The 72,089-nt window shown below is 38.2% G+C and overlaps 2 protein-coding genes and 1 long non-coding RNA gene across 3 annotated transcripts; all 3 read right to left on the bottom strand.

The window, feature by feature from the left end:
* Positions 1 to 38,219: 38,219 nt before the first annotated feature.
* On the bottom strand, positions 38,220 to 39,359 carry LOC119777106 (potassium voltage-gated channel subfamily C member 2-like). Its single transcript, XM_038275904.1, has one exon. It carries the CDS (start codon positions 38,817 to 38,819, stop codon positions 38,235 to 38,237), a length of 585 nt encoding a protein of 194 aa, XP_038131832.1. The 5' UTR covers positions 38,820 to 39,359; the 3' UTR covers positions 38,220 to 38,234.
* Positions 39,360 to 50,609: 11,250 nt separating this feature from the next.
* ccdc107 (coiled-coil domain containing 107) lies at positions 50,610 to 56,997 on the bottom strand. Its single transcript, XM_038275892.1, has 6 exons — positions 56,859 to 56,997; positions 53,899 to 54,107; positions 53,742 to 53,811; positions 53,567 to 53,657; positions 52,453 to 52,562; positions 50,610 to 51,172 (listed from the first exon to the last, which is right to left on the bottom strand). Exons 1-6 carry the CDS (start codon positions 56,995 to 56,997, stop codon positions 50,823 to 50,825), a joined length of 969 nt encoding a protein of 322 aa, XP_038131820.1. The 3' UTR covers positions 50,610 to 50,822.
* A 6,953-nt stretch (positions 56,998 to 63,950) lies between these two features.
* LOC119777091 lies at positions 63,951 to 65,800 on the bottom strand. The gene is made up of 3 exons (XR_005279872.1): positions 65,691 to 65,800; positions 65,230 to 65,293; positions 63,951 to 64,226 (listed from the first exon to the last, which is right to left on the bottom strand). It is a non-coding gene; the product is annotated as an uncharacterized LOC119777091 (long non-coding RNA).
* Positions 65,801 to 72,089: the final 6,289 nt, after the last annotated feature.

Genomic DNA, 72,089 nt, shown 5'->3' with positions numbered 1-72,089 from the left:
TCTATTTATTTTCATTGATTTGTACGTAGTTGTTGACAGCAGGAAGGATCTGTCTTGCAGAGATCTGTAGAAGCCTCTTACTGAGGACACTTTGTTTTAAAATCTTCTGCTCTCCAGGACCTTCTTCACTTTATGAAGAATTCTTCTTTTTAAATAATCTCCAGAGGTTCTAGAGCAGTTCCTAGAACAGAGCTGGTCTTCTATATTAGTTTGTTAAGCTTTTTGAAGAAATTTGCTCTGATTCCGTTACCCCAGCAAATGCTGGAGGAAAAGATCCTCCTCTCCACAAGAGTCTTACAAGATATGTAGCATTTTGTTGCAAATGCTGAAAGACCTTAGCTTCCACAGGAATGAACAAACTTCTCTATCCATTATTTTAGGGAGCTTCACAGTTCTTTTTTCTTGTGAAATCAACCCACCTCCCTTGAATTTTCCAGTCTTATGTAAATCTCTGTCTGGTCATACGGTCAGAATGCCTGTCATAGATGCTTGAGTCTGAGATATGATCCTGCAGCCATGTTTCATTAAAACACATAATGCTGCATTGCCAATTTTTTGGCTGGGTCTTGCTAGAGCTAAGAGTTCTAATTTGTTTCCTAAAGATCTCACATTGCCCATGATGATTGATGGAAGAGATAGCTTAAATGTCTTGTTCCTATCTCGTCTCCTTGCTACTGCTCTGCATACCTGCTGCCCCCTTTTCATCTCAGCTGGTACTTGCAGAAGTGGTTGATACATTATTTCAGCTTTAGAGATGTTAAATAGTTGCTACCAGGTGTTAAAAAAACAACGTGCTGTGTGGTTATGCATCATACCAAGTATCCAAAAAGGAGAAAAATACCAGTAAAAATCCTTCCGTTTCACGGCATTCAACACCAGAAGCAAATAACTAGGGCTGAAACGATTCATCGAGTAACTCGAGTAACTCGATTACAAAAAATCCTCGAGGAAATGTATCTGCCTCGAAGCTTCGCTAAATTTATTGTATTGTAATAAGCAATGCTGTTAAATACGCAGCACACTGGTCTAGCCGGAGGGTTTTTGTGTTGCACAACGCTACCACTTCCGTTAGCGCCTGGAGCGCTTGTGCTAAGTTTATAGCTATGGAGGGAACCGGAGAATGCTCAGAAGGAGAACCCCGAAAGCGACAAAAAATGTCAAAAGTTTGGGAACATTTTAGGCTGAACAGAAAGGACAACACAGCGCAATGCATCCACTGCAAAGCAGAATTGGCGTACCACAACAGCACGACATCAATGTTGCAGCATCTGAAGAGAAAACACCCGCTACATGCATCCAACTCGTACACGGTTGCCAACAGGTAACGTTTATGTTCTCTTTGCTAACTACGTTGTGTGATAATCTGCCATGTTATAGATGTAAATTGAGGCACATTATTTTGCTAACGTTACATCTAAACATAGCGGTTACTTAACCGGGTGTAGTGTAAATTGTATGTGAGGGTGGAACTGAGAGAAATTATGCAGGACTTAATTTAAGTTTGTTAATAAAAATACGCATCAACAGATTACAGGCATAAGCTGAAAAGCATTTATTTATTGGTGTCTTTCCATCCTGAAAAGTTACAGTCTTTTCTTCTCGCTACTGTTATGTATGAATTAGAAATTTTTGATTAATATTTTTTGTAGTAATTCTATATTTGTTTATACCTAAGCAATCAAGAATAAATAATAGCATCGTTTTAATAAAAATAGCAACATTTTTGCATTTTATCATGACTAGTTAAGGCTGCAGAACTCTGTACAAACTCAAACCTTTACATTTAGACATTTTTATAAGCATATTTGTGAGCCTGCCACTTTATTATTTGAATATAATTTAATATCTTATAACTTTTCTTCAGGTTAAAGCAAACTACTGTTACAAGTAAACTTTCTTAACTACAAACATTTAACTGTTAGGGATGCTCAAAAAGGAGATATTGGACTGATCTGGACTAACTGGTGTTATTGCAGATTTGCCAATAGTTTATTTTATAAATTTTTTTTATCCGATTACTCGATTAATCGTAAGAATAATCGATAGATTACTCGATTACTAAAATATTCGTTTACAACAGCCCTACAAATAACATATAAAAAAGACCTCAAAAACGGAGAAACTAAAGTTCTCCTTAAAAAGGATAACAGAGTCAAGCTATCAGGGCTACTCCACCATACAACCACCTTAAGCAGTCTACTTCCAGTTGAAAGCTCCTAGAATCTGTGATCTTTCTAAATGTGATTGCTGCCCATGACTGCAACAAGTTTTTATCTGTCTCTTTAAAGTTTCTTTGCAAAGGTGTCCCCAGTGCCAGTAATAATAAAATACCCGACCCATTACCAAAAGCTACTTCCATTTGATGCCATTGTTTTCTTTAACCTATAAAATAAACAAAGTATGTGATAACATTTAAGGATGTACTGCTCAATGATCCTTATTTAAATTGAAAGGTCAAAGGGCACACTTGGAGGCTGTTGACAGACGAGGATTACAGGGAGTGAAACAGGTGTAAGGACAGAAGTGCTATTTACTTGTAGCACTTTGTACTTGGCAAAAGTACACAATGACTCAGAGAAGGTTTGTGGCTCTGTGGCTGTCAGGTGTCAGGAACCTGTAAGCCATCCTGTCTCAGATCTAAATGCTAAACTTAGCCATTCTGTACGCTGTGATGAAGAAAATCGAACTGAAATGACCTCTGAGATTGTTCTTGATAAGGAAACCAATGGGGTATGGAACAAGTTAAAGGACAAGTTGCTCAATTCTGCACCTGAGAAAGAGATCAAAACAGAGACGCTGTCCAAAAGTGTTCACACCCCTCCTCCTTCGCTGGAAATGTTCAAAAAAGTTGGGCTTTCTAGATTTTTCCTAACATAACACTAAACTTTTGGGATGAGGTTTTGTCACGTTTTTTAAGATGTCTAACACACTTTTCTCAGAGTTTTCCTTGTACTTTATTTCAAATATCTACTCTGACCTTCATCCTTTGCATGTAAATGCCTTTCCTGCAACACGATGCTCCTTAGTTTTTAACCATGTGGAGGTTCAATTTGGGTCTCATCCTGATCTTCCACATGCCGAGTCTCCTAAAAATTCTGCGTAGAGTCTATTTTAGATTTTCATTCTAAACTTGATCTGAGCAAAATAACAAAAAATGTGTAAAATCCTTAAGCAGAAGCGAAAAAATTATCTCTTCTTGCTGCCCAACATGCCAGACAGGTCTGTCGCAGTGCAAATAAAGCAGGAACATGCTGGTATCAGTTTCTGCTTGCAGCCATATCAGATAACAGCAGGCTGGAACAGGTGCAGCAATCCATCTTCACGCTATATCAAATGTCGACTGCACATCCAAAGATTGATGTCTATTGTCACGTTCATGATTGTTGCATGGCAGGAAAAGTCTGTATGGTTATTATTATTATCTGACTGCAAGGTGGGAGGCAACAAAAGGCCCCATGGTGGTACATAAGGTCACATAATTACCTTTGCTGGGAAGGGTTAAATGAGGGGCCATAAAACGTGACCTTTTTCCCATGAGTAATTACTCTTTCCTTAGTTGGGCAACTTCCATAACCAATGGGACAGTTTTATTTGTCCCACCTGACAATATTATGGAGGGCTCGAAACAAACGCTTTTAAGGATAAAGAACAAGACATGACTACAGTCCATTCATGTTAATCAGTTAGTCTCATATTTTATTGTCTAATGAACAAACTGTTGAAATAAAAGAGGCAGCAAAACATCATCATCATCGTCATCATCATCATAATCATCATTATCATTTGAACGGCGCCTTAAAACAATTACGACTGAAAACAAGGTGCTGAACACAGCACAATAAAACACTATAAAAGAATAAAATACAGCATAAAAATATAAAATAAGGCAGTAAGTAGCTTTCATTTGCTCTTTTAGAACAGCAATTTTGAAACAAAGGAGTTCAACAATAAATAAATTACAATGGATTACTTGTTGCCCTGTAACAGACTGGTGACCTTTCCAGGGTGTACCACGCCCATAGACTGCCGGAGATAGGCAGTCCCGAGCCCCACCATGATGTTTTAGTATTGGCGTATTTAGGGATCAATGTGGGGTTATTGGTTTTGCTCAAGGACCCAAATTGGCAGTCCTTGGGAGTATGTGGGACTCGAACTCTTAACCTCCGAAACCCAAGTGCAATTCTCTTACTACTCGACCACTACTCACCTAAATGGAGTCTAGTTGTGTTAAATTAATCTCAACCGTTCTATGAAGTCCTCTGAGGTTTAATGGAAAACATTAGTGACACTTTGCCGCTATGAGAAAAGAGCCATGCTCAAAGGTTCAAACGTCTCACAGAAGATGGAAAGAAAATGGCACGACTGCACGACCTAACAGGATGTGTTTGTTTGACAAGAAAAGCATTAATCTGTGAAGCAATCAGGGGGGCCCATGGTAACTGAAGGAAATGCAAATATATCCAAAACTTGAGAATCATGGAAGATGGTCCTCTGCTATTTTAAGACCAAGATGTAAAACTTTAGAAAACAATCAAAACACTTGTTGGGTGGAAAATGAATACTGCACCTCACCATCACTACAGCATGATGATGGTACATTCATGGGGAGGGAATGTCTCATTGCTGATGAGAAGATGCATGGAGCTAAATAAAGGGTTGAAGGGACATATCCCATCTGATCTGAATCAGCTTATTATTTTTGCAAGAAATATTTGGTTTTAAGTTATTTAAGGTACCTAAAGATGCAAGAACAGCTTGTAACAGGTGGTTCAAAAAATTAAAGAGTTTGCGACTTACTATTTTCTGTTGTATTTTTCTTTTTCCACATAGAGAATTGTGGCTTTAAGATGGAAATAAAAATAATCCCCAGGGAGAAAATTCTGAGAGCAATGTTTTGCTGATCCCATTCACTGAAAATACATACAGAGAGGGCTTACATTTGTAAATATTGAAGGAAAATATCCAAAAAGTAAGCAACTTTTTACCCATAGGAAAACAAAATACACTGCAAAATGGGAAGATGCTTTGAACCACATAGGGAGCATTTAAACTCCCCTCATTTACTACTCTACAATAACCTTTTCAATCCCTAAATAACCTATTTATAAATAACTCCCCTTCCAAGTAGGCGAACACACACATCTGTGACCAACCACATATTATTCCATCATCCTCCCTGAAGGGCATCCTACCCAGAGGACAAAAAGTTCTCCTGACTCCCCAGTGACTTCAGTACAGCTGTTGTGCTCTATGTTAAACCAGTAAGCAGCGCAAAATAGCTCTGACCCTGCAAACAGCTTCATCTCTATGGCTGTGTAGCATGACACACAGAAAATAACTGGGTTGACACCATTTCAATGGATCCGAAAATAGCCAAAATGATAAAGAACTTCCCAGTAATCAGCTTCGAGATTGTTTAAGATCTGTAGTTACCTGTACCAATTTAGAAAACTCTCGTAAGGCTATCTGCAAGAATGACCCTAGATTTTATGAACTGATAAAAACACAATTGTTGGTCTTTGCTGCAGATAGTTTCTCAAATGACCCTGAAATATCATGCATCGTGGGTAAAGAATCATAATCCAAGGCATAGGAATACATTTTAAAGAGGTAAATTTTAAGTGGTCATACTCCTTCCTTCAAAAGGGATGTTTAAAAAAACTATGACCTCCAATGATTGCAAACCAGGAGCCTTTTTGTTCCAGAACAACAGATTTAGAATAATTGAATGGTCAACCAAATGCCGGGACCTTAACTCAAGTAAAAAATCCCATGGAGTTCTATTGAAAGTGATCTGATCGTACTGGATACCTATCATACCTATCAGGCAACTACATATCAACATGGTTAACTACTGAATGTTAAATCAGTGAATGTTTCTATAATTTCCTAATTGGATGACTGTTTCTTGATGAAGTTTGTAATAGAGGTCATATAGCTTATGTCAGCCAGTCATGTGACCCCCATGACTCTAAATGTAGATAGATAAAATAGATTTTGCCAAATAAAACAAAAAAAATTGCCATCGAAGCCACCGGTCCCTCACACATGGTTATGCCTAGAGAGGGCTGCTGCAGACGGGCTGCGGTTAGCTCTGGCTAGACTCGGAGGTTCACTAGTTGCCGTGGTCCTCTCAATATTGGAAATTTTAATTACGCATTTAAATTGGTTAATGGGCCATATAGTGATGCTTAAACGTGTAATGTTCTCGCCTGAAATGATCTCAAAACAAACATTTATAGAACAACAGCAACAGAAAAGAAATCTTTTAACTTAATACTCTGAGCTCTGTGAGTGTTCCATTGAAAGCTGCTGTCGCAGTGCATGCTGGGATAGCTCTCAGTCTTAAGAATGGACAAGTCTGCTCTGATGCATGTTGGGTAACGAGGGAGGGGCTAGAACAACATCCGGGGACTTTGTCCATTCTCGGTCTGGTATTCTTGTGAATTGGAACATTGATGACGTTTCACGAGCACATGAGCACATGAGAAAGCACAAGTACACATATAGAGAAAATAGCTGTATGTATCTAAAGTTTGAGAAGGCTTCAGTGCTTTACTTTAAAAGTTAGACTGCCGAATTACCTAATGATTGTAAAAGTTGGGGATACCTCTCATGAAACGAGGACAGATGGACTCAGTATTCAAGGAGAGACAGTCAGTAGGAAAGTTCAAACGTTTATTAGATAAAACAAAACAAAAGCGGAGCTGTGGCTCCCGGACACTGCAGGCGGGGGGGCAGGGCACCGCCCAATCTCAGACACTCTAGGGGAGAAACACAGGTAAGTGACCACGATCAACTGATAGAAGATTATCTGTGTTGGTCACTTACCTGATTTAACAGTCCAGACCACGAATGTCCCCAGTGCTGCAGTCCCAGAGGTCATGTTGGAAGACGGCCCTGGTCAGGGATCCAGAACAGACAAGAACAGACAGGAACAGGCAGGAACAGAAACAGGTGGCAGGATCCAGACTTCCAGGCATCCACAGGCTCCCAGGATGGTTCAGAGTCTGACTGGGACCAGAAGCATGACCAGGTGGTCACGCACAGGAGCAGACAGGATCAGGTGCAGACGGGCAGGCTCAGTGGAAGAGGGTAGCTGAGACAGGACGTAGGAACCGGAACTTGAAGCAGGACTTTAAACTGGTCTCCTCCCTGGAGCCAGGCTTACTGGATAAAAACTGAACCTCCCCACATATTGAGCCAAAAACCCAGAGGACTCCGCAGGGGAGGGACAGTGGACGATCAGAGATGAAACAAACACAAAAACCCTCTTTCCACTGGCTGCTAGGATCCAGGACATGAACCGTGAACTAAAACAGAACAGACAGACTGACAGAAAGACAAGCAATGATCTGGCACTGAATGCTCAGGCTGAACTGAATATAAACCAGAGGAAACAGGTGAGAGGAATAAATTATAATTAGAGCAGGGAGGGAAAACGACAGGTGAAAGGCATTACTAATTAAGGAGCAAACAGGCCAGATCATGACAATATTTGATGGATGGCAGTGTCAAATCAGCGAAAAGAAGCTAGCAGACAAATTGTTGGGATCCTGCACTCAAACAAGATAACTTTTTACAATGTAGCACTGGTTTAACTCTCCTTCTAAATGTTCAACAAATTTAGAAAATGTTGGTTTTGCAGATTAACCATTCATTCTGTACTACTCTACTCTTACTCTTACTCTCACTATCTCTGTAGTAAATATTTCACTGTATTATTAGGCTGCATGCAGGTCATTTAAATGGTGTCCAGCATGGTGGCATAAACTGACACTTGCCTGCACGCCCTCTATAGAGTGAATTTCTTCCGATGTTTTTTACATGAGGTAAGGGTTTATTACTTAAGTTTCAAAACTCATAGGTGATATTTTAGATACAATGTAGGGCTGACAGAAGCTTGAGAATGACACATGATTAATGTTAGAAAAGTAAACAATCTATAAAAAATGATGAAGGCCTGAAGTGCCTACAGACCTTTCTGGTTGTCAGACCCTGAGTGGGTTTTGAAGCTTTAAAACTTTTGCTCGACTTCCATACATACGTTTTGGTGATGCTCTGCTGAGTGTGTGGGCTGCAGGCTCTTCAGATTGCTCCACTTTCTCCTAAGTAACTTTGCATGTCACAAGCCGTAAACAGCTCCATTAAAATATTTCAAAAAGCACTCCATGGCTGCTTCAGTGACAGTTTGCCTAAAGAAATGCTTAAGACTAAAATTAGCTTTACGGTAAATGTTTTTTTTTTTTTTTTTTTTACCCACTGGCTGGGCTTGGCGATCGCTGTAAACCGGAAAATTCAAATTCCAGCTCCGTCCCACTCAGAGGATTTCTGTGCAGTTCTTCTTCTGCGATTAAATAGAGTAAGAGCAGGAAAACAGGCAGAAAAGGCAGAGTTTTATGAGTTCAGGGAGAGTGGTGTTTACATGTGACCGCCTGCTCTTTGTCACAGTTTGAGAGCAAAAGCAGATTGGACCGTTGCTAACACCCACAGCAAGAAGGGCAAAAAAGTCACAATTTGTCACCAGTGAGAGCCTGTGAAATATGGCCATCGTAATAAACCAGCCATGTTTCCCAAGTAACAGGATAGAATAAAGCAAAACAAAGGAAACATTTTGTCAGGGTCATATTTTAAGTTATAACAAAGATGACCATATTTGGAGGCAGTTACACACAGTAGCTCTCTGATCGGCATCTTATGCAAGCAGTTGAACTCTGAGGTTTACATATCAGATGAAAACGAGGCAAACGAAGTCTGACAAATGTCGAAATTCCAGAGGGTTTGACATAGCTTTGCAGATCCCACATCCTGCAGGTTGACTGGTTCCAAGTGATTTAATTGTAGAATGGGATGCAGGACAGGCTCTCAGCTTTAGTCTGAGCGGCAGACACCCTGTCTACTTGTAAAACCTTGTAAAGTTTTATCAAAAATTTCCATTTTGATATAGGTAACAGTTTAGGTTATCCTGAGCTTTCTCAAATTATGCATCATGTGTAGCTATTGATAAATTTAATCCCTGTACTCCTGTCATACCATTTTGCAAAGGGGCCAAACAGTAGCTACTGACAGATAAGGGAAAGTTTTATTTTGAGACAAAATAATGAAATAATCTGTCAGCTTTCAACAATACTAACATTATACGGATGTGGTTTATGGTCCCTGTTTTTGAAGGATTTGGAAATATACGGTACCTCTGTTATATCACCCTGCACATCTGCCAGAACTAAATTTAATTGTTAATACATATTAATAACTAGTATGGCATGTTTAATAATGAGGATCATTCATGTTTTAGATGCTGTTTTTAAAGCTATATTTACCACTTAAGCAACATTTCTGCTGTGATACTGGAAAAGATCAATGCAGCAATAAATGTTCCTCGATTATCAGGCTGTATATATTTGTAATGTGTTATTTGTGTTTGTGTTAAGTTGATAGCGTTCTTATGTAGTCATGAAAAATCCAAGCAACATTTTTTAAATAAAAAAAGATTTAGAGGTAAAAACATTATTATTTCTCTAATAGCCAGTTAGACCACTTGTTATTAAGTGTCTGTGTTAGAAATTAAGATATTTAATTTTGTATCAATTAATCTGTAAAATATAAAACTTAAAATGGAGTTCTGCATGATATGAATTATTATTTTGAAATCTTTAAAAAATCTGATGCTGTGGTTAAAAAGTCTAGGTGGGATTTATGACCTTCTGTATTCTGATATTCTGCTAAACAGCCTACAGCAGATTAGGGGGGATTAGATAAAGAAACACTTTAGGACCAATGCTTTTTCACTTAAGACCTTTTATGGTAACACATCATCTATCTAACTCATAATGGACAGAGCTCTCTTGTAACTTGGGAGCAAAGTGAATATGTATATATTGAGTTTATATTGGGATCCTGGGGAACATTAATGAAAGAGAAGAAAAAGGAAGTAATGTTGTTGTATTTTAAACAGGAGGAGTTTGTGATAAAGGTGGTGAAAACAGTTTAAATATTCTTTTTTTGTTTTTGAGCGATAAAAACTTTTGGAAAATCCCTTGTATCTTATGTGCATCACATGTTTCAAAAACATGATTAGACCAAAGACAGGTGGGGATTTCAGTAAAATCCATGTAAAGTTTTTCACAACTGTTAGGGTCCACATTTTCTACCATTACTGTGCTCAGGTAAGAGCCTCCTTCAAGCTCTGTTCATTAATGCAACATGTATGCTCGCTTGTTGCTGCCGGCAATGCAGTGACACCACCGACATGTGATGGAGGGCATGGAGATAACAGCACAGATGGTGTCAAGGCAGGAGTTCCTCCAGTGTCACGGCCCCCCCGCAGCAACAACATGCAGATCGGGGACAAGAGATCAAAAGAAGGAGCCGAGACGCTCCAGTGAGCTTGTAAAAACGTTCATTTCCATGCCTGATCTTTTGAAAACAGGGTCAGTGATTTAGAATCAATGAGATTTCTTTTTATTAAGAAAGTAATTTACTATTATGCAGCCAATGGTGCATTCTAAAGAAATCCTATATACATCCACAAATGCAAATTGAAAAACTGTGAAAAATTCAACAACACTCAGTTTTCCTACATCTTAACCTTTTCTGGGGGCTTTTAAAAGTACACTGCTTAATACGTGTGTATGTGTGTTGAGTTTTGAAAGTGAGACCCTCTCTGCTAGTCCACAAGCCTCCTCCAACTCGCAGCTTAAGTGACTTCTAATGGGAAGAGAGTCATGGTTCGAGGCAGAGCCTGGCAGAGACTGAATAGTATAATTGCCTGTGTTCGAGAAGGGTGGGAATACAAGAGTGCTACAGGGAAGAGAGGGTTATATTTACATGCTGGGCTGCTAGCACGAGCGGATACACCCCGGCATTTAAATCTGACACCACATCTGGCTGTAGACCTGCTGATATCACGCGGCGCCTCATTGTTTTTACTCCCAGAAATGCTCGCTGCATAAATAGCTGGATAACAAAACACAGACTGACACACGTTTTGTGTGTGTGGCACTGAAACGGAAAAAAAAGAGAATGTGTGGAGGATCAATCTAGTCCAAACCTAGGTAAGAATAGAGATAATGCTTTGTTTAAAATATATATACTTCTTACAAAGAGCTGTATAAAAATATAAAGGCTAATTACAAACAATATAGTCAATGAAAATAAGTCATTAGAATAAAACAATAAAAAAATAGACAATGCATTATGAGACTGAATTTTTAAAACATGTAATCTGAACAGAAATATGATGAAATCTTTGAAAAGGTTTAGGTTAGAAACCAGAAAGAAGAAATCAGTACGCATTCTTACATACAGACACATAGGGCAACTTACAGAAAACAGTTAACAGTGATGTTTTTTTAAGACAGTTGGAGGAGTAGACAGATTAATGAATGGAAGATTATCTAAAAAGGGAATAGAGCTTTAAGGTACAATTATAGGCTTGTAAAAACTGCAATCTCAGCCCTTTACATATTGAATTGTCCTGAGAAATCTTCTAGAAATCATAGACCAGAAAAATCACATGTAGGATTCCTCTAGGCTCCAATCTGGGGCCCCTGCGATTCAACATCTACATGCTGCCCTTCGCTCAAATTATAGAAAACAACAAGATCAGTTACTATAGCTATGCAGACAACACACAGCTTTACAATACGATGTCACCAGATGACTAAGAACCCTTCAGTGCCTTCATTTTCTCCCACTGAATAAAAACAAACCTGAGGTAATAATCTTCAGACAACTAGGGGGGAGGGATCCAGAGTTACCCACAGCTTCGGCTACAGCAGCTAGAAACCACTGATTATGGCCGAAAACTTGGTCTCATGATGGATTCATGATGAACCTGACCTGAACCTTCATAGGCAGATAATGGTAGTCCGCCTTGTAAAACCTGAAGAACATTTCCTGGATCAAAGGACTAATGTCCAAGCAGGTTATAGAAAAACTCATCCATGCATGCATTTCTCTTTAGAATAGTTGATTAATGCAACGGTGTCTTCACAGGTTTTCCTAAAAAGTCCATCAAACGGCTGCAGCTGATCCAAATAGCTGCTGCCCATGTTCCCACTAGAACTAGGAAAGTAGAGAACATAAGCCCAGTTCTAAAGTCCTTACACTGGCTCCCTAGCTTAGAGAATAGACTTTAAAATCCTTCTGTTAGTCTATAAATCAATTAAATAATCAGCACCTCAATACATAACAGATTTGTTGTCAGTGTGTCAACCTCCCAGACCACTCAGGTCTTCTAGTTCATGCCTACTCTTTACACCCAGAACTAGACCCAAATGTAGAGAAGCACCATTTAGTTTTCCTACTCCATTTATTTACAAATCCCTGGATCACATGTTATGACTTATGTTTCATCATTTATTGCTGTAATTTTGTAATTATTGCTCCTTTCTAAACCTGTTTAAAATTAAGGGCAAACAAGAACAATGACCTAAGAGAAGCATTCAATAACGACAAGGTAATAAGCTTAATGCAAAGGATGTCATGTTCATACTTGCAATGCATCCTGTTGCTATATACCTGCACTATTCCTACTACCCTAAAGATAACACTGCTGTATATATAAAGTAAATTTTTTCAGAGTTTTCTGCTACATTTCTGACAAATATCACATTATCGATATTTGGTTTACCTCTTTTTTTATTGCAAAACCTAATACTGTCACTCTTCTGGCTTCTATTTTTACCCGAAGCCGTGGAACAGAATTTTGCTCCATTATAAATTGTGATTGGATGAAGATAAAAACTTGACTCTATAATTTGTCAAAGAAAATTTTAATTAGAAAAAAGATAATATCAATAATGGACAACATTTTTAAGTATGGTAAAGCCATATCAGGAAAAACTAAAAAGACTAAATGAGAACAGCTGGTTAGGACGAGGTGGAGAGTGGTTTTGTTCTAAAGAATTGTCAAACCTACTGCATTTCTCTCTGCTAACAGCAGGTGTCAGTAATAACAAAACACTTTTTGAAGAATAAATGTAGGACCAAACTGATCCATTCTAAGGTTTTATCACAAACAAAAAATCTATACGAAACCCAGTAAATAATCACAACTCTTAAGATGCTTTCAAAATCGGTATAAATAAGATCATCTACCACATCCTTAGAGACTTTATAAAACTCTGCAGCACAGTAGTGGAGAGTTAATGGCTTTTAATAACTGATGCAGCATCTGTTCCACTTCACCCTTTACACCTCGGACTTCACCTACTGTACAACACGGACAGCTGCCATCTCCAGAAGTTCTCTGATGACTCAGCCATTGTAGGCTGTGTTTCTAAGGGGAATGAGCTTGAGTATTGATTGGTCATCATGAACTTTGTGGACTGGTGTGAGAAGAACCACCTGTGTCTTAACACCAGTAAGACCAAAGAGACGATGATCAACTTCAGGAGAACACCCCCACCTAACTCCCCCATGAACATCCAGGGACAGGACATAGACACTGTGGAGAGTTTCAATACCTGGTTGTTCACGTCAATAATAAACTGGACTGGACTCATAACACAGACGCCCTGTATAAGAAGGGCCAGAGCTGCCTGTACCTCTTGGAGAGGCTGTGGTCCTTTGGAGTGAGCAGGCCTCAGCTTAAAACCTTCTATGACTCTGTGGTGGGATCAGCCTTTCTCTATGCAGTTGTCTGCTGAGCTCCTGGCAGTGTAGAGCGGGACAGAAAGAGACTGAACAAACTAGTAAGAAAGGCCTCTTCTGTCCTAGGCTGCACTCTAGTCTCAATGGAGGAAGCGGCTGAGAGGAGGGTGCTGTCCAAGCTTACATCCATCTTGGACAACCTGTTCCACCCTCTGAACCAGACAGTAGAGGAGCTGAGCAGCTCCTTTAGTGAAAGACTTTTACACCCTGTTTGTAAAAAGGAGTGCTACTGCAGGTCATTCATCACTGCTGCAACCAAACTCTACAATGCAACACTACAACAGCAATATCATTAGCAATGTATAATGTGCAACTTACTATTTCATACCCTGTGCAATAACCAGTTCTCTATATAAACATAAATATTCATCTATATAAATACCAATGTAAACACCCTGTGCAATAACCCGGTATAATAAAAATACTACTTAAAAAAAAAAGAAAGTTGTTATATGTGGATGCACTGTATATTTTTGTATATATCCCATGCACATTTTTCTTCCTTTGGCACCTTCCCCTTTTCCTTTGACTATTTGAGCTGATGTAAGAAGTACATTTCTCCACTGTGAGATCAATAAAATCAATCAATCAATCTTCAGGTCAGGAAGTAGTGGAGTTTTGCATAAAGCCCCTTAGGACCTTTATGGTGAAAAGGGATATATTTTGTAAAGATTACTGACAGTTTAATGAACTCATAAAACCACTGGAATCGTTTGCAGGTTTGGATTATATATTCTAAGCTGCATGTAACAAAAAAGTCTGCATCAAAAAATGGAGTTTGGATTTGATTCATTGTAAATATAAACATGAATTGATAAAATATGTTCTGTTAAAACAACACTTATGTCACTTTGAATGTAATATATAAGTCCTCTTCTACAAATGGATATACTCCTTAATATTTAAAGCATTGTGTCTCAGTTATTATGGCTAAGGAAGCCTCAGTGTAACATTTGCTGGCTCAAAATTGGACCGGTTTCTCCATGATAAAGGAACCTGACAGCGATATGTGAAATTATTTAGCAAAAGCTTTCTTTCTTTATTACCACAGCCACTCAACTTCCCGCTATCTCCTCCTGCCTGACCCCCCCTTTCCTTTTCCAGAGCTCATTAAATAACCAGGAAGTTATTTCAGGGTGGATCCTCAGAATCTACCCCGCTCAAAGGTGCCTCGGTTCATGAAATATACTCTTGGTAAAGTTGGAAACTGTGGCTGATGAATCACCAAGGCAACAGGAGAAAGGATCTTTTGCATCTGAGACTACATGTTTTGTTCTTTCAGAGCAATCTCAAGATTTAAAGTGAGGAGTTACAGCTTTATCTAATAATAATAATAGCACTTATAACTCTGTTATACCTCTTTTTGTTTAATTTTATAATAAAAGTTGCTAGTGAAGGTAATATACCGTAATAAAGGGGATGTGCGGTCACATAAAAGATCATGGATAATCAGTTATATGTTTGTTGATAAAGACTGAAACTGCTTTAAATATACATTAAGATTAAACAGTATTTGGATTTTAACAGTTGAATGAAAGATACAAACATCAGATAAATCATCATTTCTAAGCCAGAAATAAAATACATTTCACGGGAAATAAGAGCCATCGATGAGCTCACCATTTCCAGAAAGAAGATCGCATTCATGCTCTTTCGAATGCGTTCATGCAACAGAGATATCAAATGCCAAGGGGCTTCATGGCTGCTGCATGCTAGCATTAATCTTCCCAGACATTACCCTCTCTAAGTAGCTTTGAAAGGGATCCAGTCATCCATCAGGGGTAACATTCACACTGACAAGAGGTTTCACTGCTCCAAATCAAGCAGCACTCCTCTCAGATTGATAAAATTCCTCCTGGGCCTGCAGGAGAGGCTATGCGTAAGCAGAGTCTCTCTGTTTCACACCACGGTTTAAGCCGCAGAATAGCAACAAACTAGTAGGAGGGCTCTGACTGGGACTCAGCTACATGCTGGCAAGTGTGTGGCAAGAATCGATCAACTGGTATGTAAACACATTTCAAACAGAAAGGGACTGTTGAGGCTAAAAGCTGCAATATCTTTGTTTATTTTTTGATGAACAAGCAGGTTGCACAAGACATCTTACTAGATATAACACATTTGTAGAGTATCTCTTGATCTGTTGGACAGAAATGTTGTATTTTCATATTTTACTCTATATTTCCCATCACAGTTTGCGTGGGCAGGTTCAGACTTATGGATGTATAAGAATAGAAAATAAGTCTGCATGATAAGTTTACTTTTTATCACTAATAATAAATTAATAATGCTCTTTACATCATTCACATGATGGAAACTGTTAGCAGAAAAGAATGAATATCGAAAACAGTAATTGTAAATTATGTGTGCTCATTTGTCGAAGAGCTTATAATGTATTTATCACAGCACTTTAACTTAAATATTATATTTTAACAATAATAAGTTGAAATGTTCATCTGAGTTTCTTAAGTGAGTCCTTGTCCATTGTGATTCCTTAAGGTGTAATTATGGATATGGGTATTAATAAATGGCTCAGATGTGTTTTTACTATGAGCAGATCACTGCGCTAATTCAGTATAGTAATACTCTCATCCCTGCTTAATTTGTGTGTAAAAGATAAAGCAAGTGTGCAAATGAATCATCTTCGCGCTTCACTATCAAACAAAGGAAAGTCCGTCAGTTTTTATTATATATCTTGATTTTCTGAAGGAGGCATGTATATTTATGTATGTATTTGTCTGTGACCAATGTTGTAATCTGTCAGAGCAAAGTATAATTAGTCCACACCACAAATCTAGAAGGAGTGGTACAATGAAAATGCATTTCTAATAGAAACCCATGTGAAGTATTGATTGTGGTTATGTGCATGGCATATAGGAAGACAGCCAGTTAGAAAAGTTGAATTTTGTGATTCTAAGTTCGTAATGCCAGGTGTGAAGAAAAGCTAATCCTGATCACATCATTCCGAACCTGAGACATGGTAGAGTAGGTAGCATGCTGTGGAGATGGTTTTCTTTGGCAAGGACAGCTAAGCTGATTATGACCTTAAAAGAGGGGTGTTCCTGAAAGGAAACTTGTTTAAAGATTCATTCTGAGTCATCCTGCATGAATCTGGAGTGATGTTCTCCTTCTGCAGTCATATTAAAGCCACCTTTAGCTTAAAGCATCATGATCAAAAAGACATGAGGCTTACACTATTTTTATATATATTAAAGTTGTAACAATTTAAATATTACTTTTTCACAAATCTTTTCAGATGGGCTCCCTGTGTAGAATTTTAAAGGACAAGACTGATTTAATCAGGCTGAAACATAGCCCATTGTGGAAAAACGCCTGTGCTTTCAATACTCTCTGGATATATTCTTCAGTAAGTGGGTACTTGAATAAAGATATCTGTTATTTTTGCATATTACAATCCCATGAGCAGCGAGCAGGCTTTTGCAGTATTCTTGCACCTTGCCAAAACGATGGTCATTGGGACTACCTCTTGCTCTGTGTGTGATCCTGTAACCTCTAGACTCGGAGCAGAATCAGTCCTGCTGTGAGCGCCATGCATGCATTTCAAAAACGCTACAATTTTAGAGTAAAGTTTATGTAGTATTTTTAGGTTTATCTGCTATTAAACATTTAGATAGTATAAGGAAATCTAAGTAAAACTTACTCTTTCCCCAAAATTCATATAATACTTAAGAAAAAGGGTTTAACTTTACTTCAGAAACTCTAGTTTTTACTAAAGCTTAAAAATACAGAAAAGTAATTATGACAAATAATCTAATAGAGTTTACTGCACCAAAAAGTCACTTTTTTCAGTGTGTGAGTGTGTGCAGAGTCTCTGTGCTGCCCCCCCTCTGTTGGTAGAATAAAGCTGTATGGGACATAGATGAGTAAAAAATAAAATTAAGACTTTTTAAATGATTAAATGCATTTCACTCAGACTTTTCTAGTGTACATATTGTAGTCCATTGTTTATGTGACCCGTTTAGAACCTCAGTCATAATCACTTACCTTGTGAAGACCATTAGACCTTAAGGAAACTAACACCCACTCCTAATTAGGTTGAAAACTGCTAGGGCTCGGGTTAAAGTAAGCATAATAATAGAAACCTTACAGGAGTCAAAGGTTGCTAGAAAAGACTTAAAGCATAGTTTACACAGCTGTCATTTCATTATGAAGATCTCAGCACCTGTTGAGAAGTTTGTTATATTTATTTAATTGTGTATTTTTTCCTGAAAATTGACCAAACTGGGTTCTTTTGTTGCTGTTATATAGTCACTTTTACCAAGATCATGAGATAAAAATGTTTAAAATACAACTCTAAAGAGTCTAATAAAAGGTTTGCCCTCCAAACAGAATGATGCACATATATAATACTAAAACTAAATCAATGAAAATTGTGTTTAGTGACGTTTTTTCAACATACAGTACCCATAGGTGTACAAGTGTCTGTTTTTAAGCTTTAGAAGTTGTTGCAAACATACGAACGAGGGGAGATCTCAACCAACAGCAGGCCTTTAACCTCTCCCTTCAGAGATGTGACTCCGTGTTTGTACTGTCAAACCCCTTGTGGGTTTTACTGAAGAGCGAATGCAGTCATGCGTGAAAATCTTCCGTCTGTGAGCCCAGTGAAGAAGAATGCACTAATAGTGCAGAGGGCATCTCTGGGTCCCTGGAGGGCTGGATCCAGTAGAGAATTACTAATAGGATTGGTTCTGCCAGGTCTGTATCAGTGAATCATAGAAGCAGCTTAGACAAAGGATCCTGCTCTGCAACAGTAGGGATGAGGTCAGCTCGCTTTTACTTCAATCGCTGCACAAACCTGATTCAACACAAGGATATAATTGCCTCAACGTCATTCTGAGTCATACTGTATGAATCTGGCATTGCCACGAGGTTCTCCATTGCATTCATTTTAAAGTCATTCTTAAACAATGAGATTCTTTTGAAAGCAACATGTTATTGACTAAAAAGTGAAGTGTATTTTACACCCATTGGATCCTGCAGGTATGTTTTTCTTAATGCGCAAAATTAGAACTGCAAACATATTACAGAAATGCATCCAGCTTTTAAAGTGCAAAGTATTGACCACTACTGATTGAGATGTTCTGGATGTGTCCTTAATTGGTCCCTAAACAATCCTTTTAATTGGAATCTGGCTAGTTTAGTGGGTAGCCTGACATATCCAACTCCATGTGATTTAATTCTTAGTGCTCCGTTGAGAATCTTCTAAAAAGCCTCTGTGAGGGCTATGGCTATGGATTATATAGTTTTCGAATAACCTATCAGTTATCATTTTATTTAATCAAAGAAAGAAGAACAAATTTTAGCAAACTAAAATTTCTGTATAAATAAACTTTTAAAATCAGAGACAAAACAACTTTTAATGTGTCTTTTGAATAAATTGACAGACAGACAGACAGACAGACAGACAGACAGACAGACAGACAGACAGACAGACAGACAGACAGACAGACAGACAGACAGACAGACAGACAGACAGACAGACAGACAGATAGATAGATAGATAGATAGATAGATAGATAGATAGATAGATAGATAGATAGATAGATAGATAGATTCACAAACTTTTGATATGCAGGAATAAGTTTATATACAGGTGCTGGTCATAAAATTAGAATATCATGAAAAAGTAGATTGATTTCAGTAATTCCATTTAAAAAGTGAAACTTGTATATTATATTCATACATTACATACAAACTCATATATTTCAGATGTTTATTTTGTTTAATTTTGATGATTACAAATGACAACAAATGAAAATCTCAAATTCATCATATCAGAAAATTAGAATATTGTGAAAAGGTTCAAAATTGATGGCCCCTGGTGCCACACTCTAATCAGCTAATTAACTCAAACCACCTGCAAAAGCCTTTAAATGGTCTTTCAGTCTAGTTCTATAGGCTACACAATCATGGGAAAGACTGCTGACTTGACAGTTGTCCAAAAGACGACCATCGACACCTTGCACAAGGAGGGCAAGACACAAAAGGTCATCGCTAAAGAGGCTGGCTGTTCACAGAGCTCAGTGTCCAAGCACATTAATAGAGAGGCGAAGGGAAGGAAAAGATGTGGTCGAAAAAAGTGTACAAGCAAGAGAGATAACCGCACCCTGGAGAGGATTGTGAAACAAAACCCATTCAAAAATGTGGGGGAGATTCACAAAGAGTGGACTGCAGCTGGAGTGAGTGCTTCAAGAACCACCACACACAGACGTATGAAAGACATGGGTTTCTGCTGTCGCATTCCTTGTGTCAAGCCACTCTTGAACCACAGACAGCGTCAGAAGCGTCTTGCCTGGGCTAAAGAGAAACAGGACTGGACTGCTGGTGAGTGGTCCAAAGTCATGTTCTCTGATGAAAGTAAATTTTGCATTTCCTTTGGAAATCAAGGTCCCAGAGTCTGGAGGAAAAGAAGAGAGGCACTTCATCCACGTTGCTTGAAGTCCAGTGTAAAGTTTCCACAGTCAGTGATGGTTTGGGGTGCCATGTCATCTGCTGGTGTTGGTCCATTGTGTTTTCTGAGGTCCAGGGTCAACGCAGCCACATACCAGGACGTTTTAGAGCACTTCATGCTTCCTGCAGCTGACCAACTTTTTGGAGATGCAGATTTCATTTTCCAACAGGACTTGGCACCTGCACACAGTGCCAAAGCTACCAGTACCTGGTTGAAGGACCATGGTATCCCTGTTCTTAATTGGCCAGCAAACTCTCCTGACCTTAACCCCATAGAAAATCTATGGGGTATTGTGAAGAAGAAGATGCAATACACCAGACCCAACAATTCAGAAGAGCTAAAAGCCACTATTAGAGCAACCTCGGCTATCATAACACCTGAGCAGTGCCACAGACTGATCGACTCCATGCCACGCCGCATTGCTGCAGTAATACAGGCCAAAGGAGGCCCAACTAAATACTGAGTGCTGTACATGCTCATACTTTTCATGTTCATACTTTTCAGTTGGCCAACATTTCTATAAATCCTTTGTTTTTATTGGTCTTCAGTAATATTCTAATTTTCTGATATGATGAATTTGAGATTTTCATTTGTTGTCATTTGTAATCATCAAAATTAAACAAAATAAACATCTGAAATATATGAGTTTGTATGTAATGTATGAATATAATATACAAGTTTCACTTTTTAAATGGAATTACTGAAATCAATCTACTTTTTCATGATATTCTAATTTTATGACCAGCACCTGTAGTCAAGGCATAACCTCTGCGTGATGATTTCTCTCTGGTCATGCAGATGAGCACAACTGAAACTGATGGTAGAGACAAAGAAACCTTCCACTGACACAAACCTGTCAGAAGGTTTTCCATAGTTTTCTGTCACTCAACAATGTTACGCGACCATAGACTATCCCAATGTAAAGAAAACCTCAGCAACTGTTGGCTAACTAAGCCACAATTGAAAATTTGGCCCTTTTTATTGTAAATAGTTTCAGGATGTGGGGAAGGAAAGAGAAACACTAATCAATGCACTGTCCTTGAGAAGTGTTGAATGCTTTAGACTGAATGGATCTTCATTAATTATTCAGCACCAAGCCTAAAAATTTAGCTACAGGGCTGAGACAACAGAGGCAGCAGACCTTTAACACTTGTGCTGTCACTGTTACAAAGACATTTTATTTACCATTCACAATCCATTACTGAAGTGCATCTTCTTCTTTTGGGCATTTTTTTGGTATATGATATTTTTTGGTAAATAATATTTAATATAATTAATAAGAGGGTAATGTTGTTTTAGGAACTAATGCCCTAAATGACTATATTTCAGGATGATCCATTAAAATGTATTTCACCTCTCTAATAGATTTTGTTTAGACTTTTTTTCTCCACACTTTAATGATTCAGATCTAGCAGATTTCAACAAGGATTCCAGGAGATAATAACAGACAACAATAATGTCAACAGGAAGAAAACATGGCACAAGCATATTTTCTAAATCACATTAATTCCATCAAAACAGAAGGTTTAAGTGTATAAACAATATAAAAGGTTATGGCTAGAGTTACGATTAAGGCATGTCATTTGTGGTAAAGTTGATTTTGGTCCCTCCAAAATTACTTGTATTCTTAAGTAATTCAGTTGCTTTGCTTGTATGTATTTGATTATAGTTGATTATTGCTCTAAACTATATAACTGACTCCAACTTAGGCAAGAAATGGTGTGCTGTGCTTTAGATGTGTTTCATTATTTTAGTGTTCTTGGACTGATCATCCTTCATAGTGGTGGAGGCGGGGATTAGTGCACTTTCAACATTAGTACATATGCCCAGGTTGTGTTGACAGCTATCACCCCTTGATCATTTCACTCATTTCAAAACTGCATTTCCATTCACTCGTATTATTTTTGGTCTGTTGGTTAAATGTGTTTGTTGATTTGAAACTTCAAAGTGATAAGAACTGAGTGCAAAGACAATTATATGACCCATGTAACCTTTGGACACAAATCCACAGGGTCAATATGATAATTGTAGATTTTTTTGCACTTCTGCTTTTTATCTCAACCACACTCCTCTTGACAGCAACAGGAAGAGAGGCCCAAGTGGGCGGCAGCGGACTTAAAATATCCAGCACTCATACGAGATGCTGTGATGAATTAACCCTCTGCAGAATCTTTTAAAAGGACAACGAGGGGCACTGCTGAACATCGCAGCAAAGGTCAAACATGCACTTTTCAGTTCATGCTGCAAAATCATTCATTCATACTCAAATGCATATCGTGCTGGTAAACGTTGGAGGGGAAGCGCAAACTACTTTTTTTCTTTGCAGCATCAACTTCAACAAAAGAAGAACTTCCCAGAGCAGCCTTTACCAACAATCTACCACTTGTTAATTTCTCAAAATGCAGAAGAATATATCAAAATTTCAGTTTTAAATGACTCATATTGAAACAAATGTGATTTTTGTTTTTGAAAAACTGTTAAAACAGCACCATCATTCTTTTAAACTGGATTCCTAATTGCCCTATGAATAATCTAGGACTGGTACAAAGACCTGACAAAGGGAAGGAATCAGTCACTAAGCTCCAGTTTAAGGCCTCAGATTTGAAGCATCATTGCTCATGCTGAATCTGGCACTTTAATCTGCTGCCTAATAATTTAAAAAGTCCTTTCACGTGGGAGGAAGAGAGAGAAAGAGAGCATTCGTCATTCTGGTTGGAAGCATGCGGCTGTGTGTGAAGGAAGAAAACAGACAGACAGACGGAGTGAGCCGGGCCTGATGGGATGCTGTTAATAGCAAGCAGCGGAAGTGTGAGGTAGGTTAATGGTCCAGCCATGCATACTGAAAAAGTCACCCTCATTAACTATCCAACAGGCCTCTTGATGTCTTTCGTTTTGTATGCACATCAGCACAACTCTTCTGTCATTCAGTGTTCTTCAACTTGTCTTATAACATGTAGATTTAACATGCTGACCAAAGGCCTACGTTCCTCACCTGCAGTCTCAAAGCAACCTCACATTTGTAGCCCTCCTGAAGCCAGATCTACAGTATGTTTATAGCCCCATTTAAAATAACCTTTTGGAACCGTGCCAATATCTGTCTGAGCACGGTAACCGAGATAACTGTTAAGTGTAAATGGCACACACAACTGAACCAGACCGTGCCAGACACAACCGAACCATACTAAACAGGTACTAGTTCATCAGTAGGGATCGGCGCGGTTCAGTTGAGGCTCATTTCTCAGATAACAAAGAGCTCATGAGCAGATGGTGTCAATATCTCCTTCTAGTCAGCCTCCGTAATAAAAAAAAATTCAGACATTCATAAAAACAGAGCTTCCCTACCTTGCCACACTGTTTCCAGTGATCATTCTGCTTAGCACTGTGATGAACTACAATATCTGTTGTTGTTTCGTGCGCCTGTCACCCCTAATTAGGCTATTGTTTGCCGTATCTACTCCCCAAAAAGCTGACTCTGTCAAGTAAATTCACCAAAGGTGGCCTTCTTTGCCCTGACTCTCCTCAAACAACGAACTATCACAATTAGAACCAAACTTCCTGAATGTTACAGGGTCAGCCGTGTTGATTTGCTTGTTTACCTCTCAAGAGCAGTAGTACCGTAGATTGTTACTAAGAGGGGAGGAACCGTCCTAGCATGATGTGTAAATGGTCAGAAGGAACCAAGCTCTGCATGGTTGGCTGATCCAAGCTCGGTCCGAACTTGGCACGGGTCTGATTCAGAGGGTAGTGTAAATGGGGCTTATGTAGTCTCTACAGATCTGCGTCTACACCTTGTTGGCAAACCGGCACCAGTTGCTCTATATCTGGGTCTAATAAGAACCTATCAAAATTGGTCAATTAAAAAAAGGAAAAAAGGAAACAAATTTTGTTTTCTAGTGGTGGCCATTCATCAGTAGTTGCATTTCCATTAAAATCCATCTAAATGTCGATATTTTGCTGATCTATTTTTACATTAAATAAAGCCTCTTCCCCACTGTGTTTTTTCCAACGTGGGTCGACCCGCTAACAATTGGCAATTGGTTCCCTTCCCATTGGCAAAAAAAAGCCATGTCTAACCCCTAGCTGGCAAGGTGCGTGGTCTTTGTCCCCCCACCGCTGCTTGTCTGGTGACACATCACACTGGATTAGCGTTGATGATGTCACCAGTGCGGCAGAAATAAGAAAAGTAAATAATGGAGAGCAACATGTAAGTAAGCCGGTCAGATAAAAGAGCAAAACAGATAAAGCAGAGTTCTTTTTGTTTGTAACATAACATGTTTTTTTTTTTTTTTAATACCAGTGTTTTCATTAATCACATTTATTTTCATAATTGCAATCTGTGAAATTTGATGGTCAATGGAAACACAGCTACTGTCAACCGTGTAAACATTTTGTATCCAGATAAATAAAACCTGACTGAAATGCCCCCCTTACTGGACCTAAATGTTATATCAGTGTAGAATACCAGATTATGGGACAGTCAGTAGAGATAAGAGACTGTTCTGTTGGAAAGTTTGCTGAAATAAACATGGATGAGGTGTTTAAGATCTCTTCAGTCGAGCTCAGTTTGCTTCTTCTCGATCAAATGTTCCTGATGAAACACAATTTGGTACGACATTGGCTAAATACACTGCTGACCCCTGTGCAAGTTTATGTGTATTATTCTACTTTCCTCTAATGTGTTAGAAATAAAAAACTACATGACTTATGGCATTTACTGAAAATGGAGCTGTACATAGAGGCCAGATGTCCTTAACCTGTTGGGAAGGGGTCTTGTTTTCTCATGCAAACCAAGAGAACCCATAAAAACTGCAATGCTTCAGTGTGATTTTCAACTGTCGCATTATGAACTTTCCAATAAAACATCCTAACTTGTACCTCTAAAATCCAGGAGTTTTGAACACCAACCACTTCTGACTTTCTCTATTGTTCTCCATTAATATTCTCAGAGGAAACTCTGTGCCAACAATTAGCTCACAAACCTTAGTAGGTCTTACTGAATGTCTGTTCACTTCTGAATCAAGCTTCAATTTTTTTTAAAAACAAACCTCCTGGTCAAGGTTTGTCTGTTTGATCTACTCTTAACGCAGCTCTAGACATCCACTGTCGATCTTGATGCCTGTTATTTTATTCATGACATGAATCCAGAATGTTATCAGCGTTAATATGCATCAAGCAATAACAGACCAAAAATATTTTTTCTGTAAAATATTTCCTCAATTGTTCCTTTTTTTATATTAATTAATACTGGAAAAAATATTTTCTTCAAAGCTTTAAAGCTCTATACGTTTTATTTCTTTATAACTATGCCAAACGAGAAATATTTATCACGCCATAACCCTACATCTTTTGTGTAATTTATCTGGGTTTTATGTCATAGATCAACAAAACAATTTTAAATAAAATGTGAATAAAAAAACATTTGAAAAAACAAAACTAAAAAACTTTTCAAACTCTACTTAAAAAGGAAAAGTCATAACCATGATAGTCATAAATCCAGTGGCCCTTGGAGGGCCTCAGACTTTTGAAAGAGGGGACACTTTTCTCTAGTTGATAAGAAAACATAGGGAACACTTTTTAGAGTGCTTCTTTTTATCTTTAAAAGTTATGACTACATCCTTTTTCCTTCTCCTACATACACCCCTCTGTATTTATGGCATAAAATCTTAATAAAACACACAGAAGTTTGAGGATCCAACATTACAATATGTCGAAACGTTTGACCATCAGGCGGTCAGTTAGCTCTGTAGCTATATGAGCACAGTAATTTATATTATGGACAGCATTGGGGACTTGACGAGTACAAACCACATAAAGACTGTAGTGTTGGGAGGTTAGCAAGAAATACACCACCGATTACTAAAATAACTGACACCAAATTAATATTTAAAATTTTTGTAGGTAATTTCTTTGTCTCTACAGAACAACTGCACAAAGAGCCTCTACAGTAAAAGTGAAACCAAGGAGGCCTGTGATTGGCGGATCACATTAGCATGACTGGCAGTGGTCCCAAACATGCCCGGCGGTGTGCCGTCAACGCCCACGCTCGGGCAGCCATTTGCCCTGTTCTCCTGCTCAGCATCAACTCTGCTGCTGTTTATCCGTCAGAGTCTATTTACTCAGAAAGACCTGAGCTGCTGTTTGCTGCATTTCCCTTTCGCTGGCCTCAGACGATCCGCCGAAGCACAAGGCCAGCCTTCGCTGAGTTGCACCTGTCGCCTGACGTACACCTGTGGATACCATAATTGAGGCTGAGAATGTGAGGTTACTACGTATCACCCCTATTAGCAAAAGGAAAGCAATAACACGAAACGCACAAGTGGATTAGTTATCTTGGTGACATTTGATCTCTTTTGTTTTTGCTGCATCACTGATCCAAAACTAACAGGCCAGCACAGCAGGCCTCACTGGGCAATCAGGGTTTTGAGCAGGTTCCTGAAATCGGTTTCACGGACAGGCCGGATATCAATGAAAACAGGCTGTGGTGATGAGTGATGATGTTGCCATGACAACAGGGGAGGCTGAGCGTGCAGCCTGGCTTTGGTATCTTCAGGCATGCAGCAGACAGCACCCAGACGGTTTGAGTTTTTAACCTCTTAAGTGGCAGAAAGCAAGCTGCAGTCTCAGATGGGATCATGGGATGAGGGTTGGGGGGGGTAAGTGTGTAGGTGGGAGGGTGAGGGTGAAGGATGTTTTGTCTTTGTTTAAGGGGAGGATTTCAAGTCAGGCATCAGTTCTGCTTCAAAGGGCAGATATGAGAATGAGGAAGGTGGGTGTTATATTTCTTGCTTGTTGTTTGTTTTGTTTTTTTTTTGTTACCATCCAGATCCAGAAAAGGCCAACTACAGAGATACGAGAGGGACAAACAAACAGATTAACACATGGAGACACATACATAGACAGGCAAAATCTGAAAACAGTCAGAAACACGACTAAGCTCAAATGTTGCATCTGATTCACGCAATCCAAAAATTGATCATTTAAACACTGTGAAGGTCAAAGAAAGCAGCATTAATGGGTTTGAAAGGAGAAGATGATTATAATAATAGAGCAGAACCAGAGAAGAAAGAGATACAGCCATACAATATGATACAATCTATTAGGCTATTGTCTGTGTAACGCCATACAGAGTATTTACCTGTCTTGTACCTGTACTTTAAATGCTTTTTGATAATTTTTAGGGTATAAATCTGACAAATATAGTCTAAGTTGTTGAAGTGAAGAGATAAACATACATAGAAGTTATAACTCCTTCCCTGAAAATTAGCATCTGCACATGCATGCACCCACATTGATTTAAATCAACTAAAAAGTTGAACCAGTTTCCTTGAAGGTAGAGATGTCCGGATCAGACAAAAAATTAATAGCAAAATATATTTGCCTGCCTCTAAAATCTCAGATATTTGAAAGCTCATAGTAACACTTCACTTCCAAGTTCATGTAACTCTTTGGTGAATAAAAAAATGGATGAGTTGTTCTCATACCGGATATTGTTGACTATTGTTGCCTGTTGACCAACCCTTTTCCATCACTCCACACTATAAAATAAGCAAGAAATGTAAGTATGATTCATGCTGATATTGTGTCAGGTTAGTATCCATATCGGTCAATACTCTAAGCTGCAATATCAGTATCGGAAATGACTATTTAAAAGTCGCAAAATTTGTTAAACAATGTCCACGTATGAAGAAACAGTGTCAGCATAAGCACACCATTTTTAATAAGCCCCAGAGGCTGTAACACCATTCAGAAAATGGCTTCACATCATGAAAAAAGGGGAGCTGCAAAGACAAGCCTGGAACAAATGTGTGGAGAAGTAGGAGTACCGTAATAAAAAAAAAAAAAAATTAATGTAAATCCCTTTATTGTCCCGCAATAGGGAAATTCACTCTCCACTCTCTACATTTAACCCATCCCCTTGGGGATCAGTGAGCTGCCATTGTGCGGCGCCTGGGGAACAGCGTTGGGTTAAGGGTTTTGCTCAGGAACCCAGAGTGCAGGCTATGGGGATCAAACCGAGTACTTGCAACCTCTCAGAGCCCAAGCACACTGCTCTAAGCCACTAGGCCAACGCTGAATACACAAATCCATCCTCCTCAAGACCAACAAATGTGCCAAAGAGAGCAGGGTGGAGCTATACTGTTAAACAAACACACAGAAATGAATCACATTTTTCATTCATGGCCATCCTGTGGTGAACTTTTTTTTTCCTAGCTTCACCACTGCAAGAGAGATTTGCCTATGGCTGTGTATGCCTCCTGAAAACCATGCTGGATTCCAACAAAGATATTACCTTTGTGAACGCAACCCGGAACCCTGAAACCTAACCTGGAAGCAGAACATGGTTTGGTTACAACTACTAGTCAAGGTTTAACTGGACTCTGGAGTGGCGCGTTAGCAGTGTCAATGCATGCCGTTCGTAGCGCATCAAAAATAGGAATTGGGGATTTTGTGCAGCAGCTCATTTAAGAAGAAAATAAGAGGAAGAAAAATGTGGCTCTACAAAGTACTGACTTTAGGTAGGGGGCGAACAGTGATGTACGCTGATATTTTCAGTTATTTATTATTAGTTTGATGCACAAAACAAAAAACAAAGTAATCCATCTCCTAAATTATTGGCATGTTTAATCTCTATAAAATGTTATTCTAATCTTCTAATTTGTTTTTATTAATTCCTCTTCTCTTGAAAATAGAAATCCCAAAAAATCACTGCCTCCTTTAAGGCTTTAGTGAAAACTGTGTATATCACGGTCTCAGACACTCAAGCCCTTAGGGTTAGAATAGAAGTGGACAAGTAGGGGAACAATAAAAAGCTCAGAAGGAAGTGAATTAGAAGCCCTGCATAAACAACAGTAAGCATCTGATTCACAGCTTTCCTTAGTGCCTGAATTTGTTATTTCACAATGTTTTAGATTTTGACTCTACTTGAACAAAATGTCAGTTGAAATTTAAAAGAATTAAAAAATAGATTTTTTTTTATGCCATTTGTGGTGTGTTAAACCCTTGCAATGTTTGTATATCAAACAAAGAAATTAGGATTTGAGGTTTTCCCAAACTATATCTTTTTAACTCTATTTACACTATATTGCCAAAAGTATTTGCTCACCCATCCAAATTATTGGAATCAGGTGTTCCAATCACTTCCATGGCCACAGGTGTATAAATTCAAGCACCTAGGCATGCAGACTGTTTTTACAAACATTTGTGAAAGAATGGGTCGCTCTCAGGAGCTCAGTGAATTCCAGCGTGGAACTGTGATAGGATGCCACCTGTGCAACAAATCCAGTCGTGAAATTTCCTCGCTCCTAAATATTCCACAGTCAACTGTCAGCTGTATTATAAGAAAATGGAAGTGTTTGGGAACGACAGCAACTCAGCCACGAAGTGGTAGGCCACGTAAACTGACGGAGCGGGGTCAGCGGATGCTGACGCGCATAGTGCGAAGAGGTCGCCAACTTTCTGCAGAGTCAATCACTACAGACCTCCAAACTTCATGTGGCCTTCAGATTAGCTCAAGAACAGTGCGCAGAGAGCTTCATGGAATGGGTTTCCATGGTCGAGCAGCTGCATCCAAGCCATACATCACCAAGTGCAATGCAAAGCGTCGGATGCGGTGGTGTAAAGCACGCCGCCACTGGACTCTAGAGCAGTGGAGACGCGTTCTCTGGAGTGACGAATCGCGCTTCTCCATCTGGCAATCTGATGGACGGGTCTGGGTTTGGCGGTTGCCAGGAGAACGGTACTTGTCTGACTGCATTGTGCCAAGTGTAAAGTTTGGTGGAGGGGGGATTATGGTGTGAGGTTGTTTTTCAGGAGCTGGGCTTGGCCCCTTAGTTCCAGTGAAAGGAACTCTGAATGCTTCAGCATCCCAAGACATTTTGGACAATTCCATGCTCCCAACTTTGTGGGAACAGTTTGGAGCTGGCCCCTTCCTCTTCCAACATGACTGTGCACCAGTGCACAAAGCAAGGTCCATAAAGACATGGATGACAGAGTCTGGTGTGGATGAACTTGACTGGCCTGCACAGAGTCCTGACCTCAACCCGATAGAACACCTTTGGGATGAATTAGAGCGGAGACTGAGAGCCAGGCCTTCTCGTCCAACATCAGTGTGCGACCTCACAAATGCGCTTCTGGAAGAATGGTCAAAAATTCCCATAAACACACTCCTAAACCTTGTGGACAGCCTTCCCAGAACGGTTGAAGCTGTTCTAGCTGCAAAGGGTGGACCGACGTCATATTGAACCCTATGGATTAGGAACGGGATGTCACTTAAGCTCATATGTGAGTCAAGGCAGGTGAGCAAATACTTTTGGCAATATAGTGTAAGTTTTCAAAAATTCTTGAAATCTTCTCTTATGACCTTACTGGAGCCCCATTAATCTCTAACATAGTAGAATAGAAATCAGCTTGGTACAGTAAAAACAGAATACTAGTTTAGGTGCAAGAAATAAGCTTGAATTGTTTAATATACAGCCTTTAATTCTAAGTAATCACAACAAAAAATTAATCAACGATGAAAATTAAAAAACCTCTAGCCTGATTAAAGAAATACATTAATTAGGGGTCTAGCTTAGCTTAAAATGAAACCAAAGACATCTCCTTTTGGTCTTAGATCTCTTTGAACGGACTTTCCAATTATGATAAATATCTATAAGCAAAATTAGGCTCCACCAATGTTTTAATGACACACCATCAATAAGTTGTTCATATTGAGTATAACCCCGTATTACTCTACCACAGCACCTTGTCAGAGAGCGTGTTCAGGGTCCTGAGGGGGTTCTTTAACTCAAGCACAAGCTTTCATTAAGTCATGTTTGCCTTAGTCAAACATGAAGCGTTTTGTGTATGTGTTCATCAAAGAACATGATTATGTTGCTCACTGACAGCAAGCATTGTACACTATAAAGTCCTGCTGAAACCAAATCCAATATTTACCTTTCAGCTTTAAATCCCTGCTAACTGTTAATCAGTACAGTAAATGACGAGAGGGAAAATGCCAAATAATGACCAAAGAAAATGGTGGATATTATTATTGGCGTTACTTCATTTGGATTGGGTTGGATATCATTTAAAATATACAATTTTGGCTTTGCGATGGAGCAGAATGACAATGCAAAGAGACACACAGGTATTATATTGCTTATAGTGACTATATGCCAGCTTTTAGGTATACCATAGTTACGTTTAGTTTGCATTCAAAACCACATAAAGTTTGTCAACGCGCACTTCCTGTGGTTATTTTATCTTTTTAAAGCTGTAAAAGTTTGACGCTTCATCATTTTTTCCAATAGCAAAAAGTAGATGTATTTAAGACCGAATTACCAGAGAAATGACAACTACATTTATAAACTTCACACAATTAAAAAAAGGTTTGGAATCAGTTTACGAGTGTTCATGGCAGTCGGTAAAAAAAAACCAAAACAAACAAGCAAAAAAAAACTTCTAATTTAAAGCTACAACGGCAAGCAGATAAGTGAGAGCCATGCTAAAAAATAAAAATGTACTTTGTTTTATCAGAAATACATCAGACAGACATCCATCTGAAATATTACACAAAGTGCAAAGCAACACTGTAACATGTTACCATTGCAGACGTACCAAAGGGTTGCATTAAAGATATAGTGGAGGATGTTCTTTTTCCAGATGGATCATCAAAATAATTGGTTCTCCTAATTGTTTATCATTCTGGTGATATGTTTATGTAAGGCCGACCTACCTGCTCGTCCCCATTTTCACTTACCGGTAGTGAGTCTGACATAGTGGAAAAATTGCAAATCTTCTTTTGGAAAGTAAGCTTGCATGAGTGATGCAAACAGCAACTTTTAAACAGATTGTGCACGAGGAGAAATGGGATCATGCATGCGTTTAATAGGCGTTACCTGTCAGGAGCGGGTACAGGGTTGTGCATGTGCATTTTTATTTTTAGTGGAGAGGGCCTCTATACTATACCTTTAAGACCTGATAACTATGGAGCTGTTCCTGATTCTCATCTTTTGAATATTTCTGGCAGAAATTAGTACAACAACCCTCTGGGCTTAACAGGTCAAAGAATTACAGTAACAAGCTTACCATCCTACTTCGATAAATATTGTTAAAGAATGATTATAACACAAGTCTTTTAAAGCTTTTTTTTTTGCAATTTTAAAACATGATTTCATCTGACTAAAGAAAACAAGCCCATTTCTAAAAGTTCTGTCTGTAAAAAAAAAAAAAATCAATCTTATTTTTGGGGTAAAGATTTGAGTTGTTGTTTATGGAGCCAGCTGACAAAGGGTTAGAAAAACATAGAAATCCTCCTGTACCTAGAAATGATTCATTTGACTTTATTTTGGGGTATTTTGGAGACAAAATAATGGTTATAAACTGACCATTAGAGACCAAATACTTTTAATTGATTTAACTAAATTGGATTATCTCTAGCTTAAAAATATAATATTTCAAGCTGACTAGACTTTCTTTGTAAAAAAAAAACCAACAAAAAATATACATATATTTTTTCCCTCTACAACCATTTTAAAGTGATGTAACTCTGGACTTGTATTCTTTAACATTCAGTTTATCCTGATGTAAGATATGAAGTTATCATTACCACTAATAAATAATGGTAGTGCAATTTAAATTACCTAAATTTTCATTAAAATGTATACATACTGTATAATGGGTTAGATTTTGGAACTGGAAAGAGGAAAAACACAACACAATAATCCTTCATGAAATTCCAAGTATGGTTGCATGACCTGGAAATCTGAGACCACGCAGATTCCTCTGATCGATCAAACTGTAAGACAGATAAACATTCAACAAAGGTATTGACTTTTGTATACTGCATTACAGCTTTTCAACTGTAATGATTGGAAAAATATAGCTTTTCCAAAAATAGTATAGAGTGACATAGTGTTTGCTGCCTCTTCTTCTTATGTAAACCAACCATACTGCTTTCTTTGTTCAAACATCAACCTCATAGTCTTTTTTTCTGGCACCACCTGTAGACAGTGAAGAGGAGGACTTATGTAATCACAGTGCATGAATCCAAAGCCTTTTCTGCTGCTCTGCTTTTAACCAGCTCAGGCCACACTGTTTGTAAGAATGATCAGAGTCATAAGCACTGGCATGATAAAGGACAGTTTGATCAACTCATGAACATATGTGGGGGAGAAACAATTCAAGGCATTACATGTCAAAGGACCTGACCGAGCAAGTCCGCACTGACATTGGTAGACTTAAAGCCTAATGCAAAAAGGCTTGCTCGTAAAAAAAGCGTATATTTGCAAACCTGGAAGCATGGCAAATGCTGTTCCGCTGGGCATAGCCTAAATTGAGTGACTAGGCATAAATTGAAACAGCAGATGTAATCCATTAAGAATTTTGCACTTATTATTATGTAGAATGTGTAGTATGCTTACCAACAGAATTAGCAAAATACTAGGAGGGGGATGTGCATGGATTACTTACCACTTGCAGTCTGATTTACGAAATGTAACAAAGGATTGCAGGGGAAATCTATGCTTCAATATTCAAAGGAGCAAAGTTCCTGGCAAAAATGTCTGGGGTTCACAATTGGCAAGCATTACTACAGTAACAGAAGATAAAGAGAAAGAATCTTTCCTATGTTAACATAATTGAACGTATATATTTTCGTTTGTGCCATATATTCTTTTTTGCCCTGCCTGATGAACTAAACGCTTGCTTGGAGTCTTTTTGGTTATTGAGAAGACATCCACTGTCAAACTATTTTTTTTTCTTTTGATTTGTTAAAAACTGTAATATGGTGTTTAATTTATAACATCAAATAAATAAAATTATTGACTCCTAAAACACCAAAAACTGTTTTGTGCATTAGAGTGTCAACAAAAATGATATATCGAAATGATATTGCTTTCAGATACTGAATAATCAATAATCTTGCCTGGTTGAAAAGTTTTGAATGGTCCAGATGCCAGAGGCTACTCTGCTGTGTTTAGTCATCATATGGGCTGTATGGCATGATTTTTCTTTTTTAATTAATTTCCACAAAAAAATGTCTTTTTGCCTCTCCGCTGCCTGCCTTTTCTCCACAAAATGATCATACCAGCCATCTGTGTGCAGTGCTGTTTCAAATTAGACCCGTCTTTGGGACACACAAAATAGTTTCCTCTCAGTTTACTCTACCAAAGTCTTAATAATGACAGATATTAAACGCATGCATAATTATCGTTTAAATAGCAACCATACACTGTAGAAATAGTTTTGGAGGATGGAAAATGCAGTCCATCAAATCATTTAAAAATACCTTTACATTTTGCTTAAAGGAAAAGTCCGGTCAGTAAGGAATAATATCTAAAACTAATACGTTCACGGTAATTTAATGAATTTAGCAATAATCAGTAAAAAAAATTAGAACAATGTTTTTCGTTACAATCACTGAGTCTGGGAATGGCCATGTTTGACACAACATAGTAACACCTCACTCCTGACATCTTCCGGCAGTGACGTCACTCTATGGAAAGCCTAGCCTATTCTCCCCGCTTTGAAAGCAAAATCAATGTGAGCTACTGGAAACATCTGCAATCAACAACAATTATTGAAGATATCGAGAGGACTTAACCATTGAAATTCGCGAGAGCTAAAACTGACAATGCCCATGTGCATGGCAGTTGGATCTTGTAAGACTTCGGGTAAAAATGACAATAAAATGACTTATTTCACCTCTCCGATTCATGATCTAACACAGGTTCGTCGTTGGATTGCCAACTTGAAGAGGGAGGATTTTCTATTGAAATTCTGGCCAGAGAAAAAACACGTCATTATTCCGTCACTCTCTGCTTCACATAGTGCACTGGTCGTCACCATCATGGATAATAGCGTGTTGTGACAAACACCAGATACAGCACTTGGACTTGATCATCAGCTGATACCGCACCGTGACGTCACAAACCGGTAGGTGGCAGTAGTGCTCTTTGACAAACATGGATGTCTCTGGTAAAGCCTATTTAAATGAAATTACTCTTAATTAAAAACACTTATCGTTTATTGAAAAATATGGAATAATTTCATACTTAAAGGGCTTTCAGAAGTTTGTATATGACTTGACTTTTCCTTTAACAAATTAACTAAATTATAAAGAGTAAATTCTACCTTTTTGTTAGCAGTAGCAAATGCCACATAAAAATATATTAAAAGATTTTTCCCAAAGATTTTGGCCATTGCAGTGCATGCATGTGCCAGAAACTAGCTGCTCTGCTGAAACATTCAAAACAAGAGAAGTTGCAACAGGAAAACTGTGATGTTAAAAATTTCTTCCTTTTATCTATTTATCAGTGTGTCAAAGACAGTGCCATAAATTTTGCAATCAGAAAAAAGTTTTTCCCCCCATATATACAAATTGGGCTTTGCGTGGACACATGCTTTCATTTAACATTCACACTTTTTAGGAATGCACACAAAGAATGTTTTTTCTTTTTTTTTTTGTATTTAAAGGAATAGTACACCCAAAACATGGTTAGCCTTCATTTTCTACTCACCCCCATGCTGAACAACACTCTGGAGTACTTTTTTGATATCTCAAATGCATCTGGAGATCTGGGAGGCTTCTTGCTGTCTGCTGACATTCAAATAATGGAGGTCTACGGTGCCCGAGACAGAAAGGTCCATAAAAGTCCACAAAAAACGTGTCAATATTCCTCCATACTGCTCGTCCAATGTATTCCAAGTGTCCTGAGTGGATAGCGTCCATAATTTACTCAAAACGAAGTCATTTAGAATGTTTTTAGAGCATAAACAGTAGTGTATAGGATTTCCTAAAAGCGCGTTCACGAGTCTACGGAAACCGCGGCAGACCAAACCAGACGAAAGTGCGCATTCAGCGTCTGCTCTGCCGATAATGCCAGCGTAGAAGAAGAAATGTGCTGTTTACCTGTGCAAAGAAAGAAACAACGAAAGAAAAATGTCTGAGGACTTCAGTGTTGAGGAAGAGCATGAGTTATTTGCCGAGCTGAATGCGTACTTTCGTCTGGTTTGGTCTGCCGCGGTTTCCGTAGACTCGTGAACGCGCTTTTAGGAAATCCTATACACTACTGTTTATGCTCTAAAAACATTCTAAATGACTTCGTTTCGAGTAAATTCTGGATGCTACCCACTCAGGACACTTGGAATACATTGGGCGAGCAGTATGGAGGAATATTGACACGTATTTTGTGGACTTTTATGGACCTTTCTGTCTTGGGCGCCATGGACCTCCATTATTTGAATGTCAGCAGACAGCAAGAAGCCTCCCAGATCTCCAGATGCATTTGAGATATCAAAAAAGTACTCCAGAGTGTTGTTCAGCATGGGGGTGAGTAGAAAATGAAGGCTAATCATGTTTTGGGTGTACTATTCCTTTAACTTCCCAGATCCTCCCTAACATTGCAATGGTAAAGACAGTTTAAAAGTTTAAAATTCAAAATAAATTATAATTGTTTTTTTTGTTTTTTTATTAAATTCTGTTATACTAACGTGAGTATTTTAAAAGTTTTTCATTGCAGTTTGTAAATATTTAGTCCTGTTGAAACTAAATCAGTGTCTATGAATTTTGAGGAGGTAAGGTTATAGAAATGCTTTTTAAAACACAAACTCCCATTCTCCAACCTGTGAATCTCCCACAAACATTTCGATTTGTTTCGCTTTACAAATTTTTCTAGCTCCATTCCTTTCCATCAATTAGTTTAAGCACAGCTCTCTGTGAATACTTTTTGAAATTAACTTTTTGGATTTAGGTGGTCACTATCACCTGGACAAATGTCCCATGAAAAAAATGCCCTAAAAAGTTTATTCAGAGAATTTAATATGGAGCACAAAAAAAATGTATTAGACCTAAGGGAGGTTTAAATTTTCTGAAGAAATTATTAAAGGTATAGTGGAGGATTTTCGTGAATTTTTGAAAAGACTTTGCCTAAAAAAAATAATAAATGCACATGCACAACCATGTGCCTGCTCCCGAGAGGGAACGTCTATTAAAACTCGTGCGAGAGCATGCACAAACCCATTTCTCCTCGTGCACACTCTGTGTAAAAGTTGCAGTTTGCTTACTTTCCAAAAGAAGATTTGAAATGTTTCCACTATGTCAGACTCACCAAAGGTAAGTGAAAATGGAGACAAGCATGTAGGACGGCCTTACATAAACATATCACCAGAATGATAAACAATTAGGAGGACCAATTATTTTGATGATCCACCTGGAAAAAGAACATCCTCCACTGTACCTTTAAGGTTATTGTTTTCTATTAGCTGTAAACAAATATAGAAGAATGAATAGAAACAAATCAAAGAACAAGAACCATAGAAATGCTTTGTAACCCACTCAGGATATCAATAACTATCTTTAATAATTTTGATTAGCTGCTCATATTTGAGGTTTTGATAGAACAAACTATGGAGTAATCAGATGGAAATGAAAAGGGAACTTTCCATCTAGTACTGGTTATTCGGCTTTCTTTTAAAAATAAAGGTGGTACTTTTTTCATGAAGGTCATGCTTAGTTAGATAGGATTATAACTAAAATTATTTCCAGAAATTCTGTTTATTTTTGCCTGATGTGTTTTGTTTTTTTAAGCTGGTGGCTAAATGGCTGAAATGCTTTTTATTGTATTAGTTTTCCTTCTTATAAATGGGGTTATTTTAAGAAATTACATTTTAATACACTCTTTTTGAAACGTTTACCTGGAAGTGAGCTTTATAAATCGAACACCGCCTTCGGCCGCATCCATCTTGGATCGCCTCTGTGCGTTTTTGCGCTTCAGTGGGAGTTAATGAAGATATGACATATATATATATATATATATATATATATATATATATATATATATATATATATGAACTTTTGAGAGCTGCTATAAGCAAATACGGGCTTTATAAAGCCGAGCGGCCTACGCGTCCACGCAAAGTGCTGAAATGAAAATGATCAACAAGTGTGGAGTTCCTGCACGCGTTTGGCACATGTGCTGTCCTTTAAATATTCACTCCGGCACTGTGGCACCCAGATTGCTTATTCAAATAAGGGAAATGATTTGTTAAATTAGAATATGCAAACATTTTAAAGGCTCTTTTTCAAAGTAAACAAAAGTTTTTTTTCTGCAGGAATTAAAAATAAAGATTAGACTATTACGCGGCGGTGCGCCCTTACCCGCGCCGCCCTGGATGAATAGGGATCCTCGAACAGGTTCCAGATCACAGGCTGCCACTTCCTCCACAGGCTGACATTCCCCTCCGCGGCCAGGTCCTCGATCCCCAGCCTCTTCCCAATCTCGTCGTCCTCCTCCCCGTTGTCCACGTTGAGCTCGAATACGTCCAACGCCTCCTCCGCGTCCCGGTGCTGCCGGTAGGTCATCCAGCAGCAGGGCTCCACATCCGTCTCATCTATGCCCCAGAAAGAGAGCTCCTCTTCGAACAGCGGTCCGCACACGTCCGCCGGGCAGTGGAGCTTCCCGGTGCGGTAGTAGTTGAGCACGTAGGCGAAGACGCCTGGGTGGCGGTCGAAAAAGTACTCGTTGGTCCTCGCGTTGTACTCGATGAAGCCGGGGACTTGTTGCAGCTGATCCAGGACGGAGTCGATGTCCGAATCGGAGGCGAGGAGGGCCAGTCGGGTCCCCGGCAGGGTCTTTAGGGTGCTTTTGTAGGTTTCGTGCCTGGTGCCCCCGACGTTGAGGATTATCCTCTCGTTGTCGTCGAACTTGCCCATCGCTCTGTTTCAGACATGACTTGATGGGATCTTAGGGAGAGACGCAGAGATGGAGGTGGTCGGTGTGTGTGGATGATCCGAACCCGGGCAGACTGTGAGGAGCTGCTGATGTTGGTGCTGATGCTGCGCGTCTCCCTGCCCTCTCCAAGACGCACAGCCGCTCAGCGCCCGGCACGCCGCCTAAAAAAGAGGAACGCAACTCCTCTCTGAAATCGATGACGGCATCATTAGAGGCTGTCTGAAAACTAATTCGTTCCTTCTTCTCTGTTTGCGCTCCCTCACGTGATTGTTTTCCAGAGAATCCGATCCGCGCCCTTCTTCTTCTGAGCCAGTCTCAGCAGAAACGCCTGATGGGGAAATTTCCACAGAAAATCGTGTTTCTCGTTTGAAAAAACGATAAAGGATGAACAGAATCAACAGGTCTTCAGCTCCACGATGCGTTAAGATCTGACTAGATGCATTTAATTGCAGACAAGACCACCGCCCACCAGCTACTACACCAACACTCATCTTACCAAGCCTGCTGCCATAAAAAGGCTGGTTAGACTAGGCTTAGATTTGCCTTGGGGTGCCACACAGAAACTGAAAGACTAAGCAGAGTTTTACAGATTTTTTAAAATCATTGAACATTTACTCTCTTGATTAAGACTGAAAATAAGACGTGAGACTTTAATTCTTCCACAAATAAATAAAGTTCTGTCATTTTTCTAATACTTTTCCTTTCTTCTTTATCCTGTGAGGTCATGCAGTCTTTCTGTCCCTCAGTGGTGTTTTTATGCCTTTCACTTTGTCCTTCCTTCCCTCCTGCCCTCCTTTTCTTCCTTCTTTCCCTTATTGCCTCTTGTATTACTGTATTTTTTTTCTTTTGCCCTTATTTGTCTTTTTCCTTCCTTGCGTCCTTTCATCGTCATGCCCTTCACAATACATTCCTTTCTTCCTTCAGTTCCTCATGTTGCATTTACTCCCACTTTCCATTTGTATGTCTTAATTTGCATCAAATGCATCTTACAATGTAAATACTAATGTCACATCTCATTATTAAGGACTAGATCATGGAAGGCTCAATGATGCAGCCTTAACTTTTTTTTCTAACTGTATTTGTGCAACACTTAATGAAGTCTGAAGGTCTTAAGGGTCATCTATTGGTTACCTTTAGAAGTGGGATAGAAAGAAATTAGCTTTTTAAAAAATGCTGTAGGACAGAATGTATTTTGTCTCAAAATAAGAAGTCATCCTTAAGTTCTTTGGTTAATTATTTTTCATCTAAGAGGTTTGCTCTCTAAAAATGGCCTACTGTATATGGAGAAGTGCCATATTTACTACAACCTATATAGAACACATCCCGAATCTGCAGAAGAATGTTCTTTGGTTAGAGGAGAATATTAAAAAAAAGACTAACTTGGCTTTCATTCGAATCCTTGGGTGAAAAATAACTTATAACTGAACTTAGACGTGAGCTTTCTGCAGAGAACATGGAACGGCAAAAACAAGATCTAAGTGGCACATCAGTTAGCACAGTGCAATTCCTTTAAAATTGCTATGTGTTTTGTTTTATCTTAGTGTTTAGAATGCTCAGATTATTTTCCATCCATTTTCTGTCATGCAAGGGGTGCTGGTCCCTATCTCCAGCTGTCTACAGGCAAGAGGTGGTGTACAACCTGGACAGGTCCATAGTCCATCGCAGGGGAACACAGAGAAAAACATAAAAACAGCCATTCACACACACACACTTAAGGAGAATTTAGAGAAGCCAATTAACCTAACAGTCATGTTTTTGGACTGTGAGAGGAAGCTGGAGTACCCTGAGAGACCCCATACATCATAAAGAACATGCAAACTCCATGCAGAAAGGCCCTGGGCTGGGAACCTGGAACCTTCTTGCTGCAAGGCTACCCGCTACTTTCAAATATGAAAAAACAGTTATTAGGCATTTCTGTAAATGGTCAAAACTGTAGAATGCTACAATATATTATCTATGAATCTATGTTTATCTATGTAAGATAAACAGGACATCTTTTTAAAATGTACAGCAGTTACATGCAGTATTACACATCCATAAAATTTCAAACTCCACACATTAGAAAAAATAACTTGTTATTTGTATAAAAATAACAAACCACATACAACCACATCATGCGGTAATAAAGTCAGTAGCATGTATGTGTTTTGTGAATGGAACCAAAATGCAGATTCGAACTCAGAAGGACAAGGTTTTAATTAAAGAGACAATTTGTAAACTTACAGAAACCACAAACAAAAATCAGTAGAATTCAGCAGTGAGAGAAAGAATCAGAGGAGCTTATTGAAAAGGAGCCACAAGTGGCATGGAAACCCGGCGAGAGTCGTCATCTGTTTGCAGCGCAGTTTGGGAACCAAGAAAAATGTGAAAAACTGGCACAGGAAAAACACATAACAAACAAAAAGTTTTTAAAAAGCACCAACAGAAGGGACTTAACAGAAATGCACGGAGCAGGATATAAGCACAATCCAAATTAACAAACTATCACAACTAAAAGCTATAATGGTCTAAACACATACACCATTACATCAGCTTAACATAGGGACCAGTACCAGATGTAACAACATCTTTTACTCCACATAACATTCTTCAAAAACTCTTTGGGAACATCAGTCTAAGACAGGTCTTAACGGTATTTTTCTCAGCTGTGGTTTTGGTTTCAGATCTAATTTTTTCTTATGGTTGAATAACAAACTCAAACCATGAGTGAGACAAAAGAGGCCTGATGTTGTTTTGGGATCTTCTGTGCCCTCCTGGATGAGTCTTGTGCTCTTGGAGTAAATGTCCACGCTGTTGAAAGTTCAGAGGTGTTTCAATCTGAATCGGTTTGTGGATAATGACTCTTATGGGGGGTTGGATTGAGTCCTAAAATTTTTTGCATTATGATCTGCTGCTGTCAATGAGTCTAACCAGGCCTGATGTTGGCAAAAAAAAAATAAAAAATCAGGTTTTGTTGTTAAAGATCAACAAAAGCAGAGGATGTACTTCCTGCGCTGGCTGACAAAAATCAAACTGCTAAGGACAATGTTGGTGCAGTTCTACCCCTCCATCATTGAGTCCATCCTCACCTCCTCCATCATCATGTGATACGCTGGTGCCACCGCAGAGGACACGGGCAGAATGCAGCTTGTCATCCAGTCTGCAGAGAAGTTGATTGGCTGCAATCTTCTATCTCTCCAGGATCTGCACGCCTTCAGGACTATGAGGCGTGCAGGGAAAGGTTGAGGTCTGATCCCTCACACGCCAGCGACAAACAATTTCAGTCACTTCCTTTTGGTTCAACAAGGCCCAGAGACCCCCATGAAACTGACATTGCCTCTCTCCCTCCCCCGTTCAGGACCTAGAAGCTACACCATCTCCAGACCTCCTGCGTTACATTAACGCAGTCTACTGTGTGTATGATATATGCCTATATGCTATACATCTTATATAGTATAATGTATGTTTTATATTGTATATAGCTATATATTCTGTATTCTGTATATATATTTATTTCTCTGCACCATCAACACCGAGTCAAATTCCTTGTAAGTGCAAACTTACTTGGCAATAAACTTGATTCTGATTGTGCTTTTTTCCCCCCATGCAGTGCAGGCTGGTTTGATGGAGAAACAAAAAGGGAAAAAAACACCCAATTCGAAATTGGGTGTTTTTTCATCAAACTGCATGTGAATCATCAGTCCTCAATTGTTGCTATAGATAGTAGCAGGTGGTTCCTACCAGCGAGACAGCCAGGCGATCTGATTCCCAGTCATCTGCTGGCAGTTTTTGCCATCAGCAGAAGGCCCATCGTCTGACAGCCACCACAGTGTGAGAGGAGGGAAAATGAACATCTTTAGGGAATCGGAGCACAGCTCAATCAGTGAGGAGACACTGCGGGTGATTTTCCTATAATCATATGTATCATTATCCCCTGATGTAAGACCTGTTTGTTGAACTGCAACCGCTGAGTGACCCAATTTCTTATTGCATGTGAAAGATTGCATGGAGGTAATTAATCATCAACATCCAAATGTGAATGGTGCAACCACACAATCACCTTTAATAAGCAGTGTCAAAGAAATGCAAACTGGGTCTAACTTTCACTTTTTTACCCTTATAGACAAGATCCATCTGGAAGAAGGACACAATCACATAACCTATATTTGTATTAACAGATTCAGCTAATGAATTAATCTGCTTTCCATTGCAGACCAAAAAAAAAATATGGGTGATAAATTCATTCATTTATACACTTTTTTGTTTCAAATAAAGATAGAGCTGGTAAAAAAAAAATAAAAAAAAACTCAACATATGATATTGAGACCCTTAAATGTTTTACTAATAAGGCCATTTATCACAGAGCACCGGGGACACCAGAGGTTCAGCACAGTTTTTCCCTATAAACAGCCATCAGTGTTCTGAATGATGCAGGCAGCATCCTGCGTTCCTCCCCCCATAATATCACGACTAAAAATAGAACAGCCCGATTGCTGATCTTTATCAGGAGGTGCAGGGCTTAAAAAAGGGGGAAAATGACTGAAAGTCCTATGGAAAGTCCTTCTCAGTGCCTTTTGCTCGACGGGATGAGTCTCAGAGGGAGATAAAGGCCATTAGCACAGCCTTTGTTTTTTTTCCATAGAAATATTTTTACTTGAAATAACTGAACATAAGCTATTTTAGGAGTGAAGAGGATAATTTCATAATGGATCTGCTATGGTTATCAAATAGGAAAACAATGCCTCCAAAAACACATTATACAACGTTAATAACACAAGATTGTTTGTTTGTTTGTTTGTTTGTTTGAAAGTTTGTTTTACCAGTAATAATATGAAAATCCTGAAGACACAGGTTTTTATTAAAGATTTTATTAAAGATTAGTGTTGACTGTTGTGTTCCATGGTGGTGGCAGCATTATGATGTGAGATGATGGGAAGAAAAGGGAATCGCAGTAATACAAGAAAACTGTTCCTTTAATGGATAATTTTAGATGAAAACATGTCTAAATGGTCTAGTCAAAGTCCAGACCTAAACCCAAAAGCCATGGCTTGAATACTGACATCCACAAGTCCTCTCTGACCATTCTGACTGAACTTGAGCTGTTCTACCAACAACAACACAAAAAACGGTCAAGATGAATCATTTTTGCAAGTCAATCAAAATGAAACCTCACTGAGCAAGAGAACAGAAGAATAAAAGCTCAGCACACACTTTCGGCTTGCTTCCCATCTGATACGGCACATGATTTCTGCTTTCCTCTGACTCCCAAATCCTGCTGACTCTGAAGGCAACCAGGAAACAAAAAGACACTGCTTTGTTTAAAACCTCTGCGATTTCAGTTGTCTCTTCATATAACGACAAAAAAATACTGCTTATGAGGGGAGATTGTCTCTTTCACTATCAGTAAGTGAAGCTATTTTTACTTCCCTTTGAGAGAGAATGAAAGGCAAACAAATCAAAACAACACACATATCACATCCTGGTCTGACAACTGTCTCCTCATCTAACCACAGGTTTGTTTGGATGAGTTCACAACTGTTTCAGTGACAGCTTGATGCAAAGCCTCAAAAGAAAAGGGTGGAAAAAAACTGCAGGCTTCAACATATTTTTTTAAGATCTAAATATATGACAAACTGAATATTTACCTAAGACATATTTACCTAAGTTTGTTTATTTCTGTGTTAGAAGGAAGAATTGATCTGTTGTTATTTTCATTTTATCTCACAAGATTGGTCCTCCACCCCCCATCCTCGCACAAACAACAATGTCATTTAACCTTAATCAATCTTCATACTTTTTGTAGTGTTGCACCGATGCCATTTTTTGGCCCCGATACCTGATACCTGGCTGTGCAGTATTGGCCGATACCGATACCATCTGTTTGAAATTGTCCTGTGTGTATATATGAAGAACTGCATACTACTTGGAAGTAAAATAATTGTCATCATGGCTTGTCAAGCTGCTGCCTACCTTTATGAATCAGGAAAAAGATTGCTGAATATGCTGGCTAGAACCATGGACTAGGGTGCCCAGAAAGGGACCAACAGGACATATTTATACGTACATATCAGTGCTGTTTAAATTAATATATGTTGATACATAAAAAATATAAAATCTGTTGAGCAGTTTTCTATTTAGCCATAAGTAGATAGATAAATTGTAAAAGAGCAATGATTCTATATTAGTCATGTGTAGCATTATGTTTCAAATACTATTGTGCTTTATTTTTTTTTTATAATATTCTAACTTTAAAATGTCAAATTAAGGCATTCCATGTGATGTTATCACTGCTGCCACCCTCTGGTTTAGAGGAGAACTGCTTGTTCCAGGTGTGGTGAATTACATCCACATGGGAGCTAAAATCACCTGGATGTGGAGGTCATAGGGTGGCCAGTGGTTGGCTAGAGGAGGCCATGCCCCCCATCTATAGCTACCCCTGGCTGATTAATACTATTTGTGTCCCAATTCTTACGAAGACTTCATTAAATTGGGCCCTACTTATGAAAATCACTGCTCCTTTTACCAACAATAAGGAAAACGTGGTGCTTTAGTGCCACTGCACAGGGTTGTACAATAATGTGTGAGTATGGGATAAACCAGGCACAGCCAGATTTACAGTCATATAAGGATGGTGATCCATGGGAATGTAAACAGTGGCAATAAACACCACTCTTGCATGGAAACACTATAAATGCTGCAGCACTCCTGGGATCACTTTGGTGTGTTTAAGTCCTACATGGCCCCTGAGGGGAGCATGCTCTGGGAATGAGTTCATCTGCAGTGCGTGGATGCCTTGTTCTAAATACCTTCAGTCTCATTCATAACAGTGAAGCTCATAAAATATCTGCTTCTCACCACAGACTGTTGAGCAGAATTAGGTGAGAATCCCAAGGGAAAACAAGTAAGCTGATTAAATGTTGCCATTTCTAATTGAGAGCTGAGCTAATTTGCGATAAATCCCTGATCTTTTTCTGGTGCTATATGAAAGAAAGACAATAACAAACTCAGCATGGTCTAATTATGAGCTATGGTTTGAAGAGGGGGTTCAATTTGCAAAGATGCTCCAGAAAAGTTTCTCCAAATACTTATTCATAAGGCAGCTTTTATTCCAAATAACTCTTTGAATTACTTTTTAAATATCACTTTTTTTAAAACAAATTTCTCTCATATTGTAGATTAAAAAGTTGCATTTATTAATCTGATGTTCCAAAATTTGGCCAAAGTGGTTCTAATTTCACCTGGTCAAGATGGGTTTTACCGTGCTCTACTGGCGCCACCTGCAGGTTGAAGTCGTGAAAACAGCTCTTTGATAAATCATTACAATAGTAGGACTACATCGTTTAGAAATAGAATAGAATAGAATAGAATTTATTGTAGCCTATAGATAAATTTGTCATGGAACCAAGGGCAAAGTGCATAGTATCAGCTGCCATTAGAATACCAAACAAATACTAATACTAAAGCAGAACAAGTTTTAGAACATTTCCCATGATCTTTAGAAATAAATAACTGAATCATCTTTGTATTCAGCTTTACCTAAGTCCTTGTTGACTAGGCTTTTACAGGAGGATTTTATTTATCAATTGTTTTTTTTTTTATTCTTCTTCCTGGACTTTGGATCTTTGCAGCTCCCCACAACATTATTCTTAACCCGTCAGCTGTGTACCTTAATATTCATGAAGCTTTCTCTCTAATGTCACTAATATTTTTAAAACATTTAAAAAGGGCATATATTATTTTTTTAAATCTAGATTAATCTCACTGCAATCTTGGAATAAATCTAGGTTAAAATGGCTGATTTGAATTCTAACAAAGGGCTTCATAAATCAGTTTCAGAATTACTTTATTAATCCCTTGTGTAAAACCTTTTTCTTGCAGTGCAACCATTTAAAGAAGAGAGAAAAATAAGATTGTAAGTACAAATAAGATATAAGAATAAAATAAGATGAGGATGATATGTGTGTGCTACTTAAATAATGAGTAAAATAAAGTCTTGGAACAGGTTTCTCAAGCCAGGTGGTGCGTTAGATCAGGGGCTCCTTTCCTGTTTCCAAAATTCATCACAAACTGCTTGAGAAAGACTTTCTACTATGATAATAACTGGTGATGAAAATAAATAATTTTCATTAAGTTGTATTTCTGTTTAATAACTGTTTATTCAGATAAACATGAATTCTGAACTGAAGGCCTACACAATAACGATGAACTATTTACAGTCAGTAACTTTGTGTCAGTCTAAGCTCTATTTCTCCTTTTCCACCAGTCACTCAGGCATTCATTATAAAAAACGCTTTCACCTCCAGCTTCTCTTGGTAAATTTGCTTTAAGGGACTTCACTTAAAGGAGAAGTCTGGTCAGCAAGTAATAATCAAAGGATCATTACCTATACCTAAAACTAATATGTTGGCCGTGATTTAATGAATTTACGTTAATCAGTAATAAAAGTAATTATTTTCGTCACCATCACAGAGTCTGGGACAGGCCATTTGTGCCCAAATATAGTAACACCTCACTCCTGACATCTTCCGGCAGTATCGTCATGGTGCGGTAAGCCAAAGGCAAAATCAATGGGAACTAGTTGACACATCTGCAATTAACAACAATTATTTAAGATTTCACAAGGACTTCACCATTGAAATTCTCGAGGGGTATAGTTAAACTGACAATGGCCACATGCATGGCAGTCGGATGTTGTAATTCATCAGGTAAAAGTGAAAAAAATTTGTTATTTCACCTTTCCGATTTATGATCCGGGTTTGTCGTTGCCAAATTGAAGAGGGAGGGTTTGCCATCAAGTTTCTGGCCAGAGAAAAAACATGTAATATGTAGCCAACATTTCAAATAACAATGTATTTAAGATGAATTGTGACAAACACCAGATACAGCATTGGGACTTGGTCAACAGCCGATACTGCACCGTGACTTCACAAACCAGTAGGTGGCAGTAGAGTTCTTTGACAAACATGGACGCCTCCTGTAAAGCACATTCCAATAAAATTGACTCTTAATAAAAAAAAAACTTATTTATTGGACAGTATGTAATAATCTCATATTTAAAGTACTTTTAGAAGTTTGTATTCTGAATATGACCAGACTTCAATTTTAATTAAATTTTTCTTGCCTCATTTCTTTCTCTCTCCCTCTCCAATTGTCTCAAACTTCTGCAGATCTGCCATTCTTTTGCACTGCAGAGGAGCTGCTGCGAATTTACAACTTTTAACAAAAGTCTATGGCCAAAGATTTTTGCGCCCTGGGGTGGAAATACGTCACCAATCCAACGACGAACGAAACAGCTTTACTCGTCATTGAAGATTAAATATTTATCTCACACATCGAAAAGATATATTTCAAAATTATTTAATTTTTTAATTTAAATTTTATGGGTTTTTTGTCCTAATCAAGGTCATTGGGTTGGGCGACACACAAGCGCCCTCTATTGACCAGCCGCCACTGGTCACAACAACACAAAGTTGTTAAATGTTTGACTTTTCGAGTTTTAAAAACTGCTTCTGTAATATATAGAAAATTCTCCCTGAGGGTTAAAAAATAACCACAACACGTTCAGAATCCAGCATCCTCTTACCCTTTAGGGTTAAAATAAGACGTATCAACAATTTGTTTTCCAATTTTATTTTCTACCAAGGCAAGCTGAGGTTTGTCTGCTCAGCCCCAACATGAAACAGTCATCGCAGGCTTGCAACAACACACACATATATTGGAAATAGGCTATGAAAACAGAGACAAAATAAATAAGGCAAACTCTTCTTTCCAAGTGACAGATAAGACAGTGGATCACTCCGAATATGCTGCCATGGGGGAGAAATTCCATTTAACACAATCTATCAATTTTGGACTCATTTGACTTTAGCAAAAATGTTGCTAAAATCTTACAGTGAAGTCGTATGACAAAACAGATGTTTTTTCTTTTTTATTAATCATATATCAGGTCAACAATAATGATAAATGGAAGCTAAGGCAGAGTGGTAACATACATAAAAAGAGTTTGGGTGCATTTGTAGTACGGTAGATTTAAGGATTTCCCATTCATGCAGTAATAAAAATAAACCTAAAGCAGTTGGGTTTGGATGTACACCATGCCACAAAGCTCGAATTTATAGAATCAGTATATTCTGACTTTTAACAGCGTCCAGCTGCATCGTCTTCTTTAAAATATTTAAAAGCTGTTATAACAGCAAAGTCCTACTTTCAGCTAGCTAAGCGCTAGTGCACAGCAACAGGTGGGGGAGGGTCTAGTCAGCATTACTCTATTGCCTTTTTTATTTATTTATTTTTTTTTACTATCAACCAACTGGGTGGTTAAAGAGGGGTTTGTGTTAAGAGGTGTTTGATAAGGCAAGGAAAAGGCTCGGCTTCAACAGACAAATTTAAAAAAAACAAACATCAAAGGTAACATTAGCGTCAGAGCGCGAGTAGGTAGTGTGGAGTATTGTTGGCTCTGATAGTATGTTTACACAAAGACAAATGAATGCGGCTAATTAAACCTTTGTTTAATTAACCTGTTTTTTTTAACCTTTTTGAAGACCTGATCTAAACAAACAGGAGCATCACTGATTATTACATGGTAACAAGGTGCAAATATTACAGATTATTACATCTGGTTTGGATTCGCTTTGATAATTTCTGATTCCAGCTAATGAAGGATCAGAATTCATGTCCTATTAAAATCTCAATATTATAAAAGAAACATGCGAGAACAATTTTTAAAGCAGAAATTTCAAACCCACAATATTGGTATTCAGTTGTGAAAGGATTTCGTGAAACGTGATATGCAACAATATTGGTAAAAATGTAAATGATAAATAAGAATTTTGAAAGTTTTAGATTTCATTCATATATGGGGAAAGTAAGAAAATGGAATTAAATATTTATGAATTTCAGTGAAAAAGTTGTTTCTGCTTAATGTCACGGTCACTACCCAATCCATACCGGCAGCATGATCCGTAACATCAGCTCATTTGCACATAAGCAGCCAGATATACATCCAGGTTTCCCTGTATTTCACTTTGTAAAATAGACCTAAATAAAGTTTTTCCTTTCCTGAAAATAGTAAGCATACTAAACTATAATGTGTTGAGGGTTAAAAATGTATTTTCTGCATTAAAATTCTGTTTTTATCACTTGTCTGTACTAGAAATGGGATCCTATTCTACTTCCGGGAGGTAACTTTTTCTGCTTTTGTGTTAAACATCAATTTAGTCTTTTTAAGCTTTATTTTTTCCTTTCATGTTTACATCAGTGAGCGTAATCTTAAGAAAGAAAAAACTAAAATGCAGATAAACATGGTGTAATCATATTTTGCTGCACTACTCTGAGTCCGATGATGACGTCAGAGAAAAAGTTTAAATTTGAAAATGTAAAAAAAAAAAAAAGATATGTATCAGCATTTTTCTTTTTGATTTAAGGATAGAAAATAGTACTTTTAGTACCATGATTACATTATTTATGGCGACCTGGTAAAAATCTGCTTGCACATGCACAAATGAGCCGATGATGAGGATCGCGCTTCCAGGACGGATCGGGTAGTGACAGTCATTCATGTGAAATTTGCAGTGTCCTTTGCAGCCATGTTTACAATCCAGCAAGAGGGAAGCCAGAAAACATTATGGCTACTGAATACATTTTTTTTTTTTTATTTAACGGAAGAAAAACTTTTTTTAAAGGGATTCATGTAATATGTCAAATAAAAATGGTTTTTCATTGGTCTTAGATTATATTCAAAATTGGAAATAAACCCTAGATTTGTATCTGTTGTAATTTATTTTAATCTTTTATTTTTTAGAAATTACTAAAATATAGGTATCTTTGATGATATTCTAATGTATCGTTATAAACCTGTAAGCTCTAAAAACTTCAATGCATCTTTGCTTGGTGTCCTCCACCTAAACATGCAGACAGAACTACATAAAGCCTGGATGAGTCATGGAAGCCTTTCTGATGAGAATTATTCCAAGTAAACCGTCACATCTCTAATCTCCTCTCAGAGTTCATTCAGGCCTGTTGCGCCGTCTGAGTCCTGCTGCGGGTTCTGCACGGATTTCCTCAATGTTTGTCTTAGACAACGAAGCAGACTCAAGCTCAGGCGGCTTCAAGCATTCCATGTCGTCTTCTGCTTTATCATCCATCGCCTCTGCTTCTAAATCTTCTTCTTCGCTCACAGATTCTTCTGGCTGGAGCTCCATCATCTCCTCCCCCTTTGCTGCAGCCTTGTCTTTGTCATCAGAAGGCGGCCCGTAAACCTCAGGAGCTTCTACACTGTCTGTGTCTGTAGCTGTTGAGGTCTGACTGGCTCCAATGGATTCAATCAGCTGATCCAGGTTTCGACCTTGTGAAACATCTAAAAGGAAAAAGAAAAAAAAAACAGCAGAATAAGCTTTCAAGCTGACTGGTTTTGGTTTTAGTCTTCATGTGCTAACAAACCACATGCTTTAATGTAAAACAGGTATGAGATAGTACCTGGGTCCTGCTGATTTATTGCAAATTTAAGTCTAACCACAAAGAGAAAGGCTGTCTTTCATGCAAAACTAAAACACGTAGAAGCGAGGCTGCTTGGCCTGAATTCAAACATTGTGGTTGAGGCTTTCAACCTCCATCTGCTGCTACAAGTCTGCAGTGATCCAAGATTGATCCACTGAATGCAGAATACTTGACCAATTTGCCTCCAGGTTGAAGTGGAAAAAACCAGTATGGACGTTTGTTTCACAGGCTACATTCTGCTATAGTTGAGTCTAGTGCTTCATAAAAATACTCTTACCTATTTAATTCTTTCACATTTTATACAATTACTTAATTTTACAGATGTAAAAGCTGGTGTCTTTTGGGTTTTGGATGATCCTTGTGATTTAATCAATATAAATTACTTGGTGCATTCCTTCCTTAGTGAGTCATAAAGTTCTGCAGGGGGCTGGTAAGGAGCCATTCCTTTTAATCTGATGTGGCAAACCAGGACAAAACAAGCAACACTGGAAGGAAATTATGTCTGTTTTTTTTCTCTAAAGTGCTTTTAGAGTATCAACTCTTTTTGCAACCACAGCGTTGCTGACTGCTCCTACCTTGGAAGACCTCAGTCATTCGAGATGGAGAGCATCTATTTTCTCACTTTTTGAGTCTTGTCACATTTTCTCAGTTGGATTTAGGAGTCCAATCCGAGTGTCACAATGTCTCGACACTCTGCCTTAATGACGTCTTTATGGGCTAAACCTCCTGCTTTTCCTCCAGGATTAGCAGTCATTTACCTTTTCCACACCATACTGATCAGCTTTCCTGACTGAGCTGAGGAAAGCATCCCCACATCTACATGCTTCCACCACCTTGTTTCACCATTGAGGTTTTAATGAATGCTTGGGGTCATGTGCAATGTTCATGTCTTTCTTTTCTCCAAACCAAGCCTTTAATATGTTGGCTAAAAGATACACTTTGGTCTTTTCTGAACAGAGCATCTCACTTCTACCTGAAAATATTTGAAAAACTATGTGTCCTCCTTTCATACATGTATAGATGCTATTTTCATTTAAAAATAAAATACCAATGCTATACATTTATATTTTGCATGGATTGTATGTGTGTAAATATTAAGTTCATTGGGGTCCTTCAGATCGGCTAGTGAAATAAGCTCACCACTGCCGTTGATGGGCGGACAATCCATTCCCCTCTTCTTCATCAGGTAGCGGATGGTCTGAAGCTGTGACATGATCTCATTCTTCTGATCCTGGGCGACTGATTTCACACTGCGCAGGTAAAGAGATCCGAAACTGAGAAAACCACAACAAACATACAGAAGTGTACAGCATGCAAACCACTACTGATTAAAGTGGGGGTGAAAGTAAAATATCAAACCATGTTTACTTACAATAATAAAATAGTTTGATTTGCTGACAGATGTCTTACATTGAGTTTTATTCATGGAAGATGTTACATATTAACAATGATCTTTTAACTTTAATTGTTTACGAAAACACAGAACTGACATGACTGAAAAGTGTTACAGAGAGGCTAAATGTCACTTTAACAGAGAACTTTCTTATATCAAAAGAAGTATCTCACACCAATATAAACATCTTTAATGCTGTTAGATTTTGCGCTAGCTCTTTACTTCCATAAATTTCTCATTTTAAGTGTCAAACGTTCTAATAATAAATCAAGAACTCTTGCAAAGCGACATCATCCTGCAGGATAAAAAGATCTTTTTTTATATACTTTCCTTTTAGAAGTAGTGTTTTTATCTTGCTTTTTTAAAACCCATTTTTGTTGTTATCTTAGATGGTTTTAAAAATGTGGATTTGAACGAGGTGAAGAATTCATTTTATTGTAAATCAAGCAAAGTTTGACTTACTAGTGATTTAATTCAGCGAAAAATACTCTCACACACACACATACATATATATATATATATATATATGTATATATAAAGAACAAAAATTGTGACCTGTTATCTCAAAAACAAGTTTATAGCTTGAGAATTACATGTTCTTATACTTACTTTTATTTAATTCCTCGGCAGCCTAAGAAATTAGGTTTATTACTATGATGCGTAAAATTAAACTAATAAGGGAAAAGAAAAAAAAGGAGACATAACACCAAACATGTCAACTAGAAGTAAATTAACTGCTATCAGACACCATGTGGGCCGTAAAAGGTTCTCTTTGAACAGCCCTGATCCTGTTCTACCGTAGAAGGTTACAGAACTGGAGCTTCTTTATCAAGAGGCATCTGTTTGTGCGTCACGCCTCACCAGTTTGTGAGCGGGTCCAGCTGGGTGAGGATAGAGTTCAACATCCTTTCTGTCTGTGCCAGCCTTTGTTCCAACTCATTTAATTGGTTCTCTGTGTAAAACAAACAGCGGTGATTATAATCAGCGGTAACCAAATACGCGTGACCAAAGCTCAAAGCCAAACTGGGAAACACACCTGCCTCTGCTGACTTTTTGGCCCCTTTAACAAATTTATCCTTTTGTGCCTTATTATCTGATGACTTGATCTGCAGCAGAAAAAGCAAATAAAGGTTTTTAAACATATTGTTTCCAGAGCTGCAGAACTCTGGAGCGTGTGTCAAAGAAGTATTTACCTTCAGGAACTTGTAAGCTGCAAACACTCCCACTCCGATGGCATAGAGGGGCATTAGCGTGAACACGTAGCCTTTGTTGGACTTGTATTTGTCGCTCTTCATCTCCTGCTCCATGCGTTTCTTCATCTGTTGGATGTTGTCAGAGCTCTGATGTGAGCCTGGGGAGTTCAAACTGATGGGCTGGCCCCTGGTGGCGCCCGGACCTGGACCTATAACATCAGGAAAAAAAAAGAGATGATATTCCAGAGCTGTACCAGCATGAATCGGCCATTGCTAGAAAAACAAAAATGAGCAAGACGTCTAAATTGAAAAGGAGTAAAATCGTAGTTTGTGAACCCAGATATACAGATTCTTTAAAGCGTACTACAGAGCATTTAAATGTGTTTTTTGCCATGATTTCTTCTTTTTTAAGTTTTTTGTAAAACCTTTTTACATATCCGAAAAGAATTACCTTAGTAAATTGATAATAAATATAAATATGTCAATTAATTATTCATTTCTCAATCAACTTGACTCTATGTGATAAAAGAATCCATCTTATCAACAAAACAGAAATGACTTAAATACAAATGTATTGACGACATGAAGTAGGCTAGGCAAAAAGAAAGTAAAAATGCATGTCTAAATTTGATTCATGAGTAGAGCAGAATTGTATGTTTTCGAAGCTGTTACTGTATATTAGCTATGTGATAGCATGCTATCAGATTGATGAAAGATTTCTGGATATGGACTGGATCTTTTTGTCTTTTGAAGTACTCTAAGGTGATATTTGAGGTTACTGATGCAACACAAATGAACTCAACCCCACATCTCACCAAACTGTAATGTTTGAATACCATGCCTTCATGCGAGAAGCACGTGGTTTCCTGCAACAAGGAAATATTAAAAGGACTGAAATACATATGGGCCAGTGTATTTGTTTTGTTCAGCTGTAATGAAAAATGTTGAGGTATAATCAGTCAGCCACAAAGCAAACTTAAACATTTTCCCCATTGTTTGCATGGGCAGTTATTGAAATAGGATCTTCAACTGCTAGATCAGGAGATTCGGGGGCAGGAATGGCCTCAAACTTGTAGAATTACAATGAAATATGCTGATATCCTGTCTTTTAATGAGCGTAACAGCCATGGAAACTTTTAAAAATACATTTACTTTCTTATTTGCACAGACATTAGGGGTGTGCTGTGAAAATGTGAACCCTGTGCTGTTCAGGTTGTCAAAGCAGGCAAACCCGTAAACCGGCTACAGGCCCCGACAATATAGAGCAACCTTCATAGCCCAAACCACATTTAGGATTTGAGTTTAAGGGGCAGAATTTTAATTTGAAGTTTAAATACAAACATTTTTGTTGGACTTAAATCTACCGCCTCGATTTAGGGAACTTAGAAACATTTTCTCTCTTTTAAGAATTCTTAGCCAAAAAACAAAACAAACAGAACAGAGCCTGTGAAAATTCAAACAGAAACACATTAGATCTCTGGGAAAATTGCATCAGAACCAAGTAAAATATTAAATAAAAACTCTTGCTCTCAGTTCTTTCCATTTAAAGATAACTCATCTCCCCTTGTGCCCTCCCCCACTTCAACTGCAGCTTACCTTCCATTTGTCGCTTGCTTGTCTTTAAATATTTGACAAAACTGGACATAGAAAAAGGAAATGTAAGATTGGTGGGGTTACTCTAATCCGATTAGCTTAATGGGTCTGTTTCATAAATCTAATCAGACTTTCTGCACAGCCATTATAGAAGTATGTAAGTTGCAGCCATAAATAACAACAAGTACAGTAAAAGCCATTCTCATTCCAATTAAAAAGCCACAAGGCTGAGGGCAAACGATTCGTGCTGCTAATGCCTCATTTTCTGAATTATTCATAGTTTTCATCATCCATGTGGTTACTTTTCCCAGAGACAAATGCATTATTACCATTACTCCCAACATGTACGATATTAGACATTTCAAAATGAACATGTTTTACATGGATTCAATGTGAAATATAGACAGTAAGCAGAGTGGTAGTTTTCCGTTTTGTTACAGCTAACCGTTTTAAATGTGTGGCAAGCATTTCCCTGCTCTGTATTTAATCTGGCATATGTTATGATACAAAGCACATAACATTAAAATGTTGTTTTTAAAGAGAGAAAATTAGCTTATTGGCCATGTAATAAGCTCACTAGCTTAGGCATAGTGAGCTTATTGCATGGCCAAGATTCTTCACTTGAGTCTGCATGACCAAAAAGTGAAAGAGCTGATAATAGAATTTTAACTCCTATAATAAATTGGCTTAGACAAAGTCTGGATTTACAACAATTTAAAGAGTTTTGCAACTAGTTAATAGATTTCAGGTGGACACTTTCACAGTTTGTTTACAAAGGGCTTGGTCTGAACTCATCATTTGAAAACAGCTTATCGTGTCTACTAACTTAATATTTCACTAATATCAGACTGACAGAAACACAGATGAATTCTGTATGAGGACTAAAACTTCAAAGAGCCCAAACTAGGTTAGACTGCTTTACCAAACTAAATAAATATCCCTTAATAAGTTAAATTTAAAAACAATATCAGCACCATGGACAGCAGCACTCAGGATTTCCGGTTTAAGGTTTTCATAAGCTTTAAAAATCCAATTTTCTTGGAAAATACCTACTTAGAAAACATTAATCAATAACAACTTTTTTATTTACTAAGTTTGTTGTAGTTTTTTGTTGTTTTTCCACATTTTTTATTCGCCAAGTACTTAATGTTACATTTAAACATAATTCATTGTTCCCGTTCTTAGCTGTTGTATAAAAGCACCACTGCCCTGACATAAGAGCATTTTAGAGTTCCAGTAAAGGAGGAGGAAATATACAACTAATACACGCAGGAAGTTATAAAACCAAACACAGGCCACGGAGACACAGACAAGACAGCAGCGTCCTGGAGAGAAACCCAAATAAACACAAAACCTAAACTCCTCACCTTTTCTGTTGAAGCGAGGGTCATATTTAGTTTCCTTCGCTGTGCCACCGCCTACTCCAAATAACCTCGGCAGGAGGACAAATGTAAAGAGCACCGCCGTGAATGCTAGAGCTGCTTGTTGTGATGTTGATAAAACCATCGCTACTGCTGCTGAGAGACAGGCGACCAACGACTGGGACCAACAGGCAGCGGCGAGCCGCCAAAAAGAAAAAAAAGATAATAACACAAATACGCAAGATAAATGGACCTAGGATCAAAGATATTCTGAGGATAGCAGGATTGACCGATAGACAATCTGCTCTTTACCGCTTAAACGCCAGTTATGATGCTCACAGCGCAGCTGCTAGCTGCTGTTAGCTCACTGGGAGCACTTCCTTAATTCAAACCTTCGCAATAAAAGCTTCTATTTCAAAATAAATCTGGAAGGATTAAAGATTTCATAATAATAATAATAATAATAATAATAATAATAATAATAATAATAATAATAATAATAATAATAATAATAATAATAATAATAATAATGGCAAATATTTTCATTCAGTGCGAAGTTTTTTTTTTTTTTTCTGACAGGAAAAGGCATCATACAGTTGTGACTATTGTTTCTGTAAAAAAATAATAATAATAAATATAAAAATTCCATATTATGCTACATTTGAAAATAAAAAAATATAAAGAATGACACCCCCAGAGCATGTATTTGCAATTTGGGTGGGCAGACAGCATGTACCAGAAATCTCAAAAATTCAGTCCCCTTCTAAAGAAGCTATTTTGGCTTTCCTTGCACCATCCTCTCAAAGGGTAAGGCCCCACACAACCTGCTACTATGAAAACAAGTTAGAGTTCTTAAAGATAGTGGAGAGAGGAAAAAGGCCAGAGACTGACTGATTGGCTGCTACAGACCGCTCTGGACAGCGTATTTTCCCTTATGACATCATTAGGGGGGGTGCTTTTTTAGACATACCATTTTGCAAGGGTGTAACTTTGTGTTGAAAGTTGGTGCGAACGGCTCATAAGGAAAGGGAGCTACCTGCGCGACGCCTTTTTTTTTGTTGGAAAGGATAAAGCCAAAAAAATGTGAATAACATTTATCAATTTAATGCTTACAGTTGAAAACATAACTGTTACAATATTCACTTATATATTTTGTGCAAAACATATCACATAAATCTAAACAGACAGTACAAATCAAAGAAATCAAATAAATATATCAATTTTGTAGAACATTTATTGACGGTCAATTTTAGGTCACTTTTTAAAATTAATTTACTTTTAAACCAGGACTCGGACAAGATCTTATGGGGCCTTAAGCAGAATATGGCTCTGTTCGAAAACCTAGGACGCATCCTTAGAAGACCGGATTTGAAGACCGATTACGTCATAGCGCGGCGCCGAGGTCTGGTCGGATTCCAAGAGTCCTCGTTATGCGGCCTTAAAATGCGTCCTTCTTTTTGCCCGATTTGAAGGACGGGTCTGATGTATCCTCGGTATTCTTGGATATCCCAGGAGTCATTGCGAGACCAAGCAAGCCGTGATCTGAGGAAAGGTTACTTGGCGCCGTACAGTGGTGAAAATTGGAAGTTCAGTTTAATATAATACAAGTCATTTAATAGTTCCGTCTGAGATTAATGAAAATAGTTGTTTTAATGGTTACTGAGTCAGATATGTGGCGGTAATGTTTGATTTATCTAAAGGTTTTTATCTGTTACTGTGTAAATGGGTTTGGCTGTAATTTAAGGACAGATTCTAATATATTTGCAGGGTGGGGACTATAAATCTGATAGGATTTTTATCTTTTTATTGCTGTTTTGCACAATATGCTTAACTTCGTATTTTTTGTTGTTGAATATTAGAGATTTTGCAGATATATTTTTTATAAATATATTGTTTAGATTTACTTATATCTTTCTACCCCTTTTATAGAATAGAATAGAAAATCCCTTTATTTTCCCACAATGGAAAAATTTACAGCAGCAGAAAGATTATTGAAAATTGTCACACAAATGTGGACCTTAGAAAAATGTATAAGAATAACATAATAGGGAAGAGTTAAAATATAAACAATAAAATACTGTAAAGTGTTTAAACAATATAAAACTGGGGAATAAATAACCAATATGCAGCTATGGACATTTTTACAGTAATGGATATTAGAAAATAGCAGCAGCATCAGAGATGTGCAAAATGACAGCAGCATTTTATTTAACTGACTAAGGTTTCTATCATTACATTTGATTTTATTTGTTCCTGCTCCCGGTGGTTGGAACCTTTATTCCACTCTGGATTCTTGTGAGTGTAGTCTTTGTTCACTTCACAGTAAAAAAGAAATAAATAAACAGTTTTGAAAACTTCTGTATTCATTCTTTTCCTGCTTTGTGTGTCAACGTTCACGGTTGCTAAGCAACAGAGCATACGGCGGTAAAACCCGCCGAAGGGTAGACCTGGTCGAATTTACAGCCAAAACTCTTCCGGTCTCCTTATTTTCAAGAACTTCGAAGGATCCAGTCTAGGTAGACCGCGTCCTTGGAGGACTCGTCCTAGGTTTTCGAACAGAGCCTCCGATTAAGCAACTCCGTCTTTCTGTCAAGAACATCCACCAGCAGGGTATCCAGGGGGGGATTTACCATTAGGCAATACTAGGCAGTTGCCTAGGGCCCCAAGTTCCTGGGGGCCCCATAAAACTCTGTTTACATGTATAGTTAATACAACTATTCCTTATTTGTGCACATTAATTATGTTTTTGATAAAAATCCTTTGGCTAAAATGCCATCAGAACGCTGATAAATAGAGAGGAAAAAGGGACAAGAAGAGAGGGACAAAACCTAGAACAAATAATGGATGTCTATTCTATTAACATTTCTCTATCTGTAGAATGGGTCTGTTTTATGGGTTTTCTTCTCAGGGGGCCCCCTGCCTGTCTTTGCCTAGGGCCCCAAATTTCCTAAATCCGCCCCTGAGGGTATCAATACTGATTTGATAGAATCTGGGAGAGCGGACTATGTTCAACCATCCATTTTCTTTAACCTTATCCCTCAGTGGGATCAAGAGGTGCTGGTGCATATCTCTAGCCACGTTCTGGGTGAGAGGTAATGATCCAGTCAGAAGACCCAAAGTTTCAGCCAGAACACAGAATAAGGATTTAAACAGTTTATTAAAAACTCAGGACATCAGGAGCACATCCACCATGGGTCAGGGATTTCTAAGGAGGGAGATTTAGGTTAGTGGCTTGAAGGAGTTCAAATAATGAAAAGCATGAAACCAACAAAACCACTAACCTAAAAAGAGTCCTCCCTTCAGCATTATGAATAGAGCAGATTTCTCCTTAAAACTGTTGTTGGGTGGCCAACAGTTGGGTGGCTTGGAGCACAGAGGCAGGAATTAGGTCCAGGAAGCCAGACTCAGGCTTTAGTGAACAGGGAGCTTGGCAGGAGGCAGAAGTCAAGAGGCAGAAACAGGGTCGTTGTCCAGAGGGCAGAGAAATCCAAAAAGGGCTAGGCAAAAAGGGAAAATCCGTGAAGCAAAGACTTGGTCAGGTAACTTTAAGTGCTGGATACTGCTTGCTAGTTGGTTTGCAATTATCTGGCCCTGTCTGCCTGCCACAGGCTGTCTTATAACTGCTTGAACACAGGTGAGAGACATTCTGCTGATTGCACTGCAGTGCAGCAGGCAGCAGCTGGAGATGATTGCTCACAGGGAGAGCAGAGCAGGCACACAGGCCAGAATCATAACATGGACAGGTTACCAGTCTGTCGCAGTATGTTCAACCAGCTTAAAAGTAATCAGTAATCATATTTATTATTTGCACTTTTACTAAGTGAGTTTTCTAACTCCCTTAAATCTGAAATTCCAATGCCAAAATTGTTTAAATCTTTTATCTTTGGACCCCCTGCAGAGTGACGTCACACCTGCAAGATCCTATCCTTACCTTCCTGCTAGATTTCAAAAAGCAGCTTGCTCATGAGTTGTCAACATAACACGCTAAATCTTAAATGTACGTGTACATATAAAAGAAAAAGGGGCGCAGTGCTTGCTACTGAAAGTCAACACTATGACAACTAGATAACAAGGTCAGGAAAAAGTTTTAAGTGAAGCCGGGATTAAAACAGTAGCTACAAGAAGCTTCAAATAAAAGGTGTTCTTTATGTTCAACCTAAACACCAACTCCGATAGACCATCAGTAGAGCAGGTGTTTAAATTAATCAATCACTGCTGCGAAAGCTTATAGCAGTGAAAGCTAATATACCACAGCCATCACTTAATAAACGCAAAATAAACAACCCTCTAAAAACGGAAAACTGTAATGGACTGAAAGTCCTGTTTTTTTATGTGGGAAATTATTTGCGTGTGTTTTAGTATAATTCTGATATATTGGCGCTGTTGTCTGTTTCTATGGCAACGATACTGAATGTAGAGTAGCTTAGAGACCTGCATGGGTCGAGTTTTACCAACCCGCACCCGCCCGAACCCGTTAGGATGACGACCGAACCCGACCCGTCACCCGCGGATATCTTCAATTCAAATCCGAACCCGACCCGACCCGTTGATATTTAACCCGCAACCCGACCCGTTAACACATCATAGGCTATTGTACGCTGCGCTGCACCCAGTGCCTGATTAATATAACTTTTCTGATGTCCATAACAACACACACGCATAAAAAAAAATCACCAACTACCCGCCCACACTAAAAAAATATCCGCCCGACGCCCGACCCGTTTATTTTTATTTATGTATTTTTCGCGGGTACCCGACCCGTTTAATTTTTGGCTGATGACGCCACCATCCCCCCATCAAGCTCCGATTTGATCCAAAGTGGTCTCATTTTGTAGTGCTTCGTTTGTGCTGATTTGTGCCGTTATAACGGTCATTTGTGCTGCTTGCATGTCCGATTCAAATTATATTCTCTATACTTGCAGGTGATGATCACAACCCACTACATTTATTACACATCTACAACTAATTTCACCTGCTGCTGTTTTTGTTTCAGGCCGCTTTTTATCCTGTAAATTCTTGTCAGTAATTTAGACTGGGACAAAAGTAAATTATATCTCACTGCCAACACTGGAAAGAAGGGAAGTCTTTTTAAAATGTTTCTACTGATATATCAGTGTCATTATTATGAATATTACCGAGCCTGTTTGTCCCCTTCTTATTAGATTATTTATATATTCATGCTAATTGGCAAAGATCTCTAGGGAAACGTGTTTTTATTGTTATTTTATTATTATTATTTTTTTTTTGTACTTTCCACTGTTATAAGAATACTTATTTTATACAGTGGCTTGGTTGCCCCATGCTGGAAAGGAAAGTAGTTAAATCAACAACAGCAGTTGTTGTCCGCTGTCAGAACGCCTTGGTGGAAGAAGATGTGGCCAGATGCACCGTTTGGTCTAACCACTTTTCTCAAGAAAGCAGTTAATTTCATATATTTGTTTTATATTGCAAGTTGTTTTAGCTGTTATTGTAAAATGTGTTTTATATTGTTTTGTATTCCCTAATAAAGATTGATTGCAGCGTGATTTATTGTCCCTCATTTAAAGAACTTTGCTTTAGATAGCAATGTCAACAAAGCCACCAATATATTAACCTGTCTCCACAGAAATGCAATATTGTTGTCTCACAAATGGAGAGGGGGACACACCAGCCTGAGCCTGCACATGATCAAATCCTCACATTCTGCAACAGTTATATACTTATACAAACTTCTACAAATATTTTACCTGTTACTTATATTCCATTATTATTATTCTAATATTGTAACTGTGATTTCTTTTAAGGTGGTTTTGATAGTCGTATTCACATTGTTGACCCTTATTTTCCGCACATTGAGCAGCAAACTGGTTTAAAAAAATAACTGAGATGCGCCAGAAGGATGAAGTTAGAAGTGCACAGCACGTAGGCAATTGAGTGTCATTTCAACCAACTTCTTTATGCTTAAATAAAATGCATCAAGCTTTAATTTGTAACTTATGACATTAAATGTAAGAGTTATTAAAACAGCATTGACTGTTTGGCAAATTTGAAGTCCTCACACGACTTTACAGGGAGTGATGCCACCTAGTGAGTCAGTGAACTGTGCGTAGAAAGATAGCAAATTAGATCATATATATTAATAAAAGTGAAATCCTTTAAACTTCAACATCTGTCAAACGTGATTTTAGAGCAAGGTAAGATAATAAATAATGGGAGATGCATGGTTGAATGCCATACATACAGGGCTAGCAGCCACATGGCAGTAAATGTTAGCAACAAATAAGTTTTTAGTAACAAACATGTCACGATCAACAGCAACTACGTTATTTTTAGCTAAGTTGGCCAGGGTATCCGATATTTAATTTAATACAAAGCAAACAGATTTCTCTAAATCCAAAATTCAATTACATTTTAATACCAGATTTTTTAAATTTATTAAAACATACAGTTATCTATGATTAGGCACATCTGTAGACTCCACAGGGCTAAGGCACATTTTTAAAGTTGAACTAATACTTTAAATGAAAGTTAACAAGTCATAAAAATGCTATATGTGCAATAATCAAAAAACAGACTATAATTACAATTAAGCATAAAAGGCATATTGATTTAGGGAAGAACAGTAATTTAAACTAAAGTTCTTAGTTGTAGCAGAATTCTATATGTCAGAATATTTGTATTAATGCTAATCAAATTCTTTTTATCCTTCAACTAGATGCCTCGAAAGCCATCAGTAGACAGGGATTCCCTTTTTGCAGTTGTCTGCAATTCAAAAGAGGCCATCCTTCTAAATGGCAAAATAGCCACCCCTGCTGCTGCTATTTGGACTGAATTAAGTCAGCAGCTGGAAAACAAGATGTCTCCAAAAGCTGTGTACACTTTCGTAAAGTTAAACAGACATAACATCTGGTCATGAGTTTGACTCTGGCTCTATTTCTTCAGGAGTAGGCAGCTGCTCATGTTTTCAGATTGAAGTCCCTTTTGAGGAATGGATCAAATTTCAAAAGAGCTGTGTGAGGGCAGGATGGAGCCGGCTGTATGGAGGTCAGCGAAGGCATCGGAATTGATGGACATTGGAGATCCTGAACCAAGGCACCTCCAAAATTTGGCGACCCTACGAAAAGCAAAGCAGGAGAAAAAAGATTTAGAATTAGGTGACAAAGATCCAATTCTGTCTTTGCAGTTGTCAAAATATAGCAAACACAACTGAATTTCCTTTGTGTGAATGTCCCTCTGTTGTGGCTCCCCAAGGAAAGACACTGACCTTAAAAGGAGTGATCGCTTTCAAGGCTAGCTCAACCAAACACGGTCTTGGACATTACACTGCCTACTGCCGAAGAGCTCCATGTATGTGGGAACTTTATGATGATCTGGCAAAGGTAGTGAAGACAGTGCCTGAAAATACCAAAGTACAACCACATGCTGTGTTATACACAGCAGATTGAATGCTGTTAAGAAATATACTTTGGAGGTCAGTTTTGAGAAGCCCAGAAGAGTTCCCAGTTGTTAGGACCATATTACAGTTTTAAAAAGGCGTTTTCTTTTATCAAAATGTTCAAATGTTAACATAAAGTTTGTTTTCCAAATCAGAAGTGTTTGTTCTTCTTTGAAAGTAAAAGGTTTATTACATATTCAAGGGCACTTTGTTATAGTTGATTTTTGAAGTCATACTTCATTACATTATTGTATTTTCATCTCTCTTTTATTTATCTTTTGTATTATTTGTAAAGTGACCTTGAGTGTCAAGAAAGGCGCTGCTAAATAAAATGTATTATTATTATTATTACTCCTTTTTGGTGTTTCTGCACCAAAAAATAAGCTAATTACAGTTTATAGGCTAGTAGTAAACTTTAACAAAATACAGCACTGTGGTTAGACTATAAAGTAAAACAGCATCTGTAAGGAACAATATCCAAACATTTTTGTCTGTTTAAGCTAAAGGTTCAATTAGGCTGAAGGTCCTCTCCAGTTCATTACTAGCTTCATGCGTGGAGTGGGAAATATTGTCCAACAATATATATATAGGCTTAATTAAAGAATTAGAAATTACTAACAATGTATAGCAATTTGTTTTTTATTTAATGAGCTCAGCATAAACTTAATATTAAAAACGTAGCAGTCTGCACATACAGTATTACTGGGCTGCAAATCTTAATAAAACTTTTCATTCCAAGGTTATTGTTGATAAATGAAAAAGAGCCAACATGGATGTTCTATGTAAGACACAGATACAGTTTGTTTTGAACCTGCTGGTGATGGTAAATGACACAGCTTCATAATAATGTCACTGCTTTATCAGTAGAAATACATAAAAATATGTACTGAAGAAAACTAGAAGACTTATAAATGAGGTTCAGGTGCACTGGTGTCTGCCTGGAAGGTCGGTAAAAATACTTACAGAGTGCAGCTTTATTGGAGGGCTAAGGTATACAGGTAGTAGATGCAAGGATCTTGAAGTTGGTCTAAAGAAAAACACAAATAATATCATACTAAATATCAGTAATAATCAGTAAGCATAAAGTAAGTAATCAGGCATGAAATAACATTCACCATAAAGAAATATAATTTAGCCTGTTGACACCTAGTGGTCAATCTAGCCCAAAAAACTTAACTCAACAAGATGATAGTCAAACAGGATTATAAACTCCGTATCACTGTGCATAAAGACTGAATAACAAAACATGTAATATAAACTTAAACGTTCAGGCTAAGCCCATAAAATGAACAACATTGACTATAAACAGTTAGTTAGTACTACTAAAGCTGCAGCTACAAAACTAAAGCTGCAGCTACAAAACAACACAGTTAAACAGAGGTTATATAAGGAAATTTACAACACACAAGGCATAATAAACTTACATGTCATCAGTTACACACTTGAAACATCCACTAACATGCATAGGTGACTCAAACTAACTTAGACGAGACTCCTTTGCTTTGCCGCTGACTTGTTCACTTCCGCAGCTCTCTAATAGGGGGGTGGTGACGTCACTGGCCTAAATTTTAATCTATTATATCTTAAAAAGTAAAGCAGCACAAATGTCGGTTTTAACTGCACAAATCAGCACAAACGAAGCACTAAAAAATTAGACCACTTTGGATCAAATCGGAGCTTGATGGGGGGATGGTGACGTCACCGGACAAAAATTAAAATTATTATATCTTAAAAAGTAAAGCAGCACAAATGTTGGTTTTAACTGCACAAATTAGCACAAACGAAGCACTAAAAAATGAGACCACTTTGGATCAAATCGGAGCTTGATGGGGGGATGGTGGCGTCATCAGCCAAAAATTAAAATGATTATATCTTAAAAACTAAAATAGCACAAATGTTGGTTTTGACTGCACAAATCAGCACAAACGAAGCACTAAAAAATGAGACCACTTTGGATCAAATCGGAGCTTGATGGGGGGATGGTGGCGTCATCAGCCAAAAATTAAAATGATTATATCTTAAAAACTAAAATAGCACAAATGTTGGTTTTGACTGCACAAATCAGCACAAACGAAGCACTAAAAAATGAGACCACTTTGGATCAAATCGGAGCTTGATGGGGGGATGGTGACGTCATCAGCCAAAAATTAAAATGATTATATCTTAAAAACTAAAATAGCACAAATGACCGTTTTAACTGCACAAATCAGCACAAACGAAGCACTAAAAAATGAGACCACTTTGGTTCAAATTGGAGTTTAATGGGGGGATGGTGACCTCTGGATGACCTAAAAAATTATCTTTAATATCTCTTAAACAAAAGTAGCACAAACAATATTTTTTTCTGCACAAATCTGCACTAACGTTGCACTAACCATTCAGTCTATTTGCAGAGTTTTATGACGTGGGTGGGGTGTCAGCTTCACGCAGCTGCCTAGCTGACATAACAGGGCCGGAAAAAAAGTGGTTTGAGTTTTTTTTCCCCAACGGTTCAGTTATATTTTAAATACGGTATTAACTTATTTTTACACTATTCTCTATTCTTTTACTACTTTAAGTCTCTCCTGACTAAAAGTAGGTCTTAATATTTCCACAAGTCCCTCTCACCTGCAAGTCTGAGTCCACTGCTGTCCCTGAATGGGTTAGCATTTTTGGAGGGAAGCGACAGGTGTTATGGGGAGAGGGCGGAGGGGGGTGATGGGGAGAAGGCGAGAGGCAACAGATTCTTTTTTCTGAGTTTTTTGTCGGGGTTTGTGGACGGTGAGCAGCGGGGAGAACTTTTTTTATTTTCTTTCTGAGGAGCGGCATGAATGGGGTTTTAATCAGATATACACAGCACCGAAAGCAAAATACGTGTACAAAATATTGGTGGGGACTGTCCCCCTACCGGTTAAGATTGGTGGGGACATGTCCACACCAGTCCTTAAGGAAGTTACGCCTATGCCATTTAGAGCAGAAGCTAAAAAATTAGAGGCAGTCAGAGAGTTGAAAGTTTTTTATTATCATTTGTGAATCTCATACATGTGCTTCAGAATATGTGACTGTTACAAGATGTTTATAATGTGAATTTTGTATAATATGAGACCAGAGAGAATAGATTCTTACAGGATGTCCTGTTCTCAAGTTCGCCTTACCCCATCCACATTTAATGTATTAATACACGGATTGCCTCACATGCTCACCAAAAAAAACATATCTAAAAAAAAAAATATATATATATATATATATATATATATATATATATAAACTGCACAAATTATTGAACTACACGATTATTCTGATAACCCCCCCCCCCCCCCCCAAAAAAAATAAAAAATAAAAATAAATCAAAAGAAATACCTCCTACACATACCCTGCATTTCTTTTCAACTTTCAGCACTTTTAAAGTGATGGTTTCCAAGTTTGTAAGATGGAAGGCCTCACCCTAATTTTCAGCTCCTTTCACAAATCTGTCAGATTCAAGTCAGACCTCCGGCATGGCTGCACCGAAACTTTAATAATACAATAAAACTTTAAACCAAAATATGCGAGAAATATGAAAAATTAATAGTTATAATAACTTATAACAATATCATATAAAAAGTAAAGTGAATTAAACATTGGGGCAATAGTGGCATTGGATGAAGGAGTTTGCCATGCAAAATCCTTGGGTTGTGGGTTCAAGCTCCGGCTATCAGCGTCATTGTGTCCTTGGGGAAGGACTACTGGTGTTGATCAGATTTATTAGTGGTACCAGTGTACAGCAGCCTTGCTTCTGTCAATGAGCCCCATAGCAGCTGTGGATACAATGTAGCTTGCAACCGTGTGTGAACGTGAGAATGACTGAATGTAGTGCAAAGCACTTTGTTCAAGTCTTGACTTGAAGAAGAACTATATAAATGCAGGCCATTTACAATTTATGTGTTGTTTTTCTCAAGAACGTAAATGTATGAAGGTTATATTAAATAAATTCAAATTTAAAGAATGTTTTTGAGAGGATTTATTTCTTATTAAACAGCTGCTTTTATGTCTTTAAGGACCTACTGTGGTGGACCCTGAAAATGCGAGATATAAAAGGACACAAGGCTTAGAAATAGAATGGAGCATGTGGATTTATGTTATCAAATATTATCTTAATCATTTTAAACACAGGCTATAACCTGAAATATGTTCTATTTATCATGTTTTCTAATTTAACTTGCTCCTCTTTCTTCAGTTTCTTTATTTTAAACTTAGGATGTGCCACACTTCTCCTCGTATCCCTTTAACTTTAAGTTTAGATGAAAAAATTGTGCATTTTCTTTATATTATTTCATTGCTTAGGTTTTTACATTTCTGCGACATATTATATACCCCTCTCGACTCGGGGTGTAAGTAATAATCGTTTTGTATCGATGCATCGATCCAACAGCCAACGATCTGATGCATCGACACGTCAGCAAGAGTATCGATTCATGTTTTTTTTCCTGCACAGGCTTTCAGAATCTATAAAACAGGGGCATTATTATTTTTCAGTGAATGAGGTTTTCATAGGCCTAGGTGGAGTACAACTTTGCTACTTCTTTTGTTTGCTGTATTTACTCAATTAAAATGCATAATGGTTTTACAGCTTTCATTGATTTATTTAGAATTCGAAACATTGTCTTGCCTGAAAAAAATTAACACATTAATCGAATCATATCGTGTTGTATTCTTGAGTATCGAAAATAATCGAATCGTTGGGTCAGGAAATTGATACTGAATCAAATCGCCATGGTGGGTGTGATTTACACCCCTTCTCTTGACCCCGCTTGGGATTAAGTGTGTCAGAAAATGGAAGGATGGACATACTATAACATTATGTCTGTGACAAAAAAAGTTTCATTGACCTCACCCCTATACCCACCACTATAGAAAGATAAAATTATGGAAATAAAAACAAACAGTGAAATCTGTCACTATTACTTTACATTGAAAGGTATTTAACACATAAGAAAAGGACAGCTAAGGGCAGTGTAGTTGATGGAAATATTCGCTTGAGAATCAGACGCACTAAAAATGCTTTAAGAGTCCAGTATCTCTGGGAGTCACCTATGAGAACTAGATAACAGAATCCTCCTGCCACCGATCAAGAACTTAGAAACAAGTGGCCTGCGTGTGACAGGAAGGGCAAGAATAAACCCACTACTGTCTGAAACAACCTGAAATTTTTCAGGAAGTACAAAAATAACCAGAAGAAGGGATTTAGAAGAAGTGGATTTAAATGAATTTCTCAAAAAAATACTCATATAATTTACCACACATTTGCTGGTTGCTTAAAATGTAATATCCACTCAGAAATAGGGAATATGAATTTGTATTTTCTATTTCACTTCCAACTGGTATAAATGGCACCTATTTTGCAGGTAGCGTCCTTTTTGGCCAGCAGAGGGCAGTCTCACCCCTCGTCCAACGCCTCTGGATACAAAAAGGATAATGCTACGTTCAGACCGGACGCTGCAAAAGCAGCAAAATCGCGTCTGCTGCTTAATTTTTGCTGCTTGTACCAGTGAGTTCTGACGCGCGGCTGAAGCAGCTTTGCTGCTCTGGCTGCGCGGTGCAAAAGTGGCTCTGACGCGCGTTGGGCGGAGCTTCAATATCCTTTCTCTGCCATGCAGCTATATTTGCTGTGATCAGTGGGAATAAAGTAGTTTTAATATGTTTTTAAGTGAGAATATAGACCTGAAAACTTCATCAGTGCAGTCAGTTCATCCAGATTACAATCCTGCCTCCCAATGTTATTTCTGTCGGAGCCGCTCAGACCTCCACATACCGGCGGTGCGCCAACAGAAGGAATCCCTTCTTCAGCAGCCTCTGGCCGGGTCGCCTCCTCGCGGTTTACCGCGGCTGCTGGTAGGTGTTTTTCATCTAAATAATCCGATCTGCAGGCACCAGAATAATAAAAGCGAACATATTCTGCCGGCAGATGTATGCATTTTAAGTTAAAGCTGAAGTCTGTAAGTTTTTAAAAATCACTTTTTTGTCATATTGGCTAAAACTGTCCCTATGCCCAGACAGCAGTACATGTGATATGTAACCTGTGAAAAAAACTGCTTCAATTGGTCCCGCCTACTGCCTGTATTGCAATCTGGAAAGAATAATTCGGGACGAGACAAAACAACCAATCACAGCCAGAGGAGCGTCTGATGGAGTGTCAATCACAGCTCACACACGCTGAATCCCGCCCCCCCCCTTCTGGTCGCATGCGGCAGCCGCGCAGATGCTGTGAGAGGGGTGGAGCTTGGAGGTGGGGCATGAGTGAAGCAGAGAGGGTGGGGGAGTGGCGTGAAACCTGTTTTTCTTCAAATTTTCAGTTGAAGTCTGCTCTCTCCTCAATGTTGCAGACTGCAGCTTTAATTATGCGTTAATAAACTGTTTAAGAGGAGTAATCAGAGCGGTCTGTGTCATCAGCGCTGTGTCTCTCTCCCAGCCAGCTCCCAGATCAGCTTTTCTGATTGGTTGACGCGGCGCGTCGAGCAGCAAAAATTCAATTTTCAATCTCGAGCAGCAACGCGTTTGCGGCGCGTCACGCGCGTCAGATGCTTAAACGCGCCCGATGCGCTGCTTCAGCTGCTCAGACGCGCTGCGCCTGCTGCTCAAAACGCGCCGCGGGACCTTTTGCTGCGCCTTGACGCGCGTCAACCATTGACTTTGCATGTAAACTCGCTGCTTCTGTCGCGCCAGCTGCCCCCGGTGTGAACGCAGCATAAGGGCCATTGGACAAAAAAAAAAAAAAAAATACAAAAACGACCACAATAAGGAAGGGCCATTCAGTTCTTATTTTAATCTCTAAATTCTGAGTTATTCTATAAATAAGGTGTTGGGTCACAAACTGCGGGCTATATTAAAAGTAAGACTCCCCTCTGCTGGCCAAAAAGGAAGCTGCATGCAAAATAGATGGCACCCATTCCGAGGGAAATAAAGGAAAGAAAAAAAAAAGATAAAAACAGAACATTCATAATCCCTATTTTGAGTGGATATTACAGTTTAAGCAATGAGTAAATGTCTGGTAAATTATGTGAGGTATTAAAGCCTGTGTAGTTTGTCTGAATCTCACATGAATATTTCCTTCAGCTGCGCTGTTCTTATGTGTGGAAAGCAATGATACATTTCAAAAGGTTATTCCTCACTTTCATTTTTCAAAGTTGTATCTTTTATATAGAGGTTTGAAGTTTCTATGACAGAGACACACTAATCCATTCTTAGACTTAGACCTTTAAACTTTGAAAACAGTAGAAAATACAGAAAAACAGTAATATAAACATATGACTGTATTTTTACAGTTCTAAAATTTCTTTTATTATTTTTTTAATGAATATAATAAAATACAATAAAATAAACCCATATCACAAAAAATTCTGCAGTCTAATGGCAGTCTTTAAGAATCTGTCTCTCATCCCTCATTTTCTCAAAAAGACTTCGACTAATAATTAACCCTATGGCCACAACAATATAGGGTCGGTAAACAAGACATGGTTGTAAATTAAGGATGGTGTTATCAGTGTATCAACTGCAACAGTTGGAGGATTTAAAAAACAGGTGACAAACCCTCCTTCCTGCATTTTTTTTAAAATAACAAGTCAATAGACATTTCAAAGGTAGCTGAGGGTTGGCAGTTTGGCAGAGGATTAACAAAATCTCCCTACGGATGTATTTATAAATCCTAATGTCAAGGTGGGCTAGAGATTGGTTGAGGACCCAAACATAAATGCAAAGAGTGGTGTGTATATATGTAGACAGAAGACACCAGAAGGAGATAAGGGAAAGGAGACCGGCACCACGGGGCAACACAGAGCAACTAAAAAATTCAAGACTGATTCAATATA

The sequence above is a fragment of the Cyprinodon tularosa genome, unplaced genomic scaffold, assembly GCF_016077235.1.
Source record: "Cyprinodon tularosa strain WSP-4 unplaced genomic scaffold, ASM1607723v1 ctg1213, whole genome shotgun sequence".
Lineage (NCBI taxonomy): Eukaryota > Metazoa > Chordata > Actinopteri > Cyprinodontiformes > Cyprinodontidae > Cyprinodon > Cyprinodon tularosa.
Note: the sequence above shows the minus strand (reverse complement) of the source record. Positions and strands in the feature narration are given on the sequence as shown.

Coding starts and splice junctions, on each gene's coding strand:
- LOC119777106 (XM_038275904.1), bottom strand. CDS start 38,819: ATGGGCAAGTTCGACGACAACGAGAGGATAATCCTCAACGTCGGGGGC.
- ccdc107 (XM_038275892.1), bottom strand. CDS start 56,997: ATGGTTTTATCAACATCACAACAAGCAGCTCTAGCATTCACGGCGGTG. Junction 54,108..56,858: donor CCCTCGCTTCAACAGAAAAG/GTGAGGAGTTTA, acceptor CTGATGTTATAG/GTCCAGGTCCGGGCGCCACC. Junction 53,812..53,898: donor CAGCTTACAAGTTCCTGAAG/GTAAATACTTCT, acceptor TTTCTGCTGCAG/ATCAAGTCATCAGATAATAA.